The 72,089-nt window shown below is 44.7% G+C and overlaps 2 protein-coding genes and 1 long non-coding RNA gene across 3 annotated transcripts in view; 2 read left to right on the top strand and 1 right to left on the bottom strand.

The window, feature by feature from the left end:
* The window catches only part of LOC140216769 (uncharacterized), a 6,905-nt gene extending 5,642 nt beyond the window's left edge, over positions 1–1,263 (top strand). The window contains exon 3 of the long non-coding RNA XR_011893457.1: positions 1,204–1,263. This is a non-coding gene — a long non-coding RNA (uncharacterized lncRNA). The remainder of the gene's footprint in view (positions 1–1,203) is intronic.
* Positions 1,264–17,617: 16,354 nt separating this feature from the next.
* On the top strand, positions 17,618–18,061 carry LOC140216543 (uncharacterized). Its single transcript, XM_072286909.1, has one exon. The coding sequence runs from the start codon at positions 17,618–17,620 to the stop codon at positions 18,059–18,061; it is 444 nt and encodes a 147-aa protein (XP_072143010.1).
* Positions 18,062–20,570: 2,509 nt separating this feature from the next.
* Positions 20,571–40,602, bottom strand: LOC126525196 (chymotrypsinogen B-like). The gene is made up of 6 exons (XM_050173241.3): positions 39,652–40,602; positions 37,445–37,640; positions 33,341–33,461; positions 23,162–23,300; positions 22,159–22,301; positions 20,571–21,364 (listed from the first exon to the last, which is right to left on the bottom strand). The coding sequence occupies exons 1-6, from the start codon at positions 40,103–40,105 to the stop codon at positions 21,161–21,163; spliced, it is 1,257 nt and encodes a 418-aa protein (XP_050029198.2). The 5' UTR covers positions 40,106–40,602; the 3' UTR covers positions 20,571–21,160.
* Positions 40,603–72,089: the final 31,487 nt, after the last annotated feature.

Consider the following 72,089-nt stretch of genomic DNA (forward strand, 5'->3'; position numbering starts at 1 on the left):
AAATGCAGCACCTCCTGAACTAGTTCAGAAAGTGCAGGTTAATCAAGTGGAGATTATATAGTAACAGAAGTTGAGTGATTCTGATTTACATTCGCGAAATATACTTCATGATACTTTTCCATTTATTTCCTCAGTTATTAAGAATCCCTTTTGCATTGTTGGACGAAACTACAGAATGCCAACATATTTTCTAGCATTCACTGGTAGCAAACATGTAAAAACTTGTTCTAGTTTCTGGATTGCCGCTTTAACCATTAACCCCCAAGTTGATTCCGGAAAAATGTACCAAATTTTCCAAATTTTTTACGTACTCAATTTTTGGGTGTCATTCTCATTCTAAAAATATATTACTTCATTGGTGTCTGGTTAGAAATAACACAAAAATAAGAGCTGCTCTTGAGGGCAGCTTTCCCTCAATGCCGACTGTAACTCATCTTTGACAATAACAGCAGCATAACATCGGGCAGAAAGAGTGTGACTCGTCATTGGCGATATTGGTACTTCCTCCAGTCACTAGTACAGCTTGGGATCAAGGGTTAAAGGTTGCGACTTCGTTGCTGCCCAATTTTAATTCTGCAGCTGTTAAACTTGGGTGTAGCGTGTGTATGCGTGTGCATGCATTAAAATGACTTCACGCTAGAGCAAAGCAACTGTAGCGCAGAGAGGCATTAGTCATCTTTATATATTTGCTTTGTAAAGATGCGCTAAGTTTATCTTTTGCAGTATAGACTTCGCGCTCCTTGGCCAAAGATGCCCTTGTGCTACTAAAACCTATCAATTAATTAGCTTTTTGCAGTAGCAGGTGCTTATTCCTTTTTCAGGATCGGTGTGTGAGTTTTAATTTGTTTTTCTTGAACTGTGCAATTCCCACTCACAGGACTTCATGTCATCTGAGGTGTTCCTTTTTCAGTCAAGAATGTGGAGGTTTTGTTTGTGAAACTCGATTTCTTGCCTCAAACGAGCTTGTACAAACTGACCAAGCTGATAATTCTACCTGCTTATACATGAAATATGTTGCGGTTATGAATCCTCATAATGAATGACACATAGCATAAACATTTTATCTATTAAAACAATTTAATGAAATTTTTCATGTCTTTCGTGTTCACTTCTCTACTCTCGTGTCCTGTCTGCATGCCTCACCTCTTTTTTTGCATATTAAATATTATATAAACTTAACCATGCTTTTTTACCACAATGCAGGGGGAAAAGGTTCCGGTAACACCATGCATTGAGTGTGGTGGCCCAGACGTGTATGCAAGCAACCTCCTTCACGTGGACCAAGAACTACTCTGCAGTGTCTCGCAGACTTCAATGCGAAGCCCTCAACATTCTCGTCTCAGTGGAATGGCTGCTCATCTATCTGCGTGTCCATCACCAAGACGGCCAGTTGTAAAGCTCCTGTACCCGTTTAAGAAAGCTTAATGATTTTTTATTTAGTTTTCACGGTTGGCCGTAGAATCTTACCATTTTTGATGTTTCTAACATTTTTACCTGGCACAAAGTGGTGCAATAACTTTAAACCAGTGTAATGTATTTAAGTGATGCTCACTCTAATGCCTATCTGGTTTTGTTAGTGTTTAAGAAATTTCAATGTCTGATCAGGTAACAGCATTTGAATTTGTCATCGTGGCTCGTTTCAATGAGCTGCTAGGAAATAAGACGCAAAACTTATCACCCGCCAGTTGTAGCATTTTTTTTTCATGACTACAGTATACACGTTTCAAAAGATGGGAAGTGGGGAAAAAAGCCTCAAGAACATAATCATCCTAGGATTGTCATGTCCTTACAACTCTGCAATGACTAATGCCTCATACATCTTGGGAGCACATTGGTCGCAATGCCTACAGGTATACTTGATAAGAGAATAGCTTGCACCCAGATTTGCCACACAGTTGATGGCTGATGGCTTTTGTTTGTCGACTTCATGTTACTACTATGTATTCAATATTCATTTAGATGTAAAGGACACTACAGGCACTGAAGTACCAAATGGCACTTGCATTTCAGGGGACAAAGTGCCCAGCATACCTGTCACAAAACGTGTTCTAGGGGCTACCTTGCCTCTATAGGTAAATCGACACCAGATGCTCTGTGTATAGTGTAATCAGTGTACTTGTCTGGAGTGCTTGAAAGACGTGCTACGGGCTGTACTGGCACTGCCTGAAGATAATGCATGGTTCTAGAAAGCCTGCAGCTGAGCATCTGCCACCATACTGAAGGAACTGTACTAATTTATTGTGTTGATGTTGAAATTTAGGAGCTGCAATGAATAGTTGTAAATGTGGAAGCGTTGCCAAACTAAAGCACAAATTACACACCTCGACTCACACAATGCACTCTGAAAGTTTTGCTACGTGGTATCTGTGTTTGTAGCCTGACCTTATGGCACCTTTACGAGCAATGGCAGGTGATTGCAGCTGCTGAGGCTTTATCAACTGGCAAGTTGAAAAAAGAATGCTGTGCCACCAGTGTGGCTGCACATTCCAAGATGCAAGCTATCTTGAACCAGGTCTTAGGCAGACAGTACATGTGCAGCCAAAACATGGTGTTTGAGCCCTATAGGCAACTAGGGTTCACAACTGCCCACAAGTGTGCTGTCATAACAGAAAGTTGAGAACAAGCAGCATTTTTACCGGTGTTCGAAACATTAGTGCAATTCATTCTTTCACCAAGGCTGGTAATCATGCATATGTAACGAGAACAGGGCATTTGTTACACACAAGGGGTCATGTGTCAAGTTTAATTAGATCAGTAATCTATGAGATGGATTTATAAAAAGTATACCTTTTGTTCCTCAGTGGTCTCTTGGAGAGATGACCATTTTCGGCAGTTTAGTTTTGACTTTTTATGTCTAGATTTGGTGTGCATATTTCAACTATAGCTAACAGTCAGTGCTCTGTCCTGCCCAGTTTTTATGTTGTCTTTGTGATATTTGCAATATTTTGTAGTTCAGCTGCAAAATATTGTCTATACTATTATATATTGTCTATGCAAGTATATGTCTTTACTATTACTAGTTTTCATGTTCAACTTTTGTGCAGTGCTCACTACTTATTACTAGCCATGTTTTGTTCACATGTGCTCTTGGATTGTTGCGCGAAGTGACACAGACACAGACTGCAAGCAGACAGGACGAGCGCTAACTTTCAGCTAACTATTATATATATATATATAGGTGATTGCAAAAAAACGCAGCATAACAACATGACAAGGTATGAAGACATCAGTTAAACATATCAGGCAGTAAGGAAGTCAAAAAAGGAAACAACAAAAAGACACTACTTCAGATTAACACACGTGTTGTGAAGATACTGAAATTCGCATTCTAACAGACAAAGATGCATGGCTAACGCAAGTATCTCCTAATCTTTTAATGTGGAATGCCTCGATTATTTCCCGTGTGGTTTGACATTTGTGTCTCGAAAGAATTTTTGTGTCTTCAAACAAAGGTTTACAACCGCAATTGAAACAATGTGACGCTAGATGTGAAGCATTAGGATTGTAAAGTGAATGTGTTCTTTTAGTCTAATATTAATGCACCTGCCGCTCTGTACAATGTAAGTCTTCGCGCACTTGAGAGGAATCTTATAAAGTATACCAGTGTTACAAGGCACAAAAAGGGACACATGTCTAACGCCGCAATCATCTTTTCTGTTTAGCCACCCTGTTCAAGTTTCCTATTTATCATAGGCACATGATAGACAACTTGCGGGGCCAAGAAAACTTCATTCAAGTCATATCTATTGGCCACGTTCCATAAACCATGGGATAATCTATGTACATAGGGCACCACAGCAAACTTTTTTTTCTGTTTTTCTTGTTTCTTAGCCTGGCCTTTTACCCATTTTAAAAGCTTTTCGCAGGTTAGTGATAATAAATGCACAGGATAACTAGCCTTCTCGAGCCTATCTATTTGTTGTGAAAAACTGTTTCATATCGTGTCGACATGACTAGCTTATTCAGCTCTTAAGTTTGCCATTACTAATCATGTCCACACAATATGAAACAAAGTTTTTCACAACAAATAGATAGAGAGGCATTCCACATTAAAAGATTAGGAGAGACTTGCGTTAGCCATGCATCTTTGTCTCTGTTAGGATGCGAATTTCAGTATCTTCACAACACGTGCGTTAAACTGAAGTAATCTTTTTGATGTTTCCTTTTTTTACTTCCTTACTTCCTGATATGTTTAACTGATGTCTTCATACCTTGTCATGTTCTTATGCTGCGGTTTTTTGCAGTCACCTATATATATATATATATATATATATATATATATATATATATATATATGTTCTTCGTTTCAATAAAAATTTAGTTGAGAGTTAGCGCTCATCCTGTCTGCTTCTAGTCTGTGTCCGTGTCACTTCGCGCTACAATCCAAGATCATGTTACTGTACCAACTCGCCCAACTTTCTATCCTTGTGTTAACATAGACACACTCAGACTTGTTCTTACTTATGTGACCGGTTATTTTTGTACTTTATAATAAGATGCAGTGCTTTTCGAAGGAAAACGTGATAGTTCGTAGTGAGGTTATTTAAAAAAAGCTGTTCTGCTTAAAATTTAATTGAGCAAGCCTGTGCCATTATTCGGTGCTTATGTCTTTGTATTGGTATGGTTTTACTCCTTCTCGTCCTTTTTAATTTTAAAATGTGCAAACATTATTATGTTACCATTTCCCTTTAATGAAATAATAAATACTTTTCTTCTGACATTTTGTCACAGATTTTACAATGATTTTGTTCAATTAGGTAACCTTAGACCAGCTGATTGTTATTCTGGTAGCTTAACTTACAATGCCTGTGGGATATTCAAAGCAAGCACATGGTGAAAAATAAACTAAATTATTGGGTATAAGCAGGTCACTGGCAGTAAGGGGAGCATACATATATTTCAGGAAATAGTGCATGCTTATATATTGAACAGCATGCACAGCTACACATGCTGTTTTGTTCGTAAATGCTGAAACATTATTCTAAGTGGAAGCGCTTTGTTGCACTTTGTTCTTTGCTTTCAGTGCTACCTTTAAGTCACATATGTGAAAGTACTAGTAGAAGCATCCCGTGGAGATAAAATACAACTTTGATGAATAGAGGTATAAAATATGTGCTTAAAACGGCAAGAAACTGCTTGACAGGCAAACGTATGCCAATCCATGCATTGCGTGCGCCCTATTGCATTCAATATGAGCTACAACAAAGAGCTGTGGCGTCTTTCCCTCCTGGTCAAGCTGGTGTTGCGAAAATTTTTGACCAAGAAAAGTGGAGGTTTTTAATTTTTCTAACCATGCTTAACCATGCTTTTGGCTGTGTGCTGTTTCCACGGAGTGATAAGTACTGGTGCACCAAGGTGTGGGAGATCCTGTGTCCTTAGTGCAGCGCGCGTTGTTATTGCGCTCTGCATCCTGCTGGCACTGTACTATCACTGCAGAGGAAGATTACGAAAAGCATAGGGTGTGTGCATTGCTGTGATCATGAAACTGAAATTTTTTGCCTGAAAGGGTCGCACGTTATGCTACCACATGACGGACCAGAAGCGCAATATGACGACGCCTCACAGATTCTGGCTCATACTGAACAAGGTAGTACCATAGCTAAGGCTAGGCAGCATTCACAACAGCTAGTCTGCCCATTAACTACATGGCTGTAGTGAACGCTAAAATACTTGCAGGGATAACACCCCTTTGGAAGGGTATTGTCCATGCTACACCCATATTGAAAGGGTGGTGTCTGTGTTACACCCCATATAGAAAGGGTGTTGTTTGTTTTACACCCATAGGCAAGGTGACGTCATATTAACACCCCTTCTGTTGTGGGGTGTTAATTTGCACCGCTTTGCTTGGGGTGTAGTAATACACCCAAAAAGGGTGTCACCCATGGGACAAGTCATTTACACCCTTAAGGGTGTTAAAATTTTTAGAGTGTAGTTGGGGGGTAGTAGCCGGTGCGTTCCAAAGGCGCGTCTCCTTCAAACAAATTTTAGTATGAATGAGCATTTTTAGCATTAGTATGAATGATACATTTTTTTAATGATCTTCGGACATGACGTGTTCCTAGATACGTGACTCATTTGGATCGAAATGTCACAGTTAATGATGGCATTGAAGTTTGCGACGACATTTCAAATATGCGCACCACCTGCACAACTTTACAGCAATAACTAGCTGCTAGGTCGCAAGTTGACCTTTCATGTGCGAATTCAATTCATGTGCTCGAGGACGACGATTATTGCTAAATACATTACGTTTGCGTAGACCTTAAGAGCCAACAGGAATAACCTGAGAACCATTGAAATGGAAGTAAAACAGCTTGCTAGCTATTATCGCTTTTGGCGCGTTATGCATTAGGTTTAGAAGTATATAGGGCGAAAAGAGCTAGCAGTAATAGGTTCATGCTGAAAACGTAGTGAAGCTTGCAGATGAAGACACAAAGGCACACGTTAACATCGTGTCTTTTCCTTTATCTCAGTGTGTAAGCAGCAGTAAGTTTTCAACGTAGCCACCAAGTATATACAATGTGGGCATTCGCACGCGCGAGCATACACTACAAGTACATTTGCGCTTCATTTAGTGGTGCATTTGCTGGAAAGAAGTTATGTAACTTTTTATCTCACTGTTACGGCGGTCGTGCATCAAAGCTCTGCAGCAAGCCGCACTGATACTTCTTTGAATATCCGACTACATCAGTTGAGCCAGTTATGAACGTGCTACCTATGGCCAGTTCCACTTGCCATTGAGAAGCATGCCATTGAGTAGCAAAGGAGTGTTACGGCAGGAAGTATTCAGCTGTGCAGACGATGAAGTTTTTCGGTGAGAGGCGCCACTCCTGAAAAGAGCAGCACTCAAATGGCAGGCTAGTCAATCACGACAGCGGCTACAGAAAAGCGAGCATTATTGCTGCTGTGATTAGCGTAAGAATTTTTGTTACCATGATATTGTTATTAACACTCATGTCCGCTCACACAACGACTACATGTTGAAAAAGAGAAGTTTGCTGGTAATTGTCTCTTAACAGGAGCACCTAGACTGCCGCGGGAAGCGGAGAAAGAAGAAAGAACGGGAACTTGAAAAACAAAATAAAAAATAATAAAGAAAGACAAGCTACAACCCATAACATCAAATGTAGTGTACGAAAATTACAGTCGAGAGTCTGAAGCGGCGGTTGGCAAGAATTCCAGCACGGCTTTGTGAGTCTGATATCGAATTGATGCACGACCTTTCGTGAATAACAAAATTATAATTTTCGTTTAAGCAAGAATAAATAGCTCGAACTTGCTCAGCAATACACAAAGGCAACCGTGGAAAGTTCGGCAAAGTGACAGCAAGTGGTCAACATTTTCAAGTGTATTGCCTACAACAAGGCATGAAGGGACAGCATCGGAAAAAAGCGCCGAAACACTGACCTCAATGTTGCCCAACATACACATTCTTATTGTCGGCTGTTTATTCTACTATTTTACAAAATTCTTAAAAATCACCTGGTGCACTAGCGTAAAAAAGTAGTTGAGTTCGATTACTCAAAGAAGCGGACAACAAATTCAATAAAAATCGAAATGAATATTCCCCTAAATAATAAAAGCTCCCTAAATAAGTTGCTAAATAAGTACTTTATGGCACATATAGTTATGGGGTAGTAGCCGGTGCGTTCCAAAGGCGTGTCTCCTTCAAACAAATTTTCAGGATGGCACCGATGCCGAGATATTGATCCCGAAAGTGTGCGACAATATACATAAACATCCCATTTATGTTCGCGCTTTAATTCATCAAACGGCTATCTCATAAAGCAAGTTAAAGAGTACATTTTTGCACCAAGTTTGATGGCGCATATTTGGAAACGGGCGCCATTCTCACAATTCATTCCAAATGGATATGTCTTTCAAGCTCACCGGCTACATTTTGCAAGTTACAACATAGTCATGCTCGTACAGTAGTTAGTTAAAAGCAAATTATTGATGTTTAGGTAATTAGGTTACTATGCACAAAATGTTTCGCTCAAGAATTGGGTGCTTCCTTTTGTTATCAAGTTCAAAGGCTTAAATTTTGTAATCTGCCTAAGGTGATTTTTAAAGTTTCGTGTAATATAAAAAAGCACCCTTGAGTAAATTTGATACGTCATAAGTCATGTTACCACATATTTTGTACCGAAATGACGAAGATATCAGAACGCTCGGTTTCTTAGTTTTGTAGTTAGAATAGACTTTTCTGTTTGATCGCGTGGAGCATTTTACGCTCGACAACTTGGCGAGGCAGGCTTTACTTTTACAATGAACCGTAAGGTCAAGTTTAGCTAAATAAAAACGGTTATTGATTACTTTTTTTGTACTGCATAGTGCGGTGCACCTTGAATGTGCGATGTCAAAGCCGAGCCGTAAAGAAGTCATGTCTGTTTCAGGTATCCTAAGACTAGCACCGCTTTCGATATATTCGTTCGTAAAACCTGCTACGAAACACGTTGACGATCTGGTTAAATGTTTCTGTAGAGTGGTCCCTCTGACAGTCGCTCTGCTATTCGATAAGAACGACAAAGTAATCTTAATAAAATGTGGGAAATATTATTGTGGGAAAGAATATTGAAATAACGAAGAAGACAATCACAGTTGCGCATGGTCAGCCATCTTGACCATTTCAGTAAACTGTCTGTTTACAAATTCTCCTTCCCTTTTCTTTCATGTGTTTCACGCCCCGAGACACTATGGTGGAAGTGCGGGTTATTCTCTCCAGATCACGGTGCTCTAAGTGGCTGGCACTGCGGTGCGACAACCGGGACAGACTGGCCGGAATCTGCTTCCGCCCCACGGACTACTATTGTGTTAGCCCACCCTCGAGACCTTGGAACGCTGAACGGGACCGATGGCGTCGACGTTGAGGAATGGCTGACGCAATAAGAACGGCTGAGTGATCACAATCACTGGGAACTGGTAATATTTGTTCGATCCGGAAAAGGTGCATGGCACACCAAACGAAAAGGTGCAGGGGGCGCCAGTTATCGTGTGCCTGGCTGCACCTACGCCCTGCAGGGTTCAAGGGTGCATTGCACCACGGCGGCACCTTGCCTTGCACCCCGTTCAATCGTGCAAGGGGGTGCAGGGTGCACCGCTGCACCTTGGGGAATAGAAGGCCTACGTACAGCGCACCGTGAATAAGTGCAGGAGGTGAAGAGAAACTTGGCTGAATCGAATAGACCTATTGTCATGCTTACCAATGTGGTCTTTTATGTTAGTGGAACGGCGATGTTGTGGCATGACAATCATGAGACTGAACTTGGGCGCTGCAATACATTTAAGCAAAAGCTCTGTGACCTCAACCACCCAACATAAACGGGATCGCCCACTACGTAGCGTGCGCGCTTACCGACCGCGCCGTCCCCGGGCAGCCCCATCTCGTCGAGCTAGAGGACAACCGGGACGCGCTCAACAGGTACAGCGAAATTACAAAAGACTTCTACCAGTGGCGCCGAATCTTTCCACCATTACACCCCAAACTTAACAGGCCGCAGGCGCCAACACTATGCTTACTACAGAGGCACATGTACCCAAACCCCGCCAAATTACACGTTTTCCATCCCGACGCGTACCGCAGCGACACGTTCCGCTCATGCGCAGAAACGACGACACTCGGACACATGCTCTAGGAGTGCAAAAACGCTCTTCCCGACTCTACCTCGGACAAGTGGGAGAAGTGCCTCAGAAGCTCACTACTCGCCGACCAGCAATAGGCTATCCAGCAGGCCCGCGAAGCGGCCGCCAGGTACTCGCTGTCGGGCCTTACGTGGGAGACGCCCACGACGCTCAAAGCGCGCCCTGCTGGACGATAATTAAGTTTTCCAGTCGAGACCAGTCTGTGACCTGTTCGGTAAGGCCTCCAGTCGAAAAATCGCTGCAAAGAAACAGCTGTCAACTCAAGGCCAAAGGTTCACGGACCTTTGACCTGTCGTAGAATGTACTGACGCTGTGCCGTAAAGCTGACAGTGAGATGCCGGAGTCTGACAAGGTTGGCCACGACCTGAAAGGGCGTGGCTCATGAGCATAAATCTTGCAACCGTCGATGCCGTCATAGAGGAGTGCCAGAGCTTCCTGCAGGCCAAAAGCCGCCGTATTTAACGACCATTCGCCCGGGTTCCCAACACCGCTCGACGCCTTTGCGTGAAGAGCGGCTGCCATCTCACCTTTCACCGCCTTCGGCCAAATTGACATGGACTGTCTGCCGCAAAATCGAAGCAATGGCTCCAGATAGCCTCTTTAGGAACTTTAATGCCAGCGACATGAACGCATTACTGGTTTCATTCGCCCAAGCCATCGCGTGAAAGAAACTTGCGAATCTGGGAATTCACGCGGTTGGCGCTGTGGTGAATGCTACGTCCGCGTCTGGATCCCCGACATCGTTCCCTTGCTATCAACGGTTCGCTCCACGATCTTGGAACCCCGCTGATTGGAGAATGGAACACGATCGACCTATCTGCTTGAATCGCCGCCGTGTCGGGCACTTAGCTCCTTACTGTAACAATCGCTGACCGTTCCCGCAACGCAGTCCAACCTTTGCACATGCTCGCCACATTGAGCGCAGTCATCTTGAGGTGCTATGGGCCGCACACGCATACAATCCTGACGCTGCCACGACATGGTCCAGCCGCTCGCCGTCACCTAGACGTCATCAGTCGCGTTCGCGACCTATCCGCCGTCCGTTCTCCTGCGCCCCACCGCCTAGCCGCGCAACGTCACCGGGCAACTGTGGCTCCTTCTCTCTGGAAAAATAGACGAAGCAGCGCCCAGAGGTAACACTGAATCCACGACTCCGCCTGAAAACCTTGTGGTTACTCTGCCAACTCTACTAAATATCCTGGACATGGACCTTGATGGCGTGACCATCTGTGCATTTCTCGACAGCGGGGCTCACATTTATGCCATGAGTCTGCTCTTCGCTGGCGCCTAAAGATGGTGGTCACACTGGCTCAATCCCGCGCTGTAGCAGTGGGCGATGGAGCCAACCCCGCCATCGCGGAATGGGCACCACCCGCATGAACAGCGCGCGTTAGCATACATCTGTTTTATTCGCCTTTCTTAAGTAAGACCCTTATGACATTATGCTTGGTAGGGATTGGTAGGCCCTAATGGTCTGTGCGACTGGTCTCCTGCAGCTCGAATTACCTCACGTAGCCGATGCTCCAACCACGCCTTCGTCCCGCCTCTGATCTCTCGACTATGTGTGCATGTCCCCCAAGCCGCCATGTATGTCTCCATGATCACCAGCCCTCCTGTGGCTGATGGCAACTGCGTTCTCCGCCTTTTAACAGATGTACTGCTCACAAAAAAATACCGTCTCAGCGCGTAATACTCTCTTGGCTGTAACGGGGAATCGCATCGCCATTCCCATTTTATACTTCAGCGCCTCTCCTCAACTAATTACGACAGGCAGGTCGCCCCCCACCATCACTGCTGCCCAAATCTGAAATTAGCGCGTTGGATCCCACCGTTCCCTTTAGTTCATCTTTCATTTGCACCACATTCAGTTCGCCGCAATTAGCCTTTGTCAGAATTATCCCAGCTGGCCTTTCTCCCGCACAAGCTACCGACCTTTCCAGCCTCCTGCAGTCATACTATGGTATTTTCGACTTCGATTATCCTTCTCCGAGCCAAACGTCTCTTGTTCAGCATCGAATCGACAGAGGGGACGCGAGTCCCTATCGTGTCTGCCTCGCTGAACGTTGTGTGATTCAAGGTGAAGTTAACAAAATGCTCACAAAAGGCGTTATCGAACCTTGTTTCTGTCCGTGGGCGTCCCCTTTGGCGCTGTTTAAAAAGAAAGACGGCAGCTGGCTCTTTTATGTTGAGTACCGACAGCTGAACAACATCACGCGCAAGGACGTATACCCATTGCCCCGAATCGATGACACCTTGGGCTGCCTCCATGTAGTCACGTACTTTTCCTCCATCAACTGTGGTAGGGATACTAGCAGATTACCGTTGGCGCCACAGACCACGAACAAACCGCGTTCGTCACACCAGGTAAACTTTAACTGCAGATGATTATGCCTTTTGGATTGTGTAATGGCCCCGAAACCTTTGCCCAGCTGATGGATTCTCTCCTCAGAGGCTATAAGGGGTCTACTTGTCTTTCTAGATGACGCGATTGTCTTTTCACCTACTTTTAAAAACCACCTGAACTGCCTGTCGGCCATTGTCATTGTGTTTAGCCATGCTGCACTGCAACATAACTGCTCTAAGCGTCGTTTCGCTCGACGTCACATGGCCTTTCTCGGTCACCTTGTTTACGCTACTGGTGTCCAGCCTGACCACAACAAGGTGTGTGCCGTCCAAGACTTTCCTGTTCCTCGTTCAGTCAGAAATGTCCAGAGCGTTGTCGGCTTATGGTTTTACTTCCACCGCTCTGTCACAAATTTTGCGGACATTGGCCGGCTGCTTACAGATCTACTCAAGAAGGATGTCTCTTTTTCGTAGGGTCATGAGCAAAATTGTTTTCACCACCCTGGCCAGTTAACTTACATTGTAGCACACACCGACGTCGCTACGCGCGTACGCTAAAGGTCGGCGCTCTCGGTCGGCACTGCAAAATATGACGAAAATAAATTTGGGTGACGCATGCAAGCAGCTCAAGCGCGGCGCGCGCTAGTCCGTTATAAGTGCATGCTCCGCTGGTCCTCTTGCTGTGGCGCTCTTCTGAAACCTCTCGATGCGTGACTTTGGTAAATTTGGACAGAATACGAGATGACCCACCACATTGCCCTACCGGCCTCGGGCAGCCTGACGCTACCTCCCGCCCACATATCGTTGCAGCTCTACAGCTTCGCCTGTCCTCGTTGTGGCGCAAGGACCCAGAAGTTTGATTCCCCCTGATCGAAGCCTCCTTCGATCTTCACCACATCACCTCGGATACTTCTCTGTGTCGCCACTTACTTGCCAACCTGTCTCCTAAGGTTCTAATGTATAATAAGTCTCTGGTTTCTCCTGCGTATAAACACTTTATTGGATTTAGGTATTTATAAAATACTGCGGACTCACGGTCCAAGCAGGGTGGTCGATACAAATACAAAAGAAATGCAAAAGAAACAGGAACGAAAAGAAAGCAACAATAATACAGGCTGAGAACGGTTATTGCACTGTTTGGTCACTTGCTTTGATAAGGTAGTTCAATTCACTAACGGTTCTCGGGAAATAAGAAAACTCAAATAGGTCGGTGCGTGCAAAATATGGGGTAAGGGCGTTTTTATTGTGGTGTCGGGTGGGCCTGCTAGTTAAGGGTGACAAATATGTTGATGCATCTAGCGCTAGTTTTTTTTTCAAGAGTTGGGAAAGAAATTGTAATCTAAATTTTTGCCTTCGTACCTGTAATAGGGGAACACCATTTTCTTGCATTAAATCAGAAGGTGAGTCTAATAGAGAAAATTTATTAAAAATATTAAATTTATTAATATTAAAAAATCAAAAATTATTACCTAATGGCCTTTCTCTGAATACGTTCACGAGAATCAACGTTGCGCTTAGTATGAGGATCCAATGTAATGCATGCACATTTCAGTCTTAGCCGCACAAGAGCAATATAGCAAAGCTGCTTAACATTAGTGGGAGCAGTTTTAAGTTTATGTTTAAGGACACAAAGCTTCCAGAAGGCGGATGAACAAACATTATCAATATGAGGATTCCAAGACACGTTTGAAGTAAGTGTTACACCGAGATATTATAGCAACTTACTTCTTGTAATAGTGAAGACCATAATATGAATGTATATGAGAGCGAATTTTTTTTTTTGGCGAGTTACTGGAAGGGAGACACATTTGCTCGTGTTAAGGGTCATTTCCCATTTTACACACCATTGATGTATATTGCCTAGACTAGTGTTGAGATCGTTGTAATCGTTGGTGGAACGAATTTCTTTAAACAAAACACATTCATCAGCAAATAATCTTATTTCTACACCAGGGCGAACATCAACAATATCATCAATATACAATATAAAGAGCAAAGGGCCTAACACGCTGTCCTGAGGTACACCGGATGTGACCGGAAGGCAGTCCGAGTGTTGACCCGCTACATCAACGTATTGTTTGAGATTACTCAAGTAGGCTGAAATGCAGACAAGAAGTATTTGTGCAAAGCCTACTGTTTCAAGTGCGAAAAGGAGTTTACTATGAGGAACTTTATCGAAGGCTTTGCAAAAATTTAAGAAAAGCATATGTATCCTACCGTGTCTATCGAAGGTCAATGCCAGAGAATGAAATAATGTGACGAGTTGAGGTACGGTTGATAATCCTATCCGAAATCCATGCTGATATTTGGTCAATATGCAGCGTTCCTCGAGGAAGTTCGTTATACTAGTAGCTATAAATATGTTCAATAATTTTACAGCATTGCGAAGTTAGTGAAATAGGACGGCAATTTCCTAGTGTCAGGTGGTCTCCCTATTTAAATATGGGTACAATTTGGGCTGTCCTCCAATCACTGGGTAGTTGTGAAGTCAGCAAAGAAGTGCGAAAAATAATAACAAGAAATTTAACAAGAGGTAAAACATATCGTCGCAGAAATGCGTTCGGTATGTTGCCAGGACCACACGATGTTATTGCTTTCAGATTTAGTGACATAGATACCACACCAGGATAAGAAATGAAGGGTGCATCTGCATGTGAAAGGACTGTCGTGTTACATGCACAGTTTGAGCGGGAAGTGCTAAACACGCTCTGGAAGTATTCATTGAAATGCTCGGCAATGGCTCTCTGATCCGTTACGTTAATTCCGTCGACTGACATATGTGATGCCAGTTTTTTCTAGTCGCCGATGTAGTTCCAGATTTTACTGGGGTAATTTTTGATAAAGTTGGGCAAGGAAGTGCTGAAGTAATACTCTCTCGAGCTGCGCACAGATTGAGCAAGATTGTTCTGCGCATCACATATAAAATCCGCTGGTGCCTGTTGTTTTTTTAATCGGCTAACTTTGCGTTTCATCTGAATAATGGTGCGAATTATCCAAGATGTTTGCTTAATCTTTTTGGACTTGGTTGGAACAAAGTTATCTAAGCAGAAACGACACATTTCTTTGAATCGTGTCCACAGTGTGCAGACATCAGCATCATCAAAATCGCTAAGACATGATTCCATTTGTTCAATTATATGTACACCATTAGCCCTAGAGAAGTCTTTAAAATGACAAATTAATGGATTTTCATGGCTGGTTACTGGAACAAGAGCAAAGGTAACGCATACGAAGTTGTGATCAGAGAGACCTTGTCCTACTTCCACAGTGTGTTGATAGAAATTGCGGTTAACAAACACAAGATCGAATATTGAGGTGTAATCGCCCTGTACTCGCGTTGGTACTTGTAACAGGTCATGCATAAGCATGATGTCAAAAACTATGATAACATGTTTTGATGCCTTAATGCTAGCGTCAAGGCGCTCCCAGTCTACACCCGGTAAGTTCAAGTCACGATTTAGTAAGAACTTCTTATTTTCAAACTTAGCCATGTAATTCTTCAGTGTGCTTAGGTATTCTGGGGCGGCATCTGGTGGCCTGTACAGCCCAAATACAATTAGACTGTGACCCCAGCAAGTTCCCTTAATACATATGCATTCTATTTCGTCAACATCTTCCATTAAAGCAGCTTCGATACAGCTTTTAACTAAGACTGCTACACCTCCTCCCTTAGTGCGCCTGTCTTTACGAAAGACAGTGCAGGATGGAGGGAAGGCATCATCATCGTGCAACCAAATCTCAGTAACAACAGTGATGTGTGGATCATGTTGCAGCAGAAGGATTTCGAAAGCTTCAGTTTTATTTATAATGCTTCGGATATTAATATTTAGTAGCCTTAAATGCTTGTTACAAGGTGCTAGGGTAGGTCATGTGCGTGGCTTGGTCGAATGTCGCTCTCCTGCCTTTACTCGCCTGTCTTGCGATTTACCCCAATAAACTGTTTCTTTATCAACTATAAGCCTCTCATGAACTAAGATTACTTTGCTTCCTTGCTGCTTTTCGTTCTTAGCACTATCCCACAGCAACTTCCGTTTCTTTAGCGTCAACTGTGAATAGTCATTTTGAATAGGCACTTTTAATCCCTTGACTTCTTTTTGGTATTTTGTAATATTACTTTCTTTTCATTTAAATTGTGAATGTGTATGATGATGTGCCTCTTACCGGACTGTTTTCCTAGTTGGTGAATGCGTCCGATGGAATCACATTTCGCGCCAAGCGTTTCTGTAAATAATCCTTTCGCTACTTTTTCCTTCAAGGTTGCATTGGTTTCCTCAGGGCTTTCGGGAATTCCGTGAATAATCAAATTTGACCGTCTGCTGCAATCTTCGAGGTCGGCAAGTGTTTTTGGTTTGAAAGTTAACAATGCGTTCGAGTGAATGCAACGTATCTTCCACTTTGTCGTCAGGAACAGGAGCACATCGTTCTTGGGAATCTTTTTGCGCTGTAATGAAGTCATGCACCATATTTTCAATTCAGTAAAGTGCTTCTTGAGTTCAAGAACCTCATCATGCAGCTTGGCTTGGCCCTTTAGCATTTCTTCATAGAGTTCTTTTTGCGTGGGGCAAGGGTTAGTTATCACATCACCACATACAATTAAACGACGAGCAAGAAAACATTCATATGCTATATTCCGACAACGCCAAGGGCACGGCAGGACTACAGTACTACGATAGTCGCTACGAAATGAACTTGCGTTGGGAGTAACCTGCACAAAGCAGAACAAATTCATGAGTGCCATGGTCGTGGTGGGTCCGCCGTGCCCATGAAAATCGAAGGTGTGCTGTGCTCTTTTTATAGCGGTGTCCATCGATGAAGTGGCGCCTCGCTGAACACTGGTAGCTGCCCATGGGCGGCCTCAGGCGCTGCGCGTAGTTTCTTGCGCAGTCGTTGTAGCCATATCGCAGAGTGATAGTGACTCCTGATGATGGCTCATTGGCAGTTCTATGGCCCGCTGGTCTGCATTGGCGAGACAAAGTTTGCTGGTTCGCATATGGCCGGCAGTTGTGACTGTGGCAAATCTGAGAACGGCCTGCACAACGCAGAACAAATTCGTGAGTGCCATGGTCGTGCCGGGTGCGCCGTGCCCAGTACGTCGCACGTGAACTTTGTCAACAAGCGTATATATCGGAGTTCACTACGGATATCCGGCATATTAAAGGCACCGGAAACGAGTCAGCTGATGCACTCTGCTGCATCACCTCCCTCGGCACCTCTACATCAACTGAGGACTTGGAACGTCTAGCTCGGGCGCACGTGGAAGACCCTGAGCTGCAAGTGCTGCGTGACCATCCCCGTTCCCTCTATCTACAACAACTTGTTTCTCATCCATTTGTGTCTGGCTCACTCTCGTGTCACATGTCAGAGGCTGGACCTAGACCCTTCATCCCAGCTGCCTTCTGTCGTGCCATTCCGGCATCCATGCCCTGCAGCGCCTCGTTCACAGCGCTACGTCTGGCCAGGCCTTAACACCGACGTTCACCAGTTCGTACCTCGAGTTCCAGACTGCCAAAGTGACCCACCACATGTAGACTTCCGCGCATCTTTCTTGCCACCTGTTTGTCGCTTTGACCACTTCTACCTTTATTTGGTTGGATTACTTCCTCCCTCTCATGACTGCCGGTACATTCTAACAATGACTTACTGCTTCACCCGTTGTCCCGATGCCGCGCCCATTCCGGACCTCACTGCGGAAACGGTCTCTAAAACCTTCGTTGCAGATTCAGTTTCTCGCTTCGGCTGCCTCAGCATCGTAACCACTGTTCGCGGCCGGCAATTTGACTGTACCTTCTGCACTTCCCTCAAACACGTACTCGACGCTAACTACTGCCGTACCTCTGCATACCATCCCTTTGCCAACGACATGGCTGAGAGGCTGTACCGCCCACACAAGGCTGCACTCACTGCGCGCCTGGATCGAGAGCGCTGGGTCGACCACCTTCCTATGGGGCTTCTCGGCCTACGCGCTGTCCTTCGTCGCGACCTTGACGGTTGTCCGGCCAAACTCGTCTATGGTGCACCGCTGCGACTTTCTGGCGACTTCTTCATTCCTTCAGACCTCTCTCCTCCGCCGCTGTAATACCTTAAATGCCTACATGACTACATTCAGCAACTGCGCCCCGGCCCGCCTCAACCTTCGGACCACAGCTTCTTTGTGCATCCGAACCTTGCGTCTTTGACGCACGTTTTTCACGGAGAAGATGCTGTAAATACACCTCCTGCACCCTCCTACGTTTTGTGACAACTTCAGCGCCCAGTTTGGCGCATTTTGACCGGTCGGCCCCTACAGGAGTTCTCACCGACGCTAGTAGCTACGGCATAGGTGCAGTCCTCGCCCAACGCCAGAGTGACCAAGAACGTGTCATTGCATGCGCGAGCCGCCTTCTGTCATCGTCGGAGTGAACTTTTTCGATGCCTCGCTTTGTTCTGCGCAGTGCGAAAATTTTGCCCATATCTATATGACCGCGCCTTATATGTCGTCATAGACTACCACGCCCTTTGCTGGCTTTCGTCACTGAAGGATTCTCCAGGAAAGCTTGATCGCTGGTCGTCGCAACTCTAGGAGTCCACCTTCGGCGCTCTGTACAAGTCTGGCCGGATGCCTCAAGGTGCTAGCTGTTTACACGCTACCCTTACGACACTCCCGACTCCGCTGAGCATGATACCGATGACATTGTCATGGCAATTTCAGACCTGATGGACATTCGCACCGAACAGAAAAGCGACGAGACGCTACGATCGATAATCTAACCCCTCCATTCCGGTCAGCCCGATCCATCGCTCCTACCGTTTGACCTTCACAACGATATTCTTTACCTTCGTAGTACCTATCTAAAGGGCCCGGAGCTTCTTTTTGTTCTTCCCAAGCAACTTCGTCGTGCTACTGTTTTCGAAGAACTCCACGATGCCCGAACCACCGGTCTTCTTGGAATATCCCGCAGATATGACCGCGGCCGGCTCCGGTTTTTCTGGACTAGTCTGTGCCGATCTGTTCGACGCTAAGTTGCTTCGTGTGACCTTCGTCAGTGACGTAAATGTCCTCAGTGTTGCCTGCAGGTCTCGTGCAGGCCACCGATATACCCAAGAAGATATTAAACCATATTCGTCTTGACCTCATGGGCCCATTCCCGACGTCTAGCTCGAGGAACAAGGGGGTAGGTGCGACCTAGTACGCTACGTGGTATGCTATCACGCGAGCTTGGCCGACTAGTTGTGTCACAGACGTCACCTATTCCCTACTTCATGACATTGTCCTTCATCATGGTGGCCCTTGGCAATTGCTCACTGACCGAGGCTACCACTTCCTGTCCCATGTCATCAATGAACGTCTTCGCTCCCATTCTGGGGAGCACAAGCTCAATAGTGCATACCACCCGCCGACCAGCGTGCTCACTGAGAGGCTGAACCGCACTTTTATCGATTTGCTGGCAATGTAGGTGTCTGACAATCATAGTAACTGCAGCAGCACTTTGCCATACGTCACGTTCGCGTACAAGTAATCCCATCTCGATACCACCGGTTTTGCGCCACTTTACCTACTGTTTGGTCACCACCCAGCATTGCCTTCTGACACGGCGCTACCTGCTGTTGTACAAGATGGTACAAAGTATGGCCGCGGTGCTAACGCGCGAGACCATCTCGCACGTTAGATCGCTCAAAAGCGACTATCCAACTCGCAATTATTTCAATAGGACCGCTTTGACCGCAGCCAGCGTTTGAGACCTCTGCTTTTCTGCGGGATCTGTTGTACGTGTCTGGACTCCAGCTCGTCGTGTAGGTCTTTCCGAAAAGCGTTTCTCGCGTTAGACCTGACCTAACAAGGTTGTAAGGCAATTTAGTGACGTTAGCTATGAGATCGCGCCATTGCACAGTTCAGCACCATCTACCCTGTCATATCGAGACGTACTTTTCCGCCGCCTCCTCATTGCGCAATCAGTCATTTTGAAAGGGCCGTTATTATTCTTTATGCTGAGCAAACATGTCTTCACCACCACTCTTCTTCGATTTCACTGCTTGTAACAGGTCTGCTAAAGACAACATTTTATTGTTAATCGGTGAATTTCTTAATTAGAGTTTCCATTATCATTTCTCAGCCGGGTAATTTCTGTATGCTTTAGGAGCCGACCTCCAAAATGGAAACGCACGAAATATCACATGACTGTTTATTAAGGCCGGGTAAACTTAAAGTGAAGCAACTGAAACATAGGAGGTAGTATACCATCACCATGGAACGAACAGTTGCGCCGATTGCTATATAGTCATGGAAAAATTTGTTTCAATTTTCTCAAATTTAATATTACTTTTTACTTTACATAAAGAAAGACGCAGTTTATTTCAGGTTTCATTTTACACTTGCTCACACACTCCTATGTGCCACGGGCTCTTGTTACGCCTAACGTGCTGCAGCATTGATTACAAGAACCATAGTCTTTCTGGAAATATCACGTTTTTCAACAAGTATGCTCAGTATAAGCATCGGAATTCGAGTGCATGTGATTCTTTTCACTGAGGTTTTACAATCCAAGCGCACTATAAAATTCCCAGAGGGAACTGATGAGGCAAGTCTATTGAAAAGAGAGCATCACATATACGTTTTCATAATTCACTTTATTTCTATAATCCGCAAAATGAAAGGTGGCTTCCTTAGTCTTTAGCGACGTTTAGCGACATACTGAATGATTGCAGTGGTATAACATGTGCTCTGACACCGTAATCGAACATAGTAATTAGATAGTAAACTATACAGTAAATTACATGGTAATTTTATGTGGTCAACACTTCGCTCCTCTCTCTCTCTTTATTTTGTTCCTCAGATATTCTAGGGAATACTAAAAGTGTCTTGTAAAAGTTGGCTCTGATTTATAATCAATGAAAGAACGCATGTGCATATTTCGGTTATATAAGCAAAAATTCACCCCCTAGAGGGAATTTTACGACGAAATAAAAGAAAAAAAACATGATTGCTCGACTAGAAAACCAAGTGTTATGGAGCTTTTCACTGTTCCCATAAATGAAGAAACAGAATCGTGCGTTTCGGCAGTTCATGGTGATTATGAATTTTGCGACATAAATAATGATGACACAATGAACCTGTGAAAAAGTGGTAATTCAAACGCTTAGGAAATTGTAACCTGTGGGACCGCGAATAGTTTGGTTGCTTCTGACGGCCTTGGTCTTGTCATTTGAGTATGCAAAATTTAGTCTTCGCGTCGCGGCTCTTGGCACTTAAATAAGGATGGATGAAGTTGTCCATAAAGCTAGCAACGCGCGTGAAGACCATAGGCAGCGTCGAGTCTCCACAGGTGGGAGGGCCGCCTGAAAGGACACCCTGCAAGAACCAGTGGCCGCCAATGTTTTGCACAATAGGTGCGCCGCTGTCTCCCTGCAAAAGATAAAGAGAAGTCTTGAATCACACAAGTGCAAAACCGGAGCATTGTGTGCTATTAGGAAACTCGAAAGTGTTTCTATGTGAAGAAATGAGGTCCTGATGAATCAGGAGCGATGCTGGCACAGAAACACGTTTACGGAGGTTCAATTTTTTTTGGTCCGACAGTAAGCAGTTTAGATGTAAATGAGTCAGCTATAATATTGGTGATCCGTCACAGACAAAAAAATTATCTGACGTTACGTCCGAGAGCAAAATCATGAGTTCTGGGACCCCGCAGTGGTGAAGGTGCGGCTTAACTAGTGGTTCTTCGACCTGAACCTTATTATACTTGATATGTTATCATTCCGGCTCCAAGGTTACTTTGCTGCCACAAACAAAATTCGAGCATCGTACCTCAGCAGAACAACTTCGAAGCTACTGAAGGTGTTTGGGAGCTGCACAGAGCTGGTCGTTATTATATAGTAGGAAAATGAAAAGTACCGAGCGCTACAACGGCAGTCTTGTGTCTGGCAATCGTGTGTTACCATTCCTTCGAAAGTTTATTGGCTTTTCAGCCTGTTCAATATATGCACACTGTGCAAACACTCTTGTTAGGTGGATTAGTGATAGGAATCTCAAAAATATACTCTTTTGTAGAAGTGTCTGCTAAGGATTTTCTTAACGCACCGAAACGCGTTAAATATTTGTGACATTCCCTTCTCCATCATTAAAATTAAATGGCAAGAAACTACAAGGAGTAAAATCAAGAGCCCCAATTGTAAATCAGGCCCAAATTTCGAGATCCTTACCTCGCAAAGTGATCCCCCATCATGCGGCGCACACAGTACATCTTCGGAGAGGGTGATATCAAAATATTTCAAGCATTTGTTCTTGTTAAGTAGGGTCAGCTTTAACTCCTGCAGCGATCTTCTCGTGCGACGGTGTGCCTTTCCTGTGCAACGAAAAATAAGCAAGGGCGATTGTCCATGAGTGCTGGTTAAGCTTTGTTATACAACAAGTACATGTCTCAAATGCAGTACAATTGCGACCTGTGAAGGTTATCGTAAGTGCGACGCATTTCAAGTATGAAAACTGTGAAGAAAAATGCTCCGATGAGGGATTGCCTTTGTATTCCTATCCACAGCACAAAATAAAGCTGTTTTTTTTTAAACAGGACTATTTTTTCTGCTTTGTCAGCCACTAGAAACAATACAACGTAGATATATATGTTTGGGAATAGACAGCCGCAGTCAACGAAAGCTAGCGCTGCAAATGTTCTAGTTGCCGTATTAAAATTTGGTTAGGTATTTCTGGAACAGAGTTTAATTTTTTCTGGTTCAATCAGCACAATCATGATGCTAATGCGTGATCTTGATCTGCCTTAGATAGTCGTTTCTTCATCCCATATACTGGGCCTCTTCCTATTGTCAACGACATCACAATAACCATATCGCAAATCGGTTCTGCGGAATACCGCATGTCAGAAAAAGTATCATGAAAGGGAAAATTGGGGCTTCGACGCGAATGTAGCACGAATCTACAAAGAACCCCTATACGGATGTCCTCTGAAATAAAGTTTCGTCGTTCAGAGAAAATTCGTCTTGGTCCTTTCTAACATCCCGGTACATTAGGGTTGACGACAATTTTACCATTCAGAAAAGACGATATCATGTAAACGAACTGTTGTTAAAGAAAGCTACTATCTCTGCCGTCACACAATCAATAGCTCTATCATGAAATGGTTAGGGCAAGCCTAGTTGACAGTTGCCATGCTTTCAACAAAGTATAGAGGGAACAAAACTGATAGCATACTTGGTCTTGCTGTCCAACCCGCAGTGTAGGCTTCCGAGTCTGTTGGGAAAGTTTCTTTGCGGTAAGGAAGGCAAACTGGCCTAATAGCACTCGTGAAGTTCACAGGCCGTGCAAGCGTTATGACGGCGATGTCGTTGGTCTGTGGCAAAAATAAAGAATATCAATAACGGACATGATCCAAGACTGGTTTTAGTGATCTATCGTATGCCAAAAAGGCCCTGATACCCATATGCTTCGCGTGGCGACTAATGGGGATTTTGGGGCAATATTTTGGTAAGATACACAAATTTGCTCGAATATTTCAAAGATAAAGGGCTTTACTTATAGTCAATGTTATGTTCATTATAGACCAGGAATATGAAAGTTAAAGTAGTAAGGTGAGAATTGTAAATTGTATAGCAGTAAACTGAGCTTCTTGGCCTCATATCTATAACGACTCAGAAAAAAATACCAGAAAACACGAGCGCAACTTAACAACAGATTTTGCATGAAGATACATATAGATTTACTATGCATAGACACATGAAACGTTGGCTGCTTCGCTCCGTATAATCAAGCAAAGCTTCTGGTAAATATAATCCACGATGTCATCGGAACGCTTAATGTAAGACGAGGGGACAGTTTAAGTAGGCAAAAGAAATTCATATGAGGGGATTGTTGAAGAATACTCGAAGGTGTAGTAGCTAGAAAAGAAGAGTAACATACTTTCTCGAATGCTTTTTTTTTTCTTTCAAACCATGTCACGCTACGAAATAGCTTGTGTGCTATAACTTGTGCTGAATTTACCACGCAAAGAATAATAATCTGTCTTTCCACCGGTGCCCAATGATGAATTATATGCGTTGCCGCAGCTAAAGCAGCAGCAGTAATCAAGGCTCCACATTGGCAATCGAGAGGACCAAGTGCAATCACGAAAGCATGACACGTTACTATCCTAGAGATGGTATGAATGTCTTGCCATTAATCACCTTTTTTTACTTTACAGAAATATAATCACAGTGGTTACTGAAACAGCGTCTACTTGAAATAACAAGGATAATAAAACGTTTCCGCAGTTCTACAGGCCGCTTTTTAGACTACAAAATATAACGTGAAAAAGCTAAAGCATAGCGAACTTGGCGCTTTTTTTTTTTTCAAGAAGTTCCGATTGAGGGGTACATATTTCGCCACTAATAAGGTGGGTTTCCGAGTACTCGATCACTAAAGTTTGTTAGTTACTCTTTTCATTAGGACTTTGAGCTCAGTTGCTTGAATGCAAATTTGAAGACACTCAGATATCAATGCATCCCTATTTCTTTGAAATCTTCTAAACTGCAGCTAATTCTGATATTCACCAACAATTTTCTATGGAAATGCCAGATATAAATGTGATGATGATGATGACTGAAGTTTTATTGGTGCAAGTGCATCTAATTAAGGCCAAAGAGCGCCAGGACATGTATTTTGATTCAGCAAAATTTGTGAGTTAAGACAATGACCCAAAATAAAGGCTATATAGAGGCCTACACGTTGCCCGATATAAGTGCAAATGCCCCAGCAAAGCCATGGGGATTATCTAATATCATCCTTTGAAATTGTTGGGAAAATTTGCTCAATAACTCGTCGATGAAAATTTGACTTAATCTTCGGTGCACGTTTTTTATCAATGCCTCTGTGACTCTATCGGGCCTATGCCATATGGGATGCACAGCTTCTACTAACCGTTAAATAATGGTTATCACGGCTTAGATAAAGTCTTCTTGAAGTAAAGTCTTGATAAAGAAGCTTGCTTCTGTCTTCAGGCATTTTGCATGATTCAATAAAACTTGGTGCTGGTCTATTTGGTGATGCATTCTTTAAAACTGATGGTAGCACTATCACTGCATAGGGAAGTTGTTTAAGTCACTCCTATAACTAAAGAATGGCATTGCATGCTATGCACACGAAATACAGATACGTCCGCTCAAGCCCGTAATTGATGCAATATTGACTTCCGAATATATTTATAGTCAGTACGTAGAAATGCAAATTTTCCAACAAAATTACGATTTCAAGAATCATGGCTATTCGTAAAATAGGTCGCAAGAGTTTGGAATTTCGAAAGTTCATTATGGAACGATTTGAACAGCTTCTACAGACACACAGTGCTATTACAAACTAACAGCATGAATTTCATGAGAACCCATCAAAAGAACTGCCAGACCGAAAACATAGGAATAATAAGTAATTTTGAGCGAAGAACATGGAACTAGAGTGATTTCTAGATTTTACGAAAGCATTGGACTGAATAAATAGTAATATTTTGTTGAAAACGCTTAAGTATTACGTAATAAAAAGCAACGCCTTGCTTGCAATAGAACTCACATTGCCATCAAGTCAGCAGTATGTACAAATAAATAAATGCAAGTCAACAGTGCGAATTGTTTCCTGTTGATTATCTCCAGAGATCAATCTAGACCCACATTTTTTCACACTATACCATAAAGGCATCGTTAACTTGAGCTCTAATTCTCGTTTTATAATTCACGCTGGCGTGAGAAACTTGCTCCTTTCTGGAAATTCTTGCAGTGACTTAACGGTTCTTGCAAACATTTTACTAGGACAAGAACAACTTTAGTCGTATGAAAATTCACTTATATTTAATGTCGATAAACCTAAGGCAATACATTTCCATCACATCAATAAGAAACGCAGAGAACACCGTCATTTATATTATAATCCATATAAAATATAATGGGTAAGATTGTTTATATCACGTGGGGCAATTTTCTCAGAACATACTCAATGACACGACCACGTAAACCATACAGCATTGAAACGTTCTCACGCCATATGTTTTGTCACGTTGCAGAGGTACTTTGCCACAAAAAAAAGTTATTACTACATCACGCTCCAGTTTGCTTACACACTACTTACAGTACATTGGTATGAGGGGACTACTGTATGAGCCTTCAAAAACTAGCCTTCCTTGAGAACCGTGCTCTTCGCATTACTTTGAACTTATCATGGAGACGTTCAACAGAAGAAATAATTAAAGCCCAAAGAATTATAACCACCCTTAGCTCGTATAACGTGTAAACTATTAATCACGTATAGAATGGTACAAATAAGGCTCTTGAAAACTATTTCCCATTTCGCTCCACTGCATTTGCTTGAATCACCTTACCCACAACGCTACAAACCCCGCTCGTTATTGCCAGCAGTCAGAATAAATTTTGGATGCCAAACAATAGGATATCAGTTACCGCAAGCATTAATCAAAATATCTGAAGCTCCCAATAATGTAGGCAACGTCAGTAACTTGGCCCTAAGTGAATTCAGGTTGAGGAAACGAGATTAGCCACGTCAGCGCCGCTTAGGTAAATATAATGCATCCAAATGTTATTACTCTCCGTTATAAGTAATACTCTTATCAATAATCTTGTCTTGTGTCTTGTGTCCCAGACAGTGGCGCATACCCACTATCGGGGATTGGCCAAGAAGCAGGCGGTTTTTCGTATGCTTAGAAGTAAAGTCAAACTAGATTTACATTGTGGAGCGTGAGACGTGTGTGAGCGTAATTTAGACCTGTGATGAAAATGTTGTTAAGAATTTTGATAAAATAAGATAACGTAAATAAATGAAATAATAGAAAATATTGATAATTTTAGAAAGTCAGCAAGGTACTCTTTTTGTATCTCTAATAAAATTGTAAATTGCAAGAAAAGCATCCCTGTGGCTGGATCCCAGTGAGGTCGCACCAAAAGAAAGAATGGTTGGTAAGGTTAGCGATAGCCCTAGTTTGGTGAATGAGTGCACTAATAGTTTTCTTTGTCTTATAAAGCGGCGGCAGGAGAGAAAATAATGTTGGATAGTTTCAGGTGCACTGCAAAAAGAACATAGAGGGGACATAGCGAGACCAGACCTGTGTAAGTAAATATTTATAGGAGGTATACGACATCTCACTTTTGTAAAATAAACTTCCAATTGTCTTGAAGGCCACCAATTATTATTCCATGGGAAGCCAAGATGGTGGAAATCAGAAGACGGTGTTAGCATGGATGTTGCAGAGTTTTGGGATATAGCGAAATTTCTGTACCTAGCCGCGGTAACATAAGCTGATGTCGGCAAAACAGATGTGATAGGGCCGTTGAGGAATGCTCGTGCGAGTGAATCGGCCATTTCATTCAAGTGTAACCCGTGATGTCCCCGTACCCAAAGCAAACATACTTTCCGTAAGTACTGAGGTACCATCGAACGAAATGTTCTTTGAATTCTTGTATCTAAAGATGCAGTTAGTGCTGTACATACAGATAGTGAGTCGGCCACAATAACAGCTAATGGGTCGCTTTGGGGGAGTTTTCGTAACGCTAATATAATCGCTAATAATTCTGCTTGAAATATAGGTGTGAAATCGGGAAGGCGAAGGGAGAAGGGAGATTCAGAGAAGATCCCCACTCCCGCCTTCTCTTTGCACACAGAAACGTCAGTACCTATTACATTTTCAGTGGTTAGTTAGTGTAGGTGGTCGTGTAAGATATTAATTAAATCTCGTCTTGGTAACAGTTTAGCATGATTCGGAAATATGTCCTCGAACTCAATTTCGAAGTCTGTTAGGTCATCATTTCAATGACAAACTTGTCGTATGGACACGTCTAATTGTTGTAACTTTGCTTGCACTAATAATATATGAGGACTGTGGAATCTTGACCACGATACCTGAAAAAACTCAGATGGTTCAGTGATAAAAGCATATTGCGTACGTCTTTTTGAAAACTCATAAATTTTTAAAAAATGTGTGAACAGTAAGCATGCGGAATCTGCAATCTAGGGTGAGTATATGAGCTTCCTGATATAAAACAGCGTTGGCAACAAATCTAGGAAGCCCTAGGCATGACCGTAGAGCTTCTCTTTCTAAAAGTATGATAGGTTTAATTTTGTACGCGGGGCTACCCGCAAATATTACGCAGCCAAATTTCAATATGGGCCGAACATACATTTTATAAATAACCATAATGTGTCCCTGCGTAGTCCAGAGCGGCAGTGGTTGAGCCGGAGAAGCATAGCTACGGCTCGTTCTGCCTTTGTTTTAATATGTTCAATGTGACTGCGCCAGGTGAGTTTGCCATCGTAAATAACACCAAGGTATCTGACTTCATCAACTTGAGGAATGATTTCCTGTCGGTATTGCAAAGATATATGACCTTGTGCAGTTAATGGAAATACTAAGACCGAACTTTTGCTAATATTTAGTGACATACTTAATCTCTCTAGACATGTCTCCAGCATTCTTAAGTAATTTTGCAACGACTGTTGAAGAGAATGTAAAGTGCTTGCGGAGGAAAAATATGCGATATCGTCCGCATAAATATAAACATAAACTTCCGGAGACAAAAGAATGGTGCATAGCAAAATGTTAAACAATATAGGGAAAAGAACGGAACCCTGTGGTACACCTCTTGTCTGATTGTGTTTAGACGTCGAAATACTACTTCTAAAGTACAAACTAGCCGTATACTTCGTCTTTTTTTTTTCTTTTCTTGTACTCCTCAAGGTGATATACCATTGTTTTTCGCTATTATAATATACTTGTCAAGAAGAAGACGCGTCTCGCGGCACAGCCGCATCGCCAACGCGCGGCTCGTCTCGGCTCGCGTTGTCTATTCGCTTTTGCGTCGACTACTGTCGGTTAAATAAGGTAACGCGCAAAGACGTCTATCCTTTGCCGCGCATCGACAACGCCCTCGACAATCTTCAAGGAGCAGAATTCTTCTCGTCCCTCGACTAGCGTTCAGGGCACTGGCAGGTCCCGATGGCTACGGCCGATCGCCAGAAAACCGCATTTATTACGCCTGACAGCATATATGTATTTAACGTGATGCCTTTCGGGCTTTGTAACGCCCGTGCCACGTTTGAACGACTCATGGACAACACGCTGCGAGGCCTCAAGTGGTCTACCTGTATGTGTTACTTCGACGATGTCGTGGCTTTCTCGCCTGATTTTCCGACTCACCTGCTCCGCCTTAGACATGTTTTAACCTGTCTAATGAACGCTGGCCTCCAACTCAACCTCAAAAAGTGCCGCTTCGCCGCGCGAGAGCTCACCATATTAGGGCACGTTGTGTCCAAGCACGGCGTCCTTCCCGATCTTGCAAAACTTCGAGCAGTAGCTGAGTTTCCGAAGCCTAACGCCATCAAAGAACTTCGAAGCTTTGTGGGCCTAGGCTCATATTTCCTACGCTATGTTCGGAATTTCGCATCGATAATGGCGCCAATGACAGCTTCTACGCGGTGACGCCACCCTTTCCTCCTGGTCCCCTGCAGGTGACTCCGCCTTTGCAACGCTGCGTCGTCTTCTCACCTCCCCACCTATTCTTCGCCATTTCCACCCGTCAGCTGCAACTGAGGTACATACAGACGCCAGTGGGCTCGGTCTCAGCGCCGTCCTCGCCCTACGAAAACCTGGCTACCCCGAATACGTAGTCGCCTGTGCGAGTCGCACGCTGACGAAGCCTGAGGCCAATTACAACGTGACCGAAAAAGAGCGCTTGGCTTTAGTATGGGCACTTGGCAAGTTCCGGCCATACCTGTACGGCTGCCCATTTGACTTGGTCACAGATCACCACGCGCTATGTAGACTCGCAAACTTGTAAGATCCCGCTGGCCGTCTAGCCCATTGGGCACTACGCATACAGGAGTACAACATTCGCGTCGTATACTATAGCGGGCGCCCACACTCACACGCGGACGCCCTGTCTCGTTCCCCTTTACCTCCGTACTCGGCCTGTGGAACAACTTGCGCACACTCCGAGTCATATCTCTACATGGACTCCTTTGCCACCGCACAACGTCGTGACCCATGGATCGCTTCTCTTTTCGACTATCTATCTGGATCATCGACCATCCCCGTATCCCGAACCCTCCGATGCCAAGCAGTTCATTTTGCCATTCGTGACCAACTGCTCCACCGACGCAGTTATGCTCCTGAAGGCCGTCGGTGGCTTCTGGTGATTCCCCGCAGCTTAACGTCAGAAATCTGTGCTTCTTTCCACAACGATCCGCAGTGTGGCCACGCCGGAGTTTTCAAGACATACGAACGAATTCGCCACCACCACTACTACTGGCGCGGCATGTACAATTTTGCACAAAAGTTTGTTCGGGGCTGTTTTAACTTTCAACGCCTCAAATCACCTCCTTTACGCCCGTCTGGTGTCTTGCAGCCACCCACATGCCCTGTCACACCCTCTGATCGCGTCGGCATCGACCTATACGGCCCGCTTCCTATGACACCAGACGGCAATCGGTGGATCGTAGTTGCTGTTGACCAGTTGACACGCTACGCCGAAACTGATGCTTTACCAAGTGCTACAGCGCGGGATGTAGCCTCTTTCGTCCTACATCGCTTCATCCTTGGAAACGGCGCACCTCGAGAACTCCTCAGCGATCGAGGTCGCGCATTCCTCTCCGAAGTCGTCGAAGGTTTGCTTTCGGAATGCCACATTATTCATCGGACAAGCCCGGCATACCATCCCCAGACTAACGGGCTCACGGAGCGATTAACCGCACAATTCATGATATGCTCTCGATGTACGTGGCATCTGATCATGGTAACTGGGACTGGATCCTTCCATTCATCACGTTCGCGTACAATACCGCGATCCAGGCCACTACGGTATTTTGACCTTTTTTCCTCCCGTATGCCGCGATCCTACGCATACCATCGACACGCTCCTTCCATACCGTCCTGACGCCTCCGAGTGTCTACCTGTGTCCGACATCGCCCGACAAGCCGAAGAAAGCCGCCAGCTAGAGCGCTCCTTTACGGGAGAGAAACAGCAGCGCCATAAAGAAAACTGCATCGACTCACTTTCAAACACCACTTACGCTCTAGGCTTTCTTGTATGGCTGTCTGTCTCTTTCCAAACGCCGGGGCTTTCCTCGAAACTCGTCCCAAAATTCGAAGGGCCTTACCGAGCCTTGGAGCGAACATCACCGGTCAATTTTCTCATTGAGCCATTGTCACCACCTGACGACTTGCGCCGGCATGGACGTGACATTGTCCACGTCTCGCATCTCAAGCCCTACCACGACCCTCTGCCTCGCGATTCTTCAGGCGTCAGGATGGCTCTTTTTGTCCAGGGGTGGGGTGGGGGGGGGGGGGCGATTGTGAAAAAGAAGACGCGTCTCGCGGCCCAGCCACATCGCCAATACGCGGCTCGTCTCGGCTCGCGCTGTTGATTGCTGCCGTCGTTTTGGACAGTGCTGCGGGCTGTCTCTCCATTCCCGGTCGCTGTGCCCTTGCATAAGGAGCCGCAAATAAGCCTCTTCTGATACTGTTCAAGTTGAACAGCACTTCCTTTGTAATTCGCAATGAGAATGGCAATCGTCGTCCGTCCGCTCTCTGCTGTAACGGATGTGGGAAGCTCGTTAGGGCGCTTTTACATTTTTCACACCTCCCCCACCTGAATGTATTGACGGAAATAAATCGTATTGTATTGTATAGTATTGCAATGTACCTCACACGCTGCTCTGGTACAACATCAAGCTTTGTGAGAGCCGAAACACAGGTCATAACACGCACCTTCAATTTGTACTCCTTGCTTCTTGAAAAAGAAGCCAAATTAAAGCTGCATACTCCACTATTCCTTTATTGTAAAGAAGTCTCTGTTCGGGCACTGCATCTGGAAGCACTCAGTGTGCGCGTCAAGCGGCGACGGCAAAGGCTGTTGCCACAATACTATCATTGCATGCACTGTGCTGACGAGCTATCGTCGCTGATGAAGTTCATGCTGTATTCGATGTTAAAGTTTTCTAGGAAAATACATGAACCAGGAAAGTTTTAAGCATTCTCAGAATAATGCCACTTAGGCGTATCTATGTTGTCCTGTGCCTTTAATGACACACAAAAAGAAGTTATGCTATTTCTTTCTGCCGTATAAAGAATCATGTCGCGCCGTTTTAGGAGCAGTGATTAGTGTTGGGAACGTGTAGTATATGTTCGCCGAGCTTGTCTTTTTTGAAATTAAAGTATACATAGTCCTCATTTTGTGACTAGTGCCGGAAGCTTAAGCACTAGCGGATGGACAGCTTGCGGTGAAACATTTAAATCCTGAGCGCTACAACCTAAATTTATTCCAATCTGTTTCTGGAAATCCGCGAGCTGACTAAATTTTTTTCGCACCAGCCCTACTTTACCTGACGTCGTTGACGCGACGTCACGAAAGCCGGAAATACTCCCCATCTGATATGACGTGATCACACTGATTACGCATGATTCGGCTGAAGAAAAAGAAATATTTGTGATTGTACCCCTTTTCCGCCATTAGCCCTTTGCTTTCAGTCACAATTTTTTGGGCAGTGTCCGCTTCACATGCCAGACACTCCACATCATAAAATCTCAAACACTCACCACGTCAAAGTGACATGTACGCACTGGATGCGTTAACATGCCTAACAAAGCTGAATTTTTTCTTCGGAGTAGCCATACTGGCCCTGCTTCAAAACTAATAAAGTATGGCAGCCGGAGAGAGTGGATTTGTCTGCGTATAATAATTTTTTTCTGGATGGCAGCATACAATTGTCGAGCACTTTCGGCATGTATATGACGTGCCTCTACCAAATCTTCTTCGCGGAGGATAAATTTTTTTTCAACAAAAGTTTTAACACTTCGTTGCAAGCTGCCGCAATTTTCTAACGTCCAGCACACGCTAAGCAAGAGAAAGCGTACCAATCACCGACGACGGCACCGCCCTCCTCATCCGGTCATCTGCTTTCCCTGCATTAGTACGGACTCACCGAAACACCCTCCCCTTGTGCGCGTTCATCGCCTCTTGTCAAACAATTATATAAGAAATACCGGTCAATGTAGGCAATGCTATTTGTTTTCAAGCAAAACAAATGGGACGTTCTATAAGCGAGGAAATCGTTTGGTTGAGCTGTTCAAACAACACGGCGGGTCACCGCCCTATGCTTGCTACCATGGTTGCGGAAATTTTACGTCAGGAGACTGGCATGGAGACCGAATGGAACAGTTGTATGTCATACTGCCTCTGTATTAGCAAAAACTTTCTTTCCCAAAGAATATTTTTTATCTCTTACAAAGGTGAGCACTCTCTACATGCACCAAATTTATAGGTGAGCAACTTCTTCTTTCCACTAATGAAGCAACATTGTAGATGATTTCGGGAATATAAAAGCGTATTGAAATGCTCATTCACTTACGCTTCCGGAGAAATTTTGGTGAATGCACATTTCCTTCACGGGCATTGCGAGTTCGCCCTTATCGAGTGCGCTTCGCCGCCAGGAGCCCAAGTGAATCCTTATTCCATCGCTGGTTCGTTTGCTGAAACAGATGGAAAAAGTAAGTAATTTTCTTGGAGCGTCAAGAGATGCGCTGAGTGTGAGCGATTCTTACGTGACATTGCGATAGCAAGTCGGCCGTAGCTTGTAGCGCCACCTGTGATCGCTGAGTTATCGCTGTGGGGCCGAATGCAGTCACCATGGCTCACAAACGCCCAAGCTCATCGTATACCACATGCATAAGCTCCGGTTTTCTAGAACCACAGGTGGCATACGAGGTGGCATCTGTATATATGTGGTTCCAGTCGAGCGTTTGAATCACTCAGCACTATTCATTATTAAGACAAGGCTTTTGGACCAAAATTGATCCAGATTGTGTCACCGTATACAGGTTTTTTTTTTTTAGCTGCAGCAAATTTTTTAAAGGTTACCTATGGCAGGTTGCACAATTCTAACCCTTGGGCTCAATCACTCGATGAGGAGATCATTATTTTTACGAGAAATGGAATTGGTATATTGAATAATAATGTAATTACGCTAATTAACGTTTTAAATAATTACTTTACGTCACATACTTTAATCTCCCGCTGAGTTCGCGCAGCGTGTTTACTTGGAACGAAGTCTCTGGAGAGCACCAGTTCAGAGATATTAATTTTCAACGTGCCCGTTGAAATGCATTGGTGTTCCAGCTACTTTTGTGTTTCAATGTACTGAACAGCCGTTTAATAGAAACGTAAATTGGACGCCAACGCATTTTGTCAGACACTTCGAAAATTAATATCTCGGCACTGGTGCTCTCCAGATAATGCATTCCAAGTGGATACGCTGTGCGAACTCAGCGCCTATAATTCGTAGACTGAAATGTGTAGCGTGAAATAAATAATTAAACGGTTAATTATAATAATTCCTTTATTCAATTTAACATTTTGATTTCTTGTAGAAGTAATGGCAACCTTATCAAGTAATGTAGATTAAGGGTTAGAATTGTGCTAGCTGTCATATGCAATCCTTAAAAAAATGTGCAGAAAAAAAAAGAACACTGAATGTTGTGTTGCGCTCTGCAAAAAAAAAGGCATATTCAGATAGCTCTTGCATATGTAACAAATAAAACTATGATGTTGAACGCCACATTTATCCTACCCGTCATATCCTTAAAGCATCCTTGCTGTGCCACCAACGGCCAAGAGATCTTTGTATCCTACTTAAAAATACTCTTCGCATTTTCAAAGTTGGACTTATAAGTCGGAGCCGTAAGAATAAAAAAAGCGAATAAATAAATCGCCACCCAAGCCCTCCGTAGATATGGTTAACCAGCGAAGCTGAAATGCGCGGCCGCGGTGTTTATCACTGGGTTAAACAGGAAGGTTCATTGAAGTCTTTCTCAATTATTGGTTGGGTTTTCGCGTTTCTTAATAAGATTGCACACATGTTCGGCTGCGACGGAGAGAACGAGATCAGTGACAGTATGCCCGCAGTCCGCCGTTGTCGCTTGCATTCGGTATCTCGAGTTTGCTCGGCGGCGTGGTTAGCAGCATCTGCGCGCGGTTGCTGCTTGCGATTCTTAAAAATTAAATCTGGTCATCGTCCCGAGGAACGTGAACCCCGAGCACAACAAGCAGCGTAGGTTGGCGAGGGCCAGGGCTCTCGTGAACCTCCACGCCAGAGAAGAAGGCGCCGTCTACGTGGACGCGGCGGAGTATCGAGGGAGCAGCGACGCATACACGGTATTGGCTGTCGGGGCATCGACGGGTGCAACGAAGACAACGGCGAGCGTTCGGACTCGAGAAGCGCACCGGGCGGAGGAGGTGACCATCGCCATGGCCGTCTCCGACCCCGGATGAACTACAGTGTTGTGTGACTCTTGGACGGCAGTGAAGAACTACGTCAAGGGTAGGGTATGTAGTGAGGCCGCGCGCATACTGCGCAAAGCCGAAGACATCGGACGCAAAAATGCTGTGGGGATCAAGTGGTTTCCGTCCCACATGGGCAGTGACTTGTCGGAACGCGGGAACGTGAACCACAACGAGACGGCCTACTCGGCCGTGCGAGGAATAACCAACCGCGCGCTGCAAGCACGGCCGACTCGGAGTGTTGGTCGCGGTGCAGTGCCAAGGACAAGATGACCACCTTCAACGAAATAGTGAAGTGGTACAGACTGAACAGACAGACTATGCCGCCACCTCACCAAGGGCTTACCCGGATGGAGGCAGTGTTATACAGACAGTTAGAGACGGGGTCCCTGCTCACCCCGGTGCAAGCTAAGCACGTGTGTCCGAGCATGTACGCTAGTTACGTGTGCAGACTGTGCGCGAAGGAGAGAGCCACCGTGGCTCACATCTTTTGGGACTGTAGCGTAAATCCGCGAGAAGCCAGCGAGAAGACGACGATCCCACCGCAGCTACAGGCTGCAACAAGGAGCTATGATCAAGAGACACAACTCAAGGCCGTCCAGCAGGTCTCGGCAGCTCTAGAGAGGCAGCGACAGCGCGAAACCGAGGAGAAGGGGGGCAGCACACCCAGGAAGGGGGCGGCGGCTCTCTCGGACCCGCGGAAGTAGCCAGGGACCAAGACCTCGAGGAGCACAACGTACGAGACTGACGTAGTGGCCGCGTCGCGGTAAAAGCTTGTGCTCCCTGCGTGGAGGGAGCCTAACCGACTCTGCAGGCATTTTCAATAAAGTTGTTCTCTCTCTCTCTCTCTCATGTAAGACATTGAATGGCTCGTACCCCCTTAAGCAATCGCTCATACTCCCGAAAACGCGGCCTCCCCATTACAACGGCATGAGAGAAGTGAAATTCTACGCAGGAATGATGAGCCGCAACGTAAGCAGCGCGTGCAAAGCACTCGCCGCCGGTGGCATGTGCAGCCCAAGTTGGCCGAAGGCAGCTAGCTGTGGAAGGAAACGACGACGCTCGAGCCATTGATGAGGATGATAGTCTTCTGTACACACGCGCGGACATACGGATTTTCGTTTCGCCGAGCCATATAAAGCTTCACTTTAAAAAGCGGGTTAATACTTTTTCCACCGCACCCTCGAGATTGTGAACCTCTGTAGTCTTACTTCACAAAGGTAATCTGTGCGCGATTTTCTTGCGCGACATTATTGGCGCGCTTCCTTCTGAACACATTTAAAGAAGTAATAGCGGAAATAGTACACCAAATATTTCTCAAAGGCAATTGAATATCGCTGACGAGGAATGTTGAATCAGTACGCAAAATCTGCGCCAATGAACCTTCACAGCAAAAATTATTTTATTTTGTATTTGTCAGCGTCACCGGAGAGCGGCGTCGCTAAACTACACATTATGCTGCTGGTCAAGTGAAACTTTTTTGCGATTCTTTAGCAGAGTGGAACGGGCTCGTAAAAATATAGTTCAATTCGTGGCACATTGATCAGGTCGTTATAAATGTATTTCAGCGTAAATTACAACATGGAAATCCTCCACTGTAGGTAGCAATAAACAGCCTTTATCGCCGAGAGCCAGAAAGGACGTTTTGAAATATGAAGCGACTGCCGAAAGCGATCAGGTGTCTTCAAGCTCCCTTTCAAATTCACACAATATGGGAATTATACATCTAGCTGGAGAGACATGATGAAGTTCTGAAGCTGCTCGTAGGCCCCATCTCTGTCGACAACAGATTTTGATTGAAAGCATGCTGGCGCTTACAACACAACTTTCAGATTGTAATTAAATACAAGTATGTTATACTTAAACAGAAGGCGGCGCAATGAAAATGGAGTAGCTATAAGCGCTTAATTGCAATTCATTTCGTCGCAGCAAGAAAAAAAAGGAAAGATGTATTCAACATAAATTGTTTTTTTTTTCAAGCAAGATGTTACAGGATGTTCCTCTTCAAAGAAAACATGGCAAAAAATATGTAGGTGGGTCTTGAGACTGCAAAATTCACTATCATACGCGCTTCCCTACTCAGAAAGCAATGAAAAAAAAAGCGTGCGTGGATATATGATATCAAGTTTATTTTTATGTAGAAGTAGTTATCCTATAAAAAAATAGAGTAACTTACTCGACGCAGTGTGCTGCTGTAAGCACGTGCTGGTCGCTGATCAGCGCCCCGACACAGTACTGTTCAGGCCGGAATTTGGCGACTGTGTGGATGGCAGCATTCCAGGGCCAGTGCACAGGTGACGCTTGCGGAGATGGCGCGGTGCCATCCGCGTTCTGTTTTACCCTGGTTGGTGCGGTGCCACACAGCAGGTACCCTAGGTTAGGAGAAATGTTTCGTTAAGTATTGGTCCGTGCGAAACAAAATACTTTACTCCAGTGCGCTAAGAAAATACCTACATAGGTTTTACACTGGAAAAACTGTGGAAAGAATTTATCTTAGGGACGGCACTCTTTGCATACGTTGGAAAACATGCGTATCTCTATACAGAGACCGTGGAATAATCATATGAGTCCCATGGTAGAGAAATATAGCAGTTTACCCAGGAACTATCACGTCTTGAAGTTTCACGAATGAAACTATAGTATGGCGTTGTGTTCTGTCTTTTTGATTATCCGATTGGTCCAGATATGCATGCTCTGGAAATTATACTCGAGTCAAGATGTCTTGCATAAACAAATATATAGGCTAAATAGTATTGTTTAAACTTTACAAGGACATTACGTAGAGAGCTAGTTTGTTAACACAGGCAGCTAGAAATTATAGGAGCAATACCTTTGCTCTTAACTTCTAACTTTTCTGAACATTACTATATTCTTTTTAGTTTTGACTCTTAAACGTTACATGTGTTACAAGCAGTAAAACAGCGCTAAACAACAGGACGAGGAGAGGCACACAGACACCAGCGCTGACTAACAACCAGGTGTCTTTATTCTTTCAGTCAGCATATATATACTCCGCCGCTATCTCAAAGGACAGAATCAACAGAATTCAGCATGCGCAGGGGGAAAATGCCATTAATGCGATAGGAAGGCAATCCCCTTCGGAAGGAGGGAAATAGAGGGAAGGCTTACACATGCTTCTCCGCTAACAGGAATGTGGAAAGCTTAGGAAATTAGACGTGCGTGGTCATCGCGGTATTTGGAGAGGTAGGTCGCATCTTTAAGAGACGGCTTGCAGCCGCATTCATTGCAATGCAGTGATAACTGGCTATCCCTTGCTCCTTTTTGAAATTTGCTTGAGTGTTCGCGCATGCGGTCATTGATGCACCATCCCGTTTGACCGATACAAAAACGCTTGCATGAAAGAGGAATCTTGTAAACCATACACTCGCAACAGTCACCAACAGACCTCTGTCTGTGCTGCTTTTTACAACTTTTTTTTGTTGTTCTCGGTCTCCCGATTGACTTGATGGCGCAGGCTACCAAACCTATTTCTGGCAATGAACAGCAACCTAACGCCTGCCCTGCTGACCACCTTTTTGAGATTATGCGCAACCTGGTGCACATATGGGATAACCGCAACCTTTTGCCGTGAGCGTTTCTCAGACTGAGTGACGGCCTATTGCTTTCCTTTAGGGCTTGTTGCGAGGTTTTCGGCGATGCTGGTAAAAAGCGGTACCGGGAAACCTGCGAGCTTCAGCCTGACTACTTGCTTTTCGAAGCTCCACAAAGTCATACGGGTGCTCTTAAATTTCCCATTACAGTTCTTCGGGCATCACGTTAGTCGCCTCAATTTTGCCGTGGACTGAAATAGCTGTGAAATCATCAGGCATTTCTCTAAGATGCCTACAGGAACACTTCCCGAATGTCATGACAACCCGCCGTGGTTGCTCAGTGGCTATGGTGTTGGGCTACTGAGCACGAGGTCGCGGGATCGAATCCCGGCCACGGCGGCCGCATTTCGAAGGGGGCGAAATGCGAAAACACCCGTGTACTTAGATTTACGTGCACGTTAAAGATCCCCAGGTGGTCGAAATTTCCGGAGTCCTCCACTACGGCGTGCCTCATAAACAGAAAGTGGTTTTGGCACGTTAAACCCCATAATTTTTTAATGTCATGACAACTGGCAAGCTGTCTTCACTCTAATAGACACGAAGGCACGGCCCAATAGACGAGACTTTCTTTCTATCTATAGACGTCTTCTATAAGCGCCAATTCCAGCGCTAACGAGAAGCAAGAAAGCTCCAACTGATTCCAGAATCACTCCTGCACTTGTAGTACCCACCTACATGTAGCATAATAACTGGTAAGACGAATGGCGCTGTTTTTTTTTTCGTGCTTTAAATATATAGCTCTAAAGCATTACAGAAAGAGGTTAGAGCTCACCATTGGACGTCAAAAGGCTCATAGCTAAGACAACCACGGCGATGCAAACGTTGGCTTCCATGTTCGCAGTGCTAGTCAGCCCGCGACGCGTTCGACGGTTCGTTTCATGGTGCGGGTTCGCCGGCCTATGTATGTATCTGGTCGGTTCCCCCTCCACCCCGGCCGTATTTCGCCACTCGTCCGTCACGCCGCGAACGTCCTTGAGGAATGCGCTCCTGCAATGGCTCAACACAAGTCTCTTCTCCCGGTTCACGTGTCCCCGCGTACCATTCCCGGTTTTAATGTCTCTCTCCTTACATCTCTCTCCGGCACACGTACGCGATTCGACGGCATGCCTTGTGTGGCTCTCTGCATTCCTAATGCCTTTTATGCTTTTAATTCTCTTTTTTTTTGCTGATTCGCAGCGGACGTGTTCGGGGAACAGAGTGGCGCAGAAGTGGTTGCCATCCGACATGAGCGCTCTCCTTACAAGCAAAGGGTGGCCCTTAGCTGTGACCACCCAGAGATTTGATACATTTGTTTACAGGCGGACCAAAATTCGCCTTCCGGAGACACCCCCAGTGACGCACTCATTTTTCTCTGACGTTTGTCTCCTCTCTTTGTAACTTTTTTTTTTCTCATATATCACGCTGGGAATGCTTGTCCGGATACGCGGCGGATTTCATACGCCGGGTGACGCCACGTGTGACTCGCCGCTGACGTCGCGACACAGACAACGCACATTGAAAGTCAATTAACTCAGGAGTCCACGTGTGGTTATCGCGCATGTATGGACAAATGGAAAGACCGGTAGGATAACTAGCTGTGGGTCCGGTTTGATAGCCTGGTCACAGGCGGATCTGCTTTGCATCGCACTCTCGAAATTGGCGTTTATATTGCTTCCGCCTGGCTAACTTGAAGAAGCCGCTCTCTTCAGTGCTTGGTTATCGATATTTTCTTGCAGGCATTGAGACTCTCGTGCTGCCTCAACTTCTTCTTTTTGTTTAGTATTCAAATTATTGCATTATCCTAGGTAAAGGTATGCGTTCGCATTGCCACCAGTGGAAATTCCACAGTTTATGGTGGTGGCGAGAGACGGGCATCGAGGGCCGCAATCAGTGTTTTGCTGCCAAGAGCAGCAATTCGGTTCCTGAATCATTCACGGCGCCATGTTTCCTTTCCTTTTTTTCATCTTGCCTTGCTCACATTATCCGTGCTCTGGTGGATAGTATGGACACAGACAAGCTAGGGCTCACTAGAATGCGTCCTTTCCCTCTGATTTTCAACACGTCCCTTGGCGTCGGTATGATTCCATCTTGTAGGCGCACTTCGGAGCCTTTGCCACAATTGCCAACAGCCCCGTAGTAATGCACTCTAGTATTATTAATCGTAAGAGGGCTTCTCTTAGTAATTTCCGTTAAGCATTTCGTTAGTGCCTGTGTAATTTATATTGCAAAGTATGAATGCGCTTGCTGCGCCGCATTATTTCGGATGACAAGCTAAAGTGGTGAGCTTGTTTCTAGCTGTAGGTTTCAGGAGATGGCACATCTTAACCCTGATCATCCATTGCGTAAAGACACTGCTCACAACAATATCGAATGACATAGTTGAATAACTAATATATGCGTCTTCCATTCTTGTTTAAAACAAACAAGCACTCATAATAAAGATGAAAAGATATGAAATGTGGCACGTTGTGTACAGTTACTGGCATCATACTATTCCCCGTTATTTAGTTTGAACAGAAATGCCTACGTATCCTGATAGCAGAGCTTGTTCATACATGCGCGTTTCAATGTAGCCACATCACACAGTTTCAAAATCAAGAATTATTCCTAGAATTAAAAATGCGACGAAAGGTAACCACAAGTAACTATATGCCTTCCCTGGTATATTATGCACGGTAATTGAGCTTGTGTACCTTTACTACTAGCAGACTGGGTTAACTTTGGATAATAATGCCGACTAGATAGGTTCTGCAGTCTACTAAGCGTGTATGCAAAACGCAAGGAAACATTCTTGGGAAACGCAAGAAATGGGAATGCGCTATTCTTATGTACACTGCCTAGAAAACAGTGCAGATTTTGTTCTTTTCTAAACGTTCTACTACGTGTATTGCTCCGACGACTCACAGACGAAGAAAACAGGGTCACAATTGCACTCTGAGACAAAAGGTAGCATTATGTACTGAAGAAATGCTGATAATGGCTGATCACAAATTTTACTTCGACTCTATAGTAACAGTGCTGGTACTTGCATTTACTGCTCTAAGTAGGTGTGGCGCATACGGCCAGCACGGGTAGTTAGTTTACGAACTATAGGTGGTATTGACAAAGGTAGGTAGCATCTGCTACCAGATTTTGTTAGCGGGGCCTTCTTTTTTTTGGCTAACAAGCGGTCCTTGCGTTGCCAAGATATAATTAGGTGGCTCCGCTTCTAATAGTGTATCGTAAACACATAGATGAAAAAAAAAGAGGACCGCACTGGCGTACAGTTCAGTGGTGTTTGAAACAGGATCAAATAATTAATTTTAAGACAAGAACATTAAGTTGCATATAATAATCTGCACTTTACTGAAACGAACAAGCGACCGAGTTGAAGGACGCATAGCGCGATACAAAAATGTCGCAACATGTTTCCAGGAACGAACTTATGAGTATAGGAGGTCTCTTAGAAAGGTATCAAACCATTGGCCGAAGAAAAAGAAAACTGGCATAAATGGAGCGTTGGAAACCTAATAACCCTCAAAGTAGTCTCCTTGGGACTCCACACACTTCTCCCAGCAGTGCTTCCATTGTTGGAAGCATTCCGAGAAGGCCTCTTTCGGAATGGAATTTATCTCAGCTGTCGTTGCAGCCATAATGTCCTCTCTTGTCTAAAATAGCGCTCCTTTCAATGGCCTCTTGATTTTGGGAAACATCCAGAAGTCACGGGGGGCCATATCATGTGAGTAAGGAGCCAGTTGAACTAGAGGAGTCTGGTTTCTCGCAAAAAAAAAAGTCTGAATCAAGTGCGAGGAATGTGCAGGAGCATTGTCGTGATAAATGCGCCAATTTCCTGTTGACCACACCTCCGGTCCCTTGCGCCGCACAGCATCACGTACGTGACGGAGGACATCACTGTAGTAATCTTTGGTGATTGCTTGACTCTGTGGTGCGTACTCGTGGTGTACCACACTGCAGGAATCAAAGAAAGCAGTCAGCATCACTTTGACGTTGCTGCGCACTTGGCGGGCCTTTTTCGTCTTGGTGACGTGGAATGCTTCCACTGTGACGACTGGCATTTGGCTTTCGGCCCGTACCCGTACACCCAAGGCTCGTCACCAGCGATTATGATGTACATGAAGTCGGGGTCACTGTTTGTAGAATCCAGCATCTCCTGTGGGACTTAAACACGAAGTTGCTTTTGCTACATCGTGACCAGCTTCGGCACGAATTACGCCGCAACTCTCTTCATGGCCAAATCTTCCGTCATAATGGAATGTGCAGACAAAGTGCTGATTCCCACCTCTTCCGCAATTTATCGGATAGGCACACGATGGTCTCGCATAACCACAGCGTTGACTTCGGCAATGACCTGGTCACTTCGGCATGTTAATGGCCGACCGGAGCGAGGCCCGCTCTCCAACAATCTGCCGCCGTCTTTAAACCGGTTGTACCACTCCTTAATATGAGTGCTGCTCATAGCATCGTCACCGAAAGCCGTTTCAATCTTCCGAATGCTTTCCACTTGGCTGTCGTCCAGTTTCTCGTAAAATTTGATGCAGTAGCGCTGCTCCAGTTGCTCCGCCATTTTCCTTGCAATAAAAAACCGACGAGAGCACTGTGCACTACCTCACTAAAACGCTGCGTGCATGCGACTGACGCTATCGGCAGGCGGCAAAAATTCGCGCATGCGCACGATGGTTCAAGCTCGGCTGCTGCAAGCGCGCTTGTTTCATATTCTTCAGGTGTTTGCAAAAAAATAAGGTTGGATACTTTTCTAACAGACCTCGTATATTGCCATATTATTTAGGACCACAGTTTTCGCAGGATGTATTTCAATATTTAAACGAAGCTAAGAATCGACATTAATAATGTGTATTTCCTGCAGATAGATGTGCGACCACGCAGCACATAACTGTTATTCCAACATAATGAAAGAAGCTACAGTTTATCCAAACATCGTATTAAGACTGTTTCTTCACGACGTTATATACAACAGATGACGGTGGTATTGCCTTTCATAACTTCTCGGTGAAATATAATAATACCCTAGTAAAGGTAACACTTACTATTAGTTTGATGTATCGAAGAAAGTAATCGCTGGTAATGTGGTAGTAATGAGTGGCAAACTTATGTACTAGGCCCCTTACTACCTTTCACAATCTTTTTTTCTAAGATTGTAAGCACAATAAGATGTGTATGATGTGGTTTTCGATTTGTGTGTGTGATGTGTTTTAGGTGTGATCCGGCTTTCTGGACGCGTGACTCGCTAAAACTTTGCAGTGCAGCTTCTCCTTTCTGAAGAATATCCATGCAGCCTAGAGGCAACAGTTTATTGTTTTGTAGCGCCATGCAATAATTTATGCGGCAGGCTCACCTATAGGCACACATTTAAAGAAAACGGGCAAGACAGCAACTGAATGCATATATCACGCCAGTCAATGGAATGTTAATGATGAAATAATCGACTTCCACATAATACGCGATGGATGGATGGAATAGCTTTACTGAAAAATCCTGCTAGCTATGGGGCGCAAGGCCCCATATAGCGCACTACTCCTACGTTAGAACCGGGAGGTTAAACTCCGTGGCGGCATCGTCGGCTCGCTGGGCGGCCCAGAGCTGCTAGCCCCGTGGTCTTTCAATAAAATTAGGCACCACGTGGCATTCGACGGAAACGAAGATGACACATGGCATTTGGTTGCTTCGTGCTGGCGCTGACACGTACGTCATTGCAGCAGCCTCGTGTCAACAGACATGCATTCGGCGAAAACTAAAATTAAAAAGCAAGCGATAGCGGCTCCGCTGTTCTGGCTGGCCTGAACAAACTTTATTTTAAAAAAAAATGAACGTATCAGAAATGTTTGCGACTGTGCAGAGTGATCGATGAAAGCCGGCAGACTAGTTTAACTGCCGCTACATAAACGACGCCACCGTGATGCTCTGCGCTTAATGGAGACCTTTTCATTCCCGCGACACGCGCTTCTTACATGTGCCGCCGCCGCTGTGGGCTGTCTGCTCTAATTAACCCGCGTGATGAACAACTTCTTTATTTCCGGTCCCTAATATGCGAATGCTGTCGCAAAAGCACTGCAGTATGTCAGCGCACATGATTAGCTCACAATTAGCATTCCATCTCAAGTTACTATAGCTTTTCGCTATTCGGGTGGGCGAATATTCCACGTTTTCAATACCAACTGAATCTTGTACGCAAGCTATTCGCCTTCGAAAATGAACTATTCGGCCTTTCCTAAAATTGAAAGTAGTGTAACATTCCACAACAATCGGCCGATAAAGCCTGGTTACTTTTCTCCGTCTGCTGAACAAAGTATCGCAAATTATCAGCAGTTAAACAACGTAAAAAAATTCCAAGGAATGTAGAAACACGATGCGTAATAGATATTTCGTGGTCGGTCTCGCGGCGGAAGCGTACACGGTAACATGCCACTTTTTCTTGTAGCCTGCCACTTGGTCCTGTTTAAATTTTGGCATCTAGTGGTTCTATATTTTACGTTACAACCTGTGATGTTTTCCTGGCAACGGGTAATTTACATGTGTCATTCTAGAACTACTGGGTCCCAATTTACATGACCTTATTGCTTTAGCGCTGTTCGAAAGAGAAATTCTGGGCCAATCCTGACGCCGGAGATATCAATATCGAACGCCACCGGCCGATGCCTAGGATAACATAAAAAGAAAGAAGCATTCTGTATTCAGTCCCTGATATTTTCTCCGGCAACCATGTATTTAACGCTTTGGGGAAGTTAGTCATACAGGTGCCATTTGTTCTTCGAAATCTTGTGTATAACCAGTATCTAAGGAAGTTATCAGGCTATTTGCTCTGTTTTCGTTTAACCAAAATTACTTATCTTGTGTTTAAAATTCATCCTAATTGTCACTGGTCTGACTCTCTTTTTCTATTCATCAGCACAAGCATGATACCTAATTATACCGAAATAAATATTTCTGCTGTTAATGTAGGTGTCCACGCTTGTGTATTCAATAATTAGTTCGATAATAGATTCTATAGTGGATCCTTACTATTTGTATACAATTTGTACTCGAAAAACTTGATATTTGCCCGCTGTACGTTTTACATTATTTCATCCCGTTCTAAGGTGTTTTACCATGGAGCCCCGCAGAATTACGTTTCCTGTGCTTGGAACGTTCAAAGTAGTACCCTAATTTTTTTCGATGCATGTTGGTTATCGTTGCGGTGCTTATGCGAAGTTTATTTCCGATATATTTCGGTACTTTAGTACAACTATTGCGTTTTCATCTTCACTTAGGCGTGTTTTTGTTGTCACTCTTTTAGTTAGACGAAATATTTTTTTTGGTTGAAAGGAACACATAGCACAGTATGCACAGTTTAGTCTTTTGAGTTGAACTACCTGAGGAGGCGAATGCTACTTCCGCGACAAACTGCAATGTCTTGGTGTGTAGAAATATTCAGTACATAATTTTTAATACGGTCACTTTATAACATACGTTATAATGTCGAAACGTAAGCAGAGCGTTAGTCACTTCGTGCACACACAGAAATAATTCTAAGACTAGCGTCACTTTAGAAAACAAAAACCTAATTATGCGGTTTGCCAATACCAGAATCTTATTATGAGGCACGCCGTAATGGTGGACTCCACATTAATTGTGAGCGCCTGGAGTTTTTTTAACGTACACGCAAGGCACGGGACACGAGGGATTTTCGCGTTCCGCCCACATCGTAACGAGGCCGCCCCGGCCATGATTAAAACCGCGAACTCGAGCTCGGCAGACGCAATGCCGGAGCCGCTGGGCTGCCTCGGCGAGTGAAGAAGGTGCTCAAAATTGCATTTGGCTTGCGACTAGGTTCATTCAGAACATCTTAAAACACGCTATCGGGAAAGTGGTTCTAGCCTTGCGAGTTCGTCTGTGCAAACAGGACTTCGATGCTGCTTGGTTTAAACTTCGCAACTGTAGCACACGCCCCAAAGTAAATAATTATCGTCTTACTTAATGGATGTTTTAATTAGGTGCCGGGCGATTGCGAGTTTTTATGCAAGTTTTCCCGTCTTTTTTTCGTAAATTCACCTGGAAAGGTGGTGGACCAACGCTGTCCGAGGGGGAAAAAGTTCGAACGGGCTGGGAGACTACGCTGCTCAGCTCTGCCCTCGACGACCGACTTTGGCACGTCCAGCGGGTCGAGGAAGCCGCCAGAGCTCAAGGCCTCGTGGCCGAAGCCTAGGCGGCGATTGTCGCCAATTCCCGAATAACTCGTCAGACCTTTGAAAAAATTAATTCATCTTTCTTCCCAGTCGAACTCAAGAAAAATGATCATGCAGATGCAACGGATATTTTTGACCTCTATCTTTGAATAGCCGCCTTTGGTGAAGCGGCTATTCACATGTTCTTAGTTTGCCTATTTCATTCCTGTGTTTTCGGCGTAAAAGAAACTGGCGCGGGAAAAGAGGGGAGGTGACATGCCCTCGCGCAGCTGTCGGTCGCAATTTGACGCACGCGGGAAACATCTCGATGGGCTAGTTAGCGTTGGCACGATTGAAGGATACGTGCGATTCTTGTCTAATATAAAAAAAGAAAAAGCGATTCTGGCCGTAATGGCTTGAGCCTCGGGCTGCTGTTCAGGGGGACGCAGGTTGCCTCGCACCATCGGGCACGCAATCTTTCTTTCTTTTTTTGTAAGTATGCGCCCTTCGATAAGACTGCATAAGTATCCAGCAGGGTCGAGCAGCCACGGCCAGGAAAGTCCGGGAAGGTTCGCAAAAAAAAGTGTCGCTGTAAAAACAGCCGGCATGTACGACACGTTGCTAAGTTGAAACATGCCGCAGGCGATGCTGTGGATTTAGGGCATTGACAAGCCGACTTTCTTTACAACATGTATTCTCTCCTTGTCTTGTACTTGTCTCCGTAGATTGACTGCCGATCGAATCCTAAATTTTTTTGTATTTATTTACTTATACCTCAAATACCCCATTTGGTGCTTTACAAGACGGGTGGGCATATCTAGGCGATATCATCAATGAATGCCTTGAACGAGGAATGATTGGAGTGGTCCACCACTTAAGCGTGTAGATGATTCCAGTCTTTCGCTGTTTGAACGAAGAAAGAGTTAAGATGTGCGGTGGCGCGAGCTGAAGGGGGATAAACAGCCTTTTAATGGCTAGGATGGGACGAAGTGCGATGCGCTGGCTTGATGTCGGTCTGGTGAAGCAGCGAGTGATAAAACTTGTAAAGGAGAGACTGTCTGGCTGTTTTGCGGTAGTGACCGAGGGTTGGAAGGTTCAGAGTGACTTAAGTTTAGTGACGCTAGTGTGGTAAATGTGGTGCGAGTGAATGAACCTTGCTGCACGACTCCGTACGGATTCCAGCGCTGTTGCCAGGTTAGATTTGTATGCGTATTCCACTGTGTATGCGTATTCCATTTTGGGTCGAACAACTGTTAAATATGTAAGTAGTTTTACTCAAGGTGGAACAAGACGTAGATTACGGCGCAGGTAGCATAGTGCACGATTGGCATCATTGCTACTGCTACAAATGCGTAAGGACAAATGGAGGTTACTGGACATGTTAATACCTAAGTACCTTTAAGAACCCACGGCACATATTTCAGAACCGGTGATAACGTAATTAGCTGAGATAAATTATTTGCGACGGCGGAAAGGAAGTAGTGACGTTTTTTTTTTTTTTTTTTTGACGTTGAGAGACATTAGCGAATAATTACACTAAGTTTCAATGATGTTAAGGTCATACTGGAGAGCACGAGAATCAGCACCGTTAGTAATAGGACGACAGATTACGCAATCATCAGCAAATAAACAAATTTGCAAACAACCCTCTCGGTAAGTCGTTGATGTATATTAAGAAGAGTCGTGGTCCCAGGACAGTGCCTTGCGGCACGCCGGAGGTAACGCTTGATAATTTAGACGAGCACTAGTCAGCGTAAATGAACTCTCGACAATTATTCAGAAAGTTGCGTATCCATTGGAGAGCACAAGCGTTAAGATTAAGACGCCATAGTTTTAGGAAGATCCGCTCATGAGGAACCTTGCCGAAAGCTTTTTTGAAATCTATGAAGAGGGCATCTATGGGTAGGTTTTGATCAAGATGTGAGCTGATGTCATTAGCGAAGAGAAATTGTTGAGTCTCGCAGGACATGCCTTTCTGAAAACCATGTTGATTGGAATTGAAAAAAATTAGCGTATGTTAGATATTTTACATAATCAGAATGAATTATATGCTCCCTTAGTTTCGAACAAACACTGGTGAGGGAAATTGGACGGTAACTGTGGCACGATGACGATGATCCTTTTTTTAGTACTGAAATTATCTTACCGAATTTCCAATCTTGCGGCACCACTGCAGATGATAATGATTGCTGAAAGTTGTGACATAAAACTACAATAGAGATGTGCGCAGTGTTCTGAAGCATATTAAAATTGGTTACATCGATGCCGGCCGAGGATAGTAATTTGAGGGATTCAATTAATTTGAGGGATTCTATTACTTTGGTGTACAGTATGCCTCAAGTGCTGTCTCGCGTGCTTGGGTGGTTGAGGTAAGGATAGTCTGGGAGGTCAGCATTAGGTTCAGGAGTAAATGCGGAAGAGAAGACAGAGTTTAGTACTTCATATGCTTTATGTTTAGTAACAGATTTATTGTCTTCATATAGTAATAATGGTTTACAGTTATTTGGCTTAATGTATTTCCAGAATTGCTTGTGATTGTTTTGCAGGATTCTAGGAAGTGTTGTTAGGTAAAAGGTTCGTTTAGCTATTGCGGCCAAAGAATGAAAGGCCTTTTCACTGGCGTAATATTTTCACCAGGCAGGAGCGGTATCGGAATGTGTGGCTTTGTGAAATAATCTTTTATTTTTATTGTTTAGTCGTTTTAATCTGTTGTTAAACCATGGGGACGAAGGTAGCTCGGTTAACGTGATAGTTGGTATGCAAGTCTCAGTGAGCTCTATCATTTTAGCTTTACAAAGCGTCCAGTTGGTGTCTACTGTGCGCTTCGTGAAACCTGTAATATAGCAACTGTAAAACTCGCTTAGTGAATTGTTAATACTGATGTAATCATCTTTATTTTAAAGTACTATTTTCTTTGTTTTTTTGCTTTGACGTAGTTGCTAGGATAATTCTGCATGCAGTACTGAATGATCCCTTCGTTGTGGTAGATTTGTTACAGACGAAACACTGTCGCGATGGGATGTTAAGATAAGGTCGAAGATGTTAGAGCACTGTTCGTTTTTTCGCGTTGGGTAGGTACTAGGTGCGTGAAACCGGGCATGTCTTAAGAAAAAAATTGGAGGTTATTCTTAGTCTTATGGCTCGTTCGGACCATGTCATACCAGGAAAAAGTTAAAGTCACCTAAGAGAAGTAGTTGCGCACGACTAAATGACGTCGTAATAGGCTGCAGTGCCTCGTGGAAGGGTATAGTGAAGGAAGGATCTGCCTCGGGAGGCCGATAGCATACACCGATAGTAATTCGTAGGCACGAAGAACTGCACAATACGCATAAAATTTCTAGAGGTGAAGAGATATCGACAATGGAGCAACAAAGGCTGCGATGGACAGCTATCAGAACACCTCATCCACGTTTGCCTACAAAATCCTGCCTGAAGATGTAAAAATCGGGGAGGAATGAATTCCTCCCTGATTTCTCCCTGCGCTATCAACGGTGGAATTCAGCCACGTTTCCGTTAGTACGAGAAGCTTACAATCAGAAGAACCAACGAGGCTCCAAAATGCTTCACGTTTGGGCAGCAACCTTCTTATGTTAGTATGAGCAAACGATACAGGGATACTACTTGGTTTAGCGGGATCGCGTGATGGCAGCTGTTAAGTTGATTTAACTATTTGCAACGTTATCATACCTGTAAGTTCTGTTATCCATGATTAGTTTATCGTAACCAAGTTTAAAAGGTTTCTACTGCGATTTGCCGAACTCGATTGGTTGTTTATGTGCATGCGGAGTGTTAGCTGAGTAGTCTTCTGATAAGCTGTGGTTGGACCCTTTTAGTTATTTAGCGTTTGAAAAATGCGTTGTTCGACTTTGAAATGCGCTAACTTGACAATTATAGGTATGTTTCTATTAGAGCTGTGTTTGGCAATTCTACGAGCTTGCTCGACATCTAAGGGGTCTAACTTGATGTTAAGTTTAAATTTCCATAGTTCCGCAATCTTGTTCTCCGATTCTTCTCACGTTTCCCGCCCACTATCAGCTACGCCACAAAACACAAGGTTGGAACGACGAGCCCTATGTACGAAATCATTTAGTCGTGCTGATAGGTAGGAAATGGCTTTTGTGTTTATATCGACAACTGTCCTGATGCAGCTAACTTCGGTCTTCACTGCAGTTATGGAGGAAACATCGTCTTTAATTTTTTTCAGTCGCCTCTTAATTTTGTCAAAGATTTTATCGTTCTGCGATAGTTTGGTTCGAATTGATATCACTTCGCTTGAACTAGATGCCTGACTTGAGCTTATTTCCTCCAATACTGTAATTATGTCACAGGATGCCTGCGTAGAACTGGAACGGGCGTTAGGGGCGGGATTCGATTCTACGTCGCCAGAGATTGCATGATGGATGACAGACGTGCAGTCACGAACAATAGTAATGCAGCAGCCTGGGCTTGGCAGCACTAGCAAAGCGGCATAGCGGGAACGACACGCATAAATAGTGTAATTGGTTGTTACCTGTTAAGTGAGAAGGCGTCGGGCGTCAGTGAACCGCATTATCGGAATGCTGCCAAGCCTACTGATGAGAGCGAGTGGGTGACGTGTTTTATGCGTGAAGGCTCATGTCTGTGCCATGCGTCGGCAGGGTAGCATGAAGACACAAATGCGGTGAATTTCTGTTCAAGGGTGGTGCAGCGCAGTAGTCAACGGTGCTTGTTTCCATATTTGAGCATTGGACAGCAGACGAGGTAGGCGCGTCTGTAGTACTACCGCGCCGAGGGTGCACAGCAGGCTGCAGATGTGAGGCGGTGCAGAGAATTGATCAAAATTGGCCTTTCCTGGCGCACGATTGAGGAGGTTCTGCCAAGCAGGTGCATCCCCGAAGCCAAGACGCCGTAGGCAGGGCGTGCCCGCAGACTTTGTGGCGACTCCGGGGAGAAGTGCAGGTGCCAACGGGAAAGCATAAGGCTGTGAGCAGCTGCAAGGCGAAAAGGTAGGGGGCGTTAGTGACCGGCACTTTCCGAGTGCTGCCAAACCCACTGACTGATTATATATTATTGACTATCCATAAGTACGATATTGACTGATCCATATGTACGCGAGATTTTCAGTATCCTGTGAAGCTACACGCTCTCTTGCTTTAGATTGTTAATCAGATTTGAAATTCCAGGCTTCCAGCTCAGTGGCTATGGGTTGTGCTGCTGAGGGCAAAGACACGAGTCTTATTTGAGCCTTTGTGAGCCGCATTCTTCGGGAAGTATAAAACATGAGCACTTGTATACCTTGCGTTATATTGAAGCGTGCACTTGTTTATCTTTTTCGGCTGCCCGCTTTTCACCACCTAACAAATGTTATCGCTCGGCACAGAACGAGCCCGCCTCTATCCGAAGTTCCTCGAATGTTATCGATGGTTCTATCTGCCGTCTGTTGTCACCGAAGCTTGTGTTCTCTGATTGCATGTGTAACGCGAATTGTGTAGAACTTTCTGAAAGACACGCGGGAACCAGCGATTACTCTGGAACCTTCGATCACTCACATTTAAAAGCCAACGCACTTGACCGGCAGATCAGATTTTCACGGAGCGCCGACTGTGATCGCCGCTTTCGTAAGCTTTGAGTGTAGCCTGTTTTTCTCGGGTACAGGTTGGCCCAATAAAGTTAGGTTCTCCATTCACAGCTTTGTTACCATGTCTTTGACCGTAGATACCACGTGACATTTGATAGAGGTACTTTGCGTCCATGTACCAGACGCCCCCGACAAGCTGTGATCCAAGCCCGTACTGCGAAGACAAGACCAACGTCGTCCTGCACCATCGCAAGCCGCAGGCCGCAGCAGCTACTTCCGGAGCACGGACTTCTACCTGATAAGACAAGGAAGTGCATGGCCACGGCAGCAGCCACAATGACAGCTCTAGTTCCACCTAAGCCGATCGGGCTCCAGCAGCCCAGGGAACCACCGGCCTTCCGAGGATCATCATTTGAAGACACAGAAAGCTGGCCCCGAACGTATGAAAGAGTCGCTACGTTCAAGAACTGGAACTACGGCGACAAGCTGCGCCGTGTATACTTCTGCTTAGAAGACGCCACTACGACGTGGTTTGAGTACTGAGAGTTCACCCTGGTAACGTGGTACCTCTTCCGCAGCAGCTTCTTGAACACCTTCACGATTGTCATGCGCAAAAAGAGGGCTGAAGCGATACTGGAATCCCGTGGGCAACTCCCAAACGAGAGCAGTGCGATCTACACAGACAATCTACGCCTGTTCCGACGAGCCAACCCGGGCCTGTCTGAGGGAAAGAAGCGTCTCTTCCTGCTGCGTGGCGTGAAACAAGAGCTTTTTGCTGGACTGATCCGACACCCGCCGAAGGCCGTAGCTGAGTTTTCGATAGAGGCAGCGACGATTGAGAAAACTCTAAGTGCGTACTGGGCAGTACAACCACCGCTAGACGCCAGACAACGCAGACCTTCAAGCACTTTGCGCCAATGATTTGCGTCAGACCATAAAGGCAGTCGTACGAGAAGAACTCTGGATGTTGTTTCCAGCGTCGCAGCCCCTGGTGAAATCGATTGCTGGCGTTGTCAGAGAGGAAATTCAGCGGACACCCGAAAAAGATAAACAAGTACACAATTCAATACGCGCATTAAACAACCACAAGTTGTCCACTTTATATCTGAACATTCACCAACACAATGTGCAGCTTCATCCTTTTTATTCGCTGCATTACTAGATGAATTTTTGTCAGCGATAGTTTCAATTCTCGTGGTGGCTTTTATAAGGGAGAGACGTGATTACTTCTCTTGAGTTCCATAATAAACACAGAACCACAAGTTCGTTCTCAGTATGCGATATCCAGTGTATCCCTGATTCCTGTGAAGATTTATGTGAATCGAGTTGTTTTTCTTTTTCTAGCAAATCAACAGCATTATTTTTTTCTTCGTTAAGCAGTCTTTTTAATTTCGTCCATGTTTCTCGAGCACTGTTATTTACGATGAGAAAATTAATTCTGGTTACAGCAATGAAATTTATTGTCCTAAACACTGTAGATTGTGAAGCAGTGCTTTTTTATGGTTTTTCACTGGCAGTGTCCGTAATGCCAGAATTTCAGCGATGATGAAGCCGCCCGAAAGAAGGGTATTCTGAGTTTCCCTCGCTTTTACGACAATTGTATCCGCTGATAACATTCGGCATAGTTCGGATATTAATTACTCAAGAGAGCGAACGCATAGGCACAGTGCAAAGAAGCAACTCAACACACATAAACACCTGACTGGTACTTTGAGAGCCTTTTAATTACACTGACGCAGTGCCTTTGCTGCAACAACGTGTTGCAACATCGCTTACAGGGTACAGAGGAAACACAGCACCAGCGCGATAGCATCAGCGCGACACTGGGAAGAACTGCTGTGAATGTACTCTCAGGATGCGCGTACGTGACGTGCATGGCGTCTGATTTCTTACTTTATAAAGGGTCAATTCCAAACGTTTCTCGAAACACTTGAAGTGTACGTAGATAGTGATAACGGCAGGATACTGCCGTTGCTGGTTTTTAATAAACAGGAATCCTGAAGCGGAAGTCAATGCAAAAAAGAAAGAAAAGAAGACGTCACACAACGCCTCTTCTAGGCACGCGGCAGAAAAATTGTGTATAAAAAGCCGTGAATAATCACCACATGGAAACAATTTTACAAGAATATCCACCACTGAGAACTTGGCCGTGAATTCGATCACCGGCTGCATCGGCCGCCTTCAAATGAGATTGACACAAAGAAAGGCTCAAATGTTAAATGCTCCTGTTTGTGTAAGCTATGGTTGGTCTCTACAGGAGGATGGCTACGGCCAAAACTGTCCATTGGTACCGGATTGTCTGAGGCGGCCTCATTTGGGTTCTTTATTTCATTTGAAGAAACATTTGAGGCACACGCACTGTCCCGAGCACGTACTACCGCTAAATTCAAGAGAACGCTTGATGAAAGGCCGGATCACCGACTTATGATTTACTCGCAGTTCGCTTATACTCCTCACAGTGGTTAATTATCTGCCACTATGTCTACAATGTACCGCTTGCTTTAGCGTCAATTCTAGAACTCCGCTACCTCATTGGTTATGCAACGCGTACAAAGAATTAGGCGTTCGTAAAACAACTGCCGGTGGTAAAACGTACTGCCGCGACAACCAGTACGGCGTCTTTAGAATATTTAGTAGCTTTATGGACCGTCAAGCATATGATTCGGTTTCGTATATGTGGTACGTAAGTGCAACGTGCAAATGCCCGCCCATTAACGTGGAAAGAACATCCATCCATGACAAATATTCATCTCTGTTTTGTTTTGAAATCAGTTGGAGATCTCCGCAAAACACTTCATTTTAGCGCGAGCCTTTTATGGTAATGCATATGTAACGTTCACTGCAAGAATAACGGTATATAATTAAGAGGCTCCGCAACTTTTGCTGCGGAGACGGCTCTTTCACTGTGGTTCTTTAGATATCTATATCGTTGGCCTCGTGATGCAGCATGCTCGGTCTGGCATCGGAGGACACATGCGCTGGTCACAGTGCTGGGCCATTGTTGCGAACTATAAACCAGGCAGTAGGGCCACATGGAATCAAGTGGGAGCATTACGCTCTGTGCACTTTAAAAGTCATGCTCCTGCGCAGGCTAAGAGAGATGGAGAGATAACCTGTTGGAAGAGTCAAATGTACACAGAAAAAATTAAGGAATTGTGAACTTATGAGGTTAGAAAAAGAAAAGTGTCTCAGCGAAAATTGGGCATCAGTTAAGCTGTAGTCAAATAATAAATATGGGCAGATTATCTCGTTTACATTGCATGACAAAATGAACCAGATTTGTTGATAAGATATGGCACCATAGTTTACGGCCTAAGGATGTCGCCAATCTGCGAAAATCTTTTCTTTATGTCAGTGGCGCTGTGACTAAACACACACACACACGCGCGCGCGCGCGCACGCACACACGCAGGCTTATATGCTGGGGACCAAATTTCTAATGTTCATGTTGCATTGCAGATCATGTCGCTCCAACTTCAAAGAAACTTTATTTTCTTTTTATTAAAAGCATTGCACATAAATGCTGAAACTTCGCTTTTCCCCTTTCTTCATGCGTTATACGACAATGGCGAAGGATAGCGCGATAAACAAGGGACGAGACAGAAGTACGACACCAGTGCAGACAGCAAGGGTACTTTATTGTCAGAAACACAAATATATCACATAGCGTTTGTGTTGCCAGCTATTAACTATATCCGCCAGTATGCACACGTCTCGTGTGCCTTTCTTGCATCTTGTTTTTCGCGTTTTCTTCAGAGTGGAACGCCAACTCGCCTAGCATTCAGTCTTCTACGTAATACTACATTCGTAGTTGGCTTCTCCGCAGGCCTCGGTGAATTGTTTGCGGAACTTTGTTTGTATTCGGTGAAATTAACGCGTACGTTGTACGTGACATGTTAGCTACGGTTAAAGCGCGTGGGTTATCTGCGGCTTTAGTAGTAAGTTGCGTATTCAAGCGCTCCGAAGTGCTATAAGTGTGTTTTAGGACTAGCGCAAAATGAATTCCACTGCCGCAGAGTAAATATAGTTGCGACCGGAACCAAACTTAGCATAATTGTGCCGACTACTCTGCCAAATTGGTATGGGAAGTTGAGTGTATGGGTATGTGAGCATACGTGAGCTTACATGTCCGTACGAGTGTCCGAATGTGGAAAATTCGAATTTTCATGACTAACTACAAATTACGTCTGTTGTGGGTGGTCAATACAGCACAGGCCTAGACGCACACAATGACCACAAGGTCGCGGTAAGAAAATGATTGTTGAACCACGAATAAGTAAATGTAGAAAAAAAAAGAACTACTTCCACTAATACAACGCCGTGGTGAACTTGCAATATAATATTTAGTAAATTTTACATATCCCCGCCTACTTATGAAATGATGCTACGGCTACATTTACGATTGATAGCTCGTGGGAAGTTTCTGCCCACGCAGATTGCTTCGTAGTCTTTAAAGTTACTGATGTAGACAGCAGGCTTTACTCGTTAGTACGAAGATTTGCAGTCCGCTGTAAAATCCTGCCGCAGTCACAGTACATGAGTTCAAAGACGCCGCATTAGCGTTCTTTACTTGTCCTTTTTATGCAGTGTCGACCAATTTAAGCGTCCCTTACATCTATGACACTGCTGAATAGTTCATTCTATTAGCGTTTGTTTGTGTTGTGTGGCTAGCGATATTTTCGTAACTGCCTTTCAGAATGAGCAATCCATGCGTGAATTCATGATGTGAACGCTGCCCATACGCAGTATTCATACTATTCGCCGGCGCACCTCTGTCGGTCCGCCCGGCACTGCGTAAAAAGCTTTGCCACTTTGCGTGCGGTTTGTGCGCTTGGCTACGCTGCACCCCGTCATACTGGTAGACAAGTCTCAATGTGATGTGTTCAGTATCAGTTCAACAAGGTCCTTGACTTAATATTGTCGAATAGCGTACCTGCAAGCCGGAGCGGATGGATGCAATGCATGCTCTACGGTCTACTGATTGCAATATCAGTGGCACTGACGGAAACGGCCAGTTGGCATCGCTCCCGTGAAGTTAGCTTCACAGTGTCGCAGTTGAACATTTAGCTGAAGCAGGGTGTGCGAGCCGGATAGTTGGCATTCCATGCTGAAGCGACTAGCGCAAGAGTGGACACGGGACGCTAAAAAGACGACAAGGATAAGCGCAACATTTAACGTTATTTTGCGCCACGTGATAGCGCTCGGCGAATAGCCGTGCGAGCGGCGGCGGTAAAGTTATGCGCAACTATGCTCCTTGTGGGAGCACATACAGCAACACTACACATGCGTGGCGCGGATAACGCAAAAGTCGTAATTTCGCCCTAAAGGCGAAGGATCCATTGCGATAGAAAATTAGCGGACAGCTATAGTAAGTAAGCAAAGTAGTCTTATAGGTCGTATAATATTTAAAACGTAAGTGCATTAACTAAATTAGCAACCATGTTATCACGAGCGCACAAGCTAACATGCACACATATCACTCGATGACCGCGGGAACTCGCTGTTAAAACGCTGAAGGGAATAAGGGCGGCGGCAGCATTCAGGGAATTGACCTTCGTGCTGCCGCTCGCGAAAACACAGCGTGAGGCAGACTCTGTAGACGTCACAGATGGTTTTCACGACACAGCGGCTCGGGCGGCCAACCGCGCCTATCCGAGTAGAACGCGCCCCTCCCTCTCTGCCTGTGGTGGACCTTGACGCCGTCGCAGATGGCTCTCAACATACAGCGGCCCTGGTGGACGTGCGGGCCACGTGGAGGAGAACGTGCACCCACTCCCTACCACCCCTCCTGGAGCCCTGCGCGCGGCGGAAGACGGCCGCTTTCGCCCTTTCGTGCGCGAAATTGAGCCGAATCGCCGGCTCACTCTCGCACGCTTTCACTCGCACATACGGCGCGCGGCGACGATTTTATCGCCCTTGGGCTTTATACGGAACGTCACTGTGACGCAGATGGCAGAAATCCGCTGGTGCCCACAGAATTGCTACCGCAATAATAAAACACAGAAATCTCGCCTTCGCGCATAGCGTTCGCCCAATGCGTTTTCCGGTAAACATTGCGGTTGCATGAGCGGCTGTTCCTGGGAAGCGGCAACTGTAGCATTCGAAACAGGTAGTGACATAACTGCACTTTCATTATAACAGAACCACCTGGCCAGCATTTGATTTAATTTGTGTTCTGATAGCGCCTAAAAAAGGACACGGATAGTTGGGAATCCGGAAGAGCAACGCGAACACGATGAGTGGCGACGCGACCTGCAACGTCAGTTTGCATAACGACGTCGTGCTGAGGCTAGGTAGGACGCAGCAGTTCCTGCCCAAAGCATGCTACGCACAGTTAGGACACCTGACTAGCAGCGCTAATATGCTGAGCGACAAAAGAAACAGCAACATCAATAGGCACAAGAGCGTCGTGCTCAGGCACAGCGGGGCCCATTTCAAGGCCGCGTCACATTGGTCTATCGGATCAGGTGATCCCCCAGCTTCGCTGGCCACCCACCTTCACAGCCGAAATTGGAGGCCATTTTTTCCATCGCACTTGTTTGTCAAAGTCGTCTTTGGGTATGGTGGAATAATGATGAATGTACGACGCCGATACACTTACGACGGCGGAATGTTGTAGAAGGAATAACGTCGATGTAGTATAAAGGCGGTATGACGACGATGGTATGACGGCATTGTTATGACGATTCTAAAATGACAACGAGGGTATAAGGATGACAGTGTGATGACGATGACGTAAAAACACTTACTTCACGACGAGCGCATGACGACGAAGGCGTGACGATGGCGTGAAAACAACCAGATGACAAAGCTGAAATGACAATGATGGCAAAACGACGACATGACGACAACGGTGTGGCAATGGCTGCATCTTAGCCACTGTCTGACGACGATGCAGTGACGACGACGGCATGGCAACGATGGCGTAATCTCGATTTGATTAACACAGCTTGATTACGATGAAATGAAGAAATTAAGTGTCAATGCATCGAAGAAGGCGGTATGACGACGATGGCATAAGGCATTGGGATGACGTTACTGAAGTGATGACGATGGTAAAATGACAGACGAGCAACGCACACAATACGGCAACGCTATGACGATGACTGTGTGAGACGAATGTGTGATGACGATCGTGTGACGACGACGGCTTGACGAGAGTCCGATACTGAAGTTAGAATGACGACGATGAAACCACGACGGCATTACGACGAATCAGTGCATAACACAAGATACGTCAATGAATGAATAACGACGGCTGTATGAAGGTGACATGAGGACGGCCATGGTATGACTGTGGTGAATGACTGCGAGTGTGTGACGCCAATGGCGTGATGACAGTATCATGAAGTCTGTATGGCGACGACGGCGTGCCGAGCATGGCAAGGCAAGAATAGGATAAGGAAGCTGGAGTGAGGGCGCTGGCAGGACCGCTACGGCATGATGAAAACGGTAACACGACAAATTATGATAGCGACTTTCTGGCGATGACGTAATAATGGTGATAGCACGACAATGGGGGTCTAATGACGATAAAACGGCGGCCAACCGTTGACGTCGATGAAACAACGACGGCACGACGACAGTGGAATGACGTTACCGAAGTGATGACGATCATACAATGACTAGTGTGACGGCGACGGCGCGACGATGACGACGTGATGACAGTCGGATGACGAAGTTCTAATGACGACGATGGAGTGACCGCGACGGCATCATGACGACAGTGTGACAACGGACGTGGCACGATGACTCTATGACGACTCACTGACGGCTCAGTCTATTAGGGAACTTCGGCCACTAGCTAAACGTAGAAGGCATATTGAAAGCAGCATGGCAAGAGTCAGATCTCGATGTTGCAAAGACGGTGATAAAACGACCACTGCGGCATAGATAGATAGATAGATAGATAGATAGATAGATAGATAGATAGATAGATAGATAGATAGATAGATAGATAGATAGATAGATAGATAGATAGATAGATAGATAGATAGATAGATAGATAGATAGATAGATAGATAGATAGATAGATAGATAGGCAGGCAGGCAGACTCAGAACGCATGAAGTGCAATACTAATTGCAACTATACGCATTGCACGAGTACCCTACATTGCAAGTAGTTATCAATCGGTTTCAAAGGTTATCTGGCTACTGAGTACAATGAATGCCGCCCGTTAATAGATCCCGTAGAAGCAAACAACCGCATTGTCACTGAGAGCCCTGTCATCTCCTCGCATTCTAAAGTCGTTTGAAAAAGTCAGCCTGCCCTGCCCACCTGCACTTGGGATTAGTGGGTGGCTCAAACGGAAGAGCTACACTGAACGCCATGGTCAATCGTGAGGGGCCACGTGAACTGAGTGCCTCCAATCACTGGTCCAATCAATTGTACTCCGCAGCACCACCAGAGACCCCGCTATGAACTGGCAACAACAGAGTGCACAGTAGCAATTGTATAAAAAATTCAATTTGTATAAAAAGAACCGGCTCTTAGGTAGCCTGCTTTTTTATGTTTGTCGGTCATCAGTCGTAGCAGTGATACGCGAACAGTTATCACCCAATGGCTGCAGGTAAAGCTTTCACAGCTCGCCAGGTCATGTTCAACAGGTGCCGCAGTCGCAATCACTAACGCACGGCGGAAGAAAAGCAGCTCCCTATTAGTGTGGTCAGCCTCGCCTTAGGCTTGCCGTGTGTCGGAATTACAAGTACGAGCTGCACATATTTCACTGGTTTGTGCGACGCACGAAGTCATATGTGCGTCGTTTCATTTCGCCGCGCGGGCCTCGAAGTGACCTCGGAGCGCACAATTTATCTTCAGTTGCGAAAGAATGGAAGCATTCTGTTTCCCACTGATGAAACACAAAGACATTAGTGTGAGCTTGGGCAGATGTTCTCACCACAATATCTATTGCGGGCATCCTTCGGCTTCTGTGAGCAGTTGCGGAAAAACACATTAACTTATTACCCTTGAGGATGTTTTGTTTTGTAAGTTGAGCGGTGACGCCAGGTTGCGAAGCCACGTCCGTGTGCCGCCCGAAAGAATAACTTCACTTGTTTCTCGTGTGTGGCACGCGCGTCAGCAGTTCCTGTTCACGAGAGGGCAAGGTTGTGTTACTATGTATATAATTACAGCTCTGGTGTCATTTCGCAAGGGTACGTTGTTTGACAGCCTCGGGTCATTTCTGCGACTATAACGGGTGGCGATGGGTGTGCATGTTTGTTGTCTGAAACGTAGTTTTCAATTTTTACTGACCGAATCTTCGAAACACAGCGTTCACAGTGCCTCAGCACTACGTATACGAGTGCGCCAAACTGTTTCTTGCGCACGGCCTAATATGTGCAACGAAGTGCGTAAATAGGTGCTGATACGGTCGCAGTTGCAATTTCCCCACTATAAAAATACCGAGAGAGAGGGAGAAAGGCAGGGAGAGAAACTAACGCGATCCTTGGGGTAAATTGCATTTTTAGAGGTATCACCTAACGAGAAAATGGTGCTCCTCTTGTTGAAACGGCAGCCCACTGCCGTCAAGTATTGCACACTGTTAGCGGTTACAGAGTCACGCATTAATCGTACTTGTATAAACTGCTCGATTCGGCCTTCTTTAGCCATGGTCATCGTGACACATACCGCGACCAAATCTCAGTATTGCACTTCGTATTTCCTGCTCTCAAGGCGTGCTCTTCATGGTGAACGCCTTAGAGTAGACTCAATAACTTGATAGAGGTAACATCATTGTATATCACAAAATTGTCTTGCTCAATTTAAGATTTTTTCATTGGAGCTACACAGCAAAAACGATGTTTCTTAGGCTTGATACCAGAGGCGAATAATTTGATAAGCTAACCTAAGAGTTCGTAGAAGTAACATATTGAGTTAGCAGGTGCTAGCTGTTGAAAAATAATGCAAACTGTGCCTTCATGTGCATGGTGTACTGCCGACAATGGACTGAATTTCTGGAGTGGCGTAGTGAAAAGAGAGAATATATCTTTCCCATAGTCAAGGTACTTTTAAAGTATTTCTCGCTAACGATTGCATCCCTCACATATATCTTCTATGGCAAATTGTAACTTCTGAAAACTGCTGAGTAAACTCGAATATATTGTACTAAGGCATGACATAAGGCATGATGAGCTCACATACAAACATCAAGAAGTCCTCAGACACAAAAATAAGCATCCATCGAACACACCCACACGCAAAACAGTCTCCATCGATTGTGTCTATGCGTACAAGCGACGGTATATCACTTGTATCGTTATGTCGGCATGCATTAGTATTCGCAAGAAATTCACAACTTAATTAATTGTGTTCCAGAGCAGGAATACGCATCTTTTAGTCCATGTTTCTTTGGTTTTCATGAAAAGGAAAAGAAAAGCATGCAGATCCAGCGTCCATGTTGGAAGCTATGCAAACCCAAGTTTTAGTAGAGGCGTGCGTAATAAATTGTATACAACTGACGGCGACGCGCACTTTTCTGTTTATTTTCTTCGTATGCACCGGGCACGCTTATGCGAATGATCTCTTTGAGGTTCTCTCAACTTGCTGAACTAGTTTCGTTCCGTTTACGTGAGAGTATAGTGGCCGTTCAGAAAGTTCATGTGCATTGCATGCACTAGCGCTGCCCCTTTATTTAATAACGTGGATAGAAAAGTGCGAGTTTTGTCGTCTTCTCGATGGCATTTTCAGCGTTTAGCGCATCGTTGGCATTGTCATAGCCATAGCGCCTTCTTTCCTTCCCGTTGGCGAACACGAAAAACGCTCACCGCGCGCGTTTTCTTCATTGCTACTGTTCTCCGGGGATTAACAAGATCCTTCTTTTAATGCGCACACGCAAACACACACACACAAACTGTGTGTCTGCTTCTAAGCGGCCACGTATTCTTACTTGTCTGCAGCTAGTTGCGGCTCCTTGTGTAGAAGGGCGAAGCGCTAATCATACGCAGGGGCGCCAGAAAGTACATGGTGTAGTAACTACTGACCGAAGGCGCTCGCATACGGGATGAGCCTTTTTAAATGCCTAAGTATTCCTATACCTTCTCAATGAGGAAAACCGTCCGTTCGTCCGTCACGTAAGACGAATCGCTATAAAGAGACTAATGTATAAAACAAAACAAATTCAAAAGCAAATTCGTCGGCGGCAGTGAGCTTCGAACGTGCAATCCCACGCTGAGAATCCGAGCGTCTTACCCACAGGGGTAACTACGCACGCGTGCAGAAGCTGAATATATCTGAACCATACGAATATGTGCTACCGGCGGTACGAAACTAATGTCAAAAGAGAGCAGTTTAATGATGACTTGAAAGATTGCGCGATTGTTTTATAAACGCGATCTCTACAACCACATTTAGAGCCGACTTGAAGCATTGTCAACGCGAGGGAAATTCAGATTTTACGAAAATTTAATGTCAAACACGCCCCATACCCGATGCGTTTCGATGTTCGCGTCATGGGCGTTCCGTTGGCGGCGTGCCCTCACCGAACGAAAAGCCGCCGATCTCTTAGATTTCATGCCCTTCAAGTCACGCAACACAGATATATAAGCAGTCAATGAGTTAATAAAGATGATAAGGAGTGATGAGGGTTATTAAGGGTCTCATCACGGTTGAAGATAGTTCGACGCGAGTGGATAAGGTGCTGAAGAGCGATAAGGACTTACAATGGTCGGATCAATATTGATAAGAATAATAAGCATTGCTAATGTTTGATACGTGTCTGTTCAAGTCCGATGAGGCGGATAAGGATCTATAATAACTGATAAGGGTCGGATCATATCGGATAAGGTTGATAAAAGCAGATAAGGGTTGATAAGGCTCGGATCGAGTCCGATAAGGTTAATCACAACCGATAAGCGTTGATAAAGGTGTATACTAGTCGGATGAAGTTTCATAGCACTGATAATGACGTCGGACTGCGTGAACATGAGCAAGTAGCACGATGCTTGCGCACGCTTAGACAACTCTCATCTAAGTTTCTACGCGAATTTTTACAGCGTAAGCTGTTATGGGCTCATTCCAATAGCAGTGTCGGTTGGCGATGTTGTCCACCGCAGCAGCGGCCACTGTCCGTCGCAGCTATCGCAAGGCTCCTACCCACTATGAGGGATTGGTATAAAAAAAGGTTGGATTCTCTTGAGGAAGAAAAAGGCAGAGGCCTGCGCCATACATAGATGAAATACATGTGTGTCATACCTAAAAATAAATCAAGCAGGCTAGGTGACTGTTTGTCATCGGCATGTTTCAAATGGGACAATAAATCACCATAGTCATCATCTCGTTATCATCGTGCCACTTGCCACGCGAAGTAATATGCGCGCCGCGTAGTGTCTGTACGGGCGCAATTTGCATTGAATTTGCATATTATTAGATCAGGTGGCACGCTATGCAGCAATTGCATAGGTCACGGTGCAAGGTTCGGGCTTCCTATGATACATATGGCTGCTAGCCACTTTGGAGGAATGGCCAAGAAATGAATGTATTGCCTTGAGGCAACAAAAAATAAAGAATAAAGAGATATAGATAAATTCCCGATATTCTGGTAGCTGAAGCTAACAAAGAATAATTCCGTCATGACCTAAACATTCATTTCTTACTTTAAAAAAAAAGAAGCTTCTTGTCTGCGTAGCTTCTTGCATGCTTTCTTTTCTTATCTTAGAATATTAGAGTTTGTGTAAACTTGACTCTTCGTTGTATTATTAATAACAAAGCATTGTGAATTGTATAATTCTGTATAATTTTCTGCTCTTTACACTGTGCAAATTTTTTCCCTTACCCAATGCCCATTCTTCGGGCCTGTAAGGTATTTTGAATAAATGAATAAATAAATAAATAAATAAATAAATAAATAAATTAATTAATTCCAGAATGAAAAGCATGCATAGCATACCTGATTAGATCAAGCATGCTAGGTCACTGCCACAGGCCCGTTTCAAAGGAGATGTCAATAAATCGTCAGCAGCATCATCCAAACCTGCCCCTCGTCCCGCGATACGGCATGCGCGACGCGTAGAGTCGATCATGCAAACTTTGCATTTCAGTTGCGTTTTATTACACCAGACGTCCCGATATGGTGGCAAATGCTTACAGGGTGTTTTATTTTAGCTTCACCAATTTTTTTAACGTTGCCTATGGCAGCTGCCACAATTATAACCCTTGATCCAATTACTCGTTGGGGCGGCCACTACTGCTAGCTGAAATGAAAATGTATGACTGAATAATTACTGTAATTACGACTACTATCCTTTTAATTAATTAATTTACGCCACATATTTATATCTACGAATTATCGCCGCTGAGTTCGCACGCGTATTCACTTAGAACAAGTTCTCTGGACAGCACCAGTTCCGAGATAATAATTTTCAATGGGTCAGATGAAATGCATTGGCCTTCCAGTCGTTTTTAAGAAACCGTTTCTTTTTATGCATTCAAGCATAAAAGTAATTGGAACACCACTGCATTTCGACGGACACGTCGAAAATTAATTTTTCGGATCTTGTGCTATACTGAGAATTAGTTCAAAGTGGATACAGCGCGCGAACACCGCCGCTATAATTCGTAGACTGAAATATGTTGCGTAAGTAAGTGATAAAAAAGGTAATAAAAATATAAAAAGGCACCACCACGTTAGGCATCTGCTCTCTCAATCGCCTTAAGTTAACGTCTCCTTAATTAACGCCGAATGTGGAGGGTTTGACTCACAACAAAAATCGTGGGCTGTAGTGCCTTAAATTGATACCTGTACCTTAATAACCATCACCATATTAACACCGAACGTCGTGGGCCACACATACATTGAAAGTCGTGGGTTTGACTCCTACCAAAGGTCGAGAGTTCGTAGTCTTTTATAGACAATCCTGGTCACGCCAATGCCAGATTTTCGGCCTAATGAGCTGTATCATGCTTTCGCATTGAAACATATAAGAAAACAGAGGCTGCAGTCCACTCGATAGTTCACCGTTGTGGGAGAACGGTATTTTAGGCCCTTGGAAAGACGTTAAACGTAGTTGTCAGACCATCCAAAATTAACTTGAGTTTTTAACCCGAGAGCGTTAAGTGCCCCGTGTAGCAGAAAATCCTGCGTTGGCGTCGCATGTCCGGTGTCCGGCGTTAGACGTCGCTACGGCAAAAGGAATTTCGGACCACGCATGCTCAAACACGCAGGCCATTCAAGTGGCGCAAGGCAATTACTGTATTGAATTTCTCAAGGTAAAATACGTAGGAAAATTGTAAAGTACGACTTGCACACAACGTATAGACATGATAGCGTCGGACTCTAATTTGAATATACAACAAAACATAATTATGTTACGCGAAACCTACAAAAAACGACACACCTCTTTTCCAGCGTTTCTACCATTCATAGAGCTGCCCCGGAATCCCAGATTTGCGCGCGCAAATCTCAAAGGTCGTAAAGCGGCGCGCCCGATTCCTCGCAACATCTCCAGATGGCGCTCGCCTCCGCCGCATCTTAGTTTTGAAGTGAGGGAAGCTCGCAGCAAAATTGAGTATGAAGAGCGACTGAGGAATATGGAAGAAAGTGAATGGGCTGGGAGAATGTTGAGGTATCTGTACAGGAAGAACATTGATTCACAGTGGAGAAAAAGAAATAGGAAGCTGACCAGCAAGTATGCGGCCTGCAGGGTGGGCAACACCGCAACAAAGAACGTCAAGTGGAAAGTCAGAGAGGCTGAAATAATCTCATGGGTGGCGGCAATGGGAAAGAAACCTGCCATGAGTAACTACTTAAGAGGAAAAAACGCAATCAGGAAAGAAACAATTTATGATAACTCAAAGGGGAGCTCATTACATTTCGAAGCGAGATCGGAACGCCTTAGAACACGCAACTGTAAAGCGAGGTATAAGAAGGAAGAAGAGGCATGTGCTTTTTGCGGTAAAGCTAGGGAAATTGTGGAGCGTTTTATTAGAATGCGAAGACGTCTGCCCAGCGGTCGACTTAGGCACGACTGGCCTTCTTGAAGCCCTTGGGTTCAGCGAGAGCACTGGAAAAGTAAACATGTCTGCAAGCGGAAATTAGTAAAAGGCGATTGGAGGATTAGTGGAGGAAAAGTAGGGAAACGGCGAAAACGGAGACGTATAAAAGTAGAGCTCGCAATAGGGGATCAGAAAATTTCGGTGTGGGAGTTCATAGTGTTTTTTTTTTTTCTTGTTGAACCTAGGTAGGAAATTAGGCAGTATTTAGCAGCATTCGACATTAGACAGACAGCGGATAGAGCATTCGATAACATTCTAGAAACTTCCGATACATTCAGGTGCGTCCCGCGCTGAGCCATAGCATTTGTTAGACGGTGAAAAGCGCTCGCCCGAAAAAAAATAATAAACGAGTCCATGTGTCATTATGAGAAAGGGCACACAGTGTAGCAAATTGATTGCTGATTTACATTGTTTGAGGAATAATGAGAGTGGGGAGAATGCGGTGACGGCGCCTGGGAACGTGGCTTGCGCTTCTGTGGTTATAACGTCACGCGCGTCAGAGGCGCGGCGCGGCTGCAGCAGCGGTTGCGGCAGATGCATTGTAGGTGCGGGGGTCGCGATGGCGCTTGTGTTGGCGTAAGGTGGTGCCGTATGAAAAAAAAAAAAACACCATGATTTCATAATGAATGCAACCTAAAGAGCTTCGCAGGTAATCCACCCGCATATGAATGCCGCGGCCCCACGAATTTTTAATGCGGAAGTATTATACGCCCCATAACGCAAAAATCCGGCGTTGTAGTCGGCGGCATGACCGAGTGATGGTACTGAAAATGGCCGATGGCAAAAAGTATAACCACATAAAAAGATGCTGGTATTGACATAAAATTTGTCTTGGAGGTTCTTATAAACGAAGTATAAACAAAAGCCTCGATTAGTTGTGATTAGTTGTTGCCAGACGAGTACGCTCGTCTCGCAACACCGCTCGTGGAAGTTTCCAGTGTCATCCCTACTTCCCGCATAGTTTCCAGAAACTACTATACAATTCGTGTCAGGCATGCAAACTGATTATACAAGGTTCGGCCAGGACTTACATTCGCGTAAGCTCTAAATCATGCGGGTGCATTTTGTGCTGACCGATAACATTTAGTTATCGGCGGGTGAAGTGCAGTCCCCGAGAAATGAAAAAGAAGTATACGCGTCAACATGCTTGTGCCATGGCTAGGCATTTTGTCACCAACAAGGTCACGCCAAAGGGAGGGCTTGTTCTGTCGACTTCGAATAGGCACACGTACAGAACGCACAATTACGTGCTCACTGGTGGCGACCCTACAACCTGCGGTAGAAGTGGCAGAGGCTAACCATTCTCCAATGTTATGTGGGATGTTGGAAAGGAGAAGCTGAACGGCAAAAGCACTATCCTCTACCTTACTGGCACTGTATTCTCCTACATCAGGCATTATTTTTTGGATCACGCCTTTCTTTATATCAAACTGTGCTAAATTCTGTAAAAATGTGGTGTTACATGATATCACGGCAACAGCTTAGTTGCATGTCCTAACACTACAGGTTGCTTACGGAGACGCACGTAATGAATTAAATGTAATTGATTACTTGTAATCAATTAGATTTCTCGGTAATTCTGTTAATTTAACGATTCTTTTTTACTCGGTAACAGCCGCTGTAATTCATTAAATATATCAGTAAGTGATTATATGAAAGCTGTTACTTTATTGGCAAAACAAACTGCTACAGAAGACGGAGCTTTTTGCTCTTGAATTTGGTAGGTGAAACTGTGTTCCAAAAGCTTCAAACGTTCAACAATTTTTGGCAAGAACTACCGTAGGACATTCGGGGTTGTCAACATGGCTGCCTCGTGGATGCACCTGTTTCGATAGACATACCTGAACTCCGCACACCTCTCTTCTTCACTGCGCTTTAACCCATATGCAGTAATACTCACTGCTAAATTCTTCGCTTATCGTAGCCTAGACTTTTACGCATGCAGAAAAGTTTTGGTCGTTAAACGTACATCATATATCATACAAACGTACATCAGGCACGTATCTCCATGATACGTGACTCACACACACTTGTGTTCGGATGGTAACGCAAACTGTATTGTGAGGGCTGACCGATAAGAGTTATATCTTTAAACACAATACAAATTTATTTACATTTCCGAGGAACGTCAACTTCTGCAGGTGCTCCTTAAAATTATTTGGTTCTACATGGCTAAGAAGCGAAAAATAGCGCTATGAGCACCGCTATATCTTGGCCTACAAAGAAAGGCTTTATGCGGTAATAGGGCTTCCCTCTCGCGCTTCTTTATGGACGTGCTGCGCCATCTAGTGGCACCGCCGAAACAGCATGCGAAGCCTTCAAAACGATGAGGGGGGCGTGCCGGTGCCTGCGAAGGATGAGTAGTGCGCCTTCACTTTTGGCACAATGAGTGGCACAGTGCTGCCACTGAAGTACACTTAACTTTTAAGTGAAGCACTCAAGTACATTTAGGTAACCAAGCAGCAACAAGGCTGAAAGTGGGGCAAGTTGGATACCCCTTATTTATGTATTTATTCTGTCCGTCAATGCCCGATTCGCGCTGCTTTTCACCATAAACAACTATGGAGGTTTTTATTCATTTTCGACATTTTTGTTCTGCCATGGTATTTCACGCGGGAAAATTGAGCACTGGTAGGCGTATCATTCGCGTAGTGTTACATTGTAGCGCATTTCGCACGTTTCGGGTAGAAGCATATGCCGTTCTTGCACACACCCACCCAGCATTCGCCTTCTGTACCAAGATCTTTCCTTGATGGGCTGACCTGTGAAACAATACAGATAATAATGACTTTTAGCATGGTAGTAAAATCTTTCCATTACCCAGGTAACTTTGTGTTCAGTCATAAATATTAGGCAAAAATATTAATCAGATAACGTAGCATTGCGCCTTTCAGAAGGTTGTTTTTCGTAAAATATTTCAGTAAGTATAGCTAAGAATCCTGCATTGACTACTAAAGCATGTGGCAGCCAGCTATTTCCAAATGTGCCAAAAGTGTAGTTGACATCTACATAATGGAAAGCATTAAGAATTTGTAGAGAACGGTTGCATGAAAATGTAGCTGATGTGTAGCGAATGGTTACGTAAGATTACGATGCTGTAGTGTACTTAAAAGAACTAAGATATAATTATTCTGATAGCAATATACAAGAGTGTTCAGAATAAGGCTTTTTGGTTTTCCTAAAGTTAGGCACTGGAGGCACGCGAAGACCACCTGTGCAACTAAGTTATGTGGCCAGGGGGACACAAATTTCCATGATAACTATTGCTGTCAGCAGCACAATTAACTAAAATTTAATAATTAACTTTTTTCACTGCAGTAAGGGGGTATGCTTGTATTGAAAAGTTCGAGGCAGTAGTGTTTCTAAACAGTATAAGTCGGAAGAATTCCTCTAGCCTATCTGTGCTCCCAGATATCCGACTCCAATGTGGAAATGTCGTTTGCATGATTACGCATGCAAGAGATTGAGGATCGGCGCAAAGCACCTTCCCTATGTGATGCGGCTTTTGCGTGTAGCAATAAATATTACCACTGTAGCTGATAAGCTGATATACATTCATAATTTTGTGGAAACTACTCAGCTTTACTACGCACTGTCCACACTCGAGACGAAGGCTTAGTGCGTCATACATATATTAGAAGATTAAAGAATTATGCAGATCCACTGCAAATGCTTGAATGTACCTCAAACAAAGCTTTCGTGAAGCAGCTAATCAAATGCTATAAAGTTGCCCGGTTCGTTCCTACATCTTTATCGTAGAGTAAATTGGAGCGCACATAATGGCAAGCAAAACTGGCTTGTTCCTCGGCATTCCTTCTTCATTATTTGAAATGTACAGACCACTTCCTCGCAGAACTCCCAATGGGGGCACGTGAAATAGTCTGGAAATCGGCTTCGTAATCAAGACGTCCCCACGTTTTTTATCCCAAGTTGTAGGTATGTGCCACAGTGTCGAAAGTATCATCCTAATGAACACCTGGGCTGCTATCTTTTACACGTTCGAAAAGCCGACGTTCGATTTCGCTTCACGCGATTGGACTAGACTGGCCTAGGTCGTGATATCGGTGCAGCCTGGACAATCGCGCGAGGCGAAATCGAACGTCGGTTTTCCGAACGTGTACAAGATAGCTGCCCTGCACACGTTCTTTGGTCGATCCGCGATTGCTGGTATGTTCAATGGTATGGAAATCAATTTCATCAGCATCAAAAGGTTGCGATCTTCTCGAAGAGATAGTTTGCAGCCCGATATGCGCCACCAATTTTTTTGTCGAATCCCCGCTTTGGGTGGGTGCTATCGTGTGGAAATGAACATAGACAACACGCGATGACCATATGAAAGAGGTAGTTGGTGTGGCCGCGAGAGAAGCATAGGTTGTTTGTGTGCCTGAATATTAAGTTTTAGGTAGCTTAGAGCTTCATAGACCTCTAGGTCTAATTTTATTGTAAGAGGTAAATGCGTTTGTGGCCTAGCTGTTTTAGAATAGGGCTGCTGCTCTAGTGGCCAATTTCGCAACCAACCAGTGGG

This window comes from Dermacentor andersoni, chromosome 3 (assembly GCF_023375885.2).
Source record: "Dermacentor andersoni chromosome 3, qqDerAnde1_hic_scaffold, whole genome shotgun sequence".
Lineage (NCBI taxonomy): Eukaryota > Metazoa > Arthropoda > Arachnida > Ixodida > Ixodidae > Dermacentor > Dermacentor andersoni.

Excerpts from the sequence above, each read along its gene's own strand:
- LOC140216543 (XM_072286909.1), top strand. The coding sequence starts at position 17,618 with ATGACTTACTGCTTCACCCGTTGTCCCGATGCCGCGCCCATTCCGGAC.
- LOC126525196 (XM_050173241.3), bottom strand. The coding sequence starts at position 40,105 with ATGTCGGATGGCAACCACTTCTGCGCCACTCTGTTCCCCGAACACGTC. Across the intron at positions 37,641-39,651 it reads GAGCCTTTTGACGTCCAATG|GGTACCTGCTGTGTGGCACC; the intron begins GTGAGCTCTAAC and ends CTCCTAACCTAG. Across the intron at positions 22,302-23,161 it reads GGGTTGGACAGCAAGACCAA|GAAAGGCACACCGTCGCACG; the intron begins GTATGCTATCAG and ends TTCGTTGCACAG.